At 51.2% G+C, this 70,247-nt stretch overlaps 2 protein-coding genes across 2 annotated transcripts; both read right to left on the reverse strand.

The window, feature by feature from the left end:
* Positions 1 to 27,845: 27,845 nt before the first annotated feature.
* On the reverse strand, positions 27,846 to 36,865 carry LOC132567825 (kappaPI-actitoxin-Avd3d-like). The gene is made up of 3 exons (XM_060233507.1): positions 36,781 to 36,865; positions 35,360 to 35,521; positions 27,846 to 27,910 (listed from the first exon to the last, which is right to left on the reverse strand). Exons 1-3 carry the CDS (start codon positions 36,863 to 36,865, stop codon positions 27,846 to 27,848), a joined length of 312 nt encoding a protein of 103 aa, XP_060089490.1.
* Positions 36,866 to 50,463: 13,598 nt separating this feature from the next.
* On the reverse strand, positions 50,464 to 68,523 carry LOC132567826 (WAP four-disulfide core domain protein 2-like). Its single transcript, XM_060233508.1, has 4 exons — positions 68,436 to 68,523; positions 55,989 to 56,132; positions 54,227 to 54,376; positions 50,464 to 50,657 (listed from the first exon to the last, which is right to left on the reverse strand). The coding sequence occupies exons 1-4, from the start codon at positions 68,521 to 68,523 to the stop codon at positions 50,464 to 50,466; spliced, it is 576 nt and encodes a 191-aa protein (XP_060089491.1).
* Positions 68,524 to 70,247: the final 1,724 nt, after the last annotated feature.

Here is a 70,247-nt window from a genome sequence, read left to right on the forward strand (position 1 = left end):
CGGGATATAAATAGAATAAAATAAATAACTAACCCAGGGACATCACACAGGCGGACGTGGCAGGGTTTGTTGTATGGTCCCCTCTGTCCTCCACTCCTATTGGCACAAGATCCCGCCGCTTTCCTTTCTTCCGTCTGTACTGCTGGATAAGAATATCAAATTGTCTCCCCCTAGTGGTGGGCTGGGGGCAACCGATATGTAATTCACATACCTTGGGCTACTTTCAGCCTCGGGCAATGCAGAGTGCTGACAAGTGCCCCTTTAGCCTGTGATCCTGTGAGAACTGTTTAGGGTTGCCAGATCTCACCTGGGAAATACCTGGAGACTTGGGGGGGGGCGGAGCCAGGAAAGGGCAGGGTTTGGGGAGGGGAGGGGCTTCAGCATGGCCCAGTGCCACACAGTCCAAGCACCAAGCTTCCAAGCACCCATTTTCTCCAGGGGAGCTGATCTCTGCCGGCTTATTTATTTATTTTATTTATTTTATTCGATTTATATCCCGCCCTACCCCGCCGAGGTGGGCTCAGGGCGGCTTAAATCAGTTTAAAATACATTAATAATTATACAATAAAATACATAAAAACACATAAAACTCGTAAAACTCACTTCAATATGTACTATGCTACCTTTCCTTAAATCAATTTTTCAATATTCCAGTATTCAATAATCTGATGTTCGAGATTTGAATATTCAGGCATTCTGATAACAATTAATTATATGCCAACCGGAAGAGGGCTGTTTTGCAGGCCCTGCGGAACTGTTCAAGGTTCTGCAGGGCCCTCACCTCCTCCGGGAGCTGGTTCCACCAACAGGGGGCTGCAATCGAGAAGGCCCTGTCTCTGGTCGCTTTCAGACGGGCCTCCTTTGGCTTGAGATCAGGCTTTAAAGCAGATCTCTAGGCCCCGCCTGGACGCTGGCAACTCTATCTAAGATTGTAGCCTACCTCCAAGCGGGGCCTGGAGATCTCCTAGAATTGCAAGGGCAAATGCAACTTTGGGCTGTATCAACATAAACTGCATATTTATGGTTTATTTTATTATTATTTCTTTATTTATTCTTTACTCTTTAGGAGAAGTCAGCTGCTTTGGAAGGGGGGCTGGATGGTATTGCAGCCTACCGAGGTCTTTCCCAGACCACCCCCCTCCCAGGCTCTAGCCTTAAGATCTACAGATGTTTCCAAACCCAAAGTTGGCAATTCTGCATGCTACCTCCAGCGCAGTCCTTGCAGCTGGAGAGCGCAGGTGTTGCGCCTGGAACCTTCTGGTGCTCCATCACGGACGCTCCGGCCCTTGTCCCAAGTAGTGATTAAGCATCCAGCAATTAACAGAAGAGGCCAGTCTTTTACAAGCCTCTTGCAGGTCAGTGTTACAGTCTGGCGGTTACAGTCCTGAATCAGGACTGGGGAGGAGACCTAGATTCAAATCTCCATGTTGCCCTGAAGTTTTCTGGGTGACCTGGACTCTGAAAGGAGGAAGGTGGGGCCACCTCTTAATCTGGGGCCCAAACCTGACCTCTGAACCCTAAGGAAGTCCAGTCATTTGGAAGAGCCACTTTGAGTCTAGCCTGTTACAGCCCATCCTGGAGGGACAAAAAGGATCTTTTGGGAGTGGAGGCAGCAAGCCTGATTAAGAAGAAGACATTGGATTTATATTCCGCCCTCCACTCAAGACTCTCAGAGCGGCTCACAATCTCCTTTATCTCCCTTCCCCACAACAGACACCCTGTGGGGTGGGTGGGGCTGAGAGGACTCTCACAGCAGCTGTCCTTTCAAGGACAACCTCTGCCAGAGCTCCAGCTGACCCAAGGCCATTCCAGCAGGTGCAACTGGAGGAGTGGGGAATCAAACCCGGTTCTCCCAGATAAGAGAGCTCTGGCTGACCCAAGGCCATCCCAGCAGGTGCAACTGGAGGAGTGGGGAATCAAACCCGGTTCTCCCAGATAAGAGAGCTCTGGCTGACCCAAGGCCATCCCAGCAGGTGCAAGTGGAGGAGGGGGGAATCAAACCCGGTTCTCCCAGATAAGAGAGCTCTGGCTGACCCAAGGCATTCCAGCAGGTGCAAGTGGAGGAGGGGGAATCAAACCCGGTTCTCCCAGATAAGAGAGCTCTGGCTGACCCAAGGCCATTCCAGCAGGTGCAAGTGGAGGAGTGGGTAATCAAACCTGGTTCTCCCAGATAAGAGTCTGTGCACTTAACCACTACACCAAACTGGCTCTCTCTAACTGATCTCAGAAACCTGGAGGTGGTGAAGACACTGATTGGGCTGTCAGCTTAATGATAGGACAGACATGGTATATTTTGACTGTATGAACATAAGCCTTGCCGGATCAAACCAGTGAAGGCCCATCTAGTCCAGCCTCCTGTCTCACATAGTGGCCACCCTGTTCCTCTGAAGGGTCACAACAGGGCAGAGATGCTGAGGCCTCCCCCTGAGAAGAACATCAGAAGAGCTCTGCTGGATCAGACCAGGGAGGGTCCACCTAGTGCAGCCTCCTGTCTCACACAGCGGCCAGCCAGTTCCATTGGAGGGCCGACAGCAGGGCAGAGATGGCCGAGGCCTTCCCCTGATCTTGGCCCCCTGGCTCTGGGATTCAGAGTATTTGGGCCTCTGAATGTGGAGGGTGCCCTCAATTATCATGACTAGTAGCCACTGATAGACGGGTTATTCTCCACGAATCTATAAAATCTCCTTTGAAAGCCGCCTATTCTGTGGCCATTACTGCATCCTCTGGGAGCAAATTTCGCAATTTAATCACTTGCTGTGTAAAGAAGGATTTCCTTGTTTTGTCCATCCTGAACCTCCCGTCTACCAGCTTCATTGGATGCCCCCCTCAAGTTCTAGTACATTGGGAGAGAGAGAACATTTCCCCTTATCAACTCTCTCCACTCCATGTGTATCATAGAATCCTAGACTTGGAAGGAACCTCCGGGGTCATCTAGTCCAACCCCCAACCCCCTGCCCAATGCAGGGAACTCACAAACCCCTCCCCCTAAATTCCCAGGCTCTTCATTGCTGTCAGGTGGCCATCTAGCCTCTGTTGAAAAACCTCCAAGGAAGAAGAGCCCATCACCTCCCGAGGAGGAAGCCTGTTCCACTGAGGAACTGCTCTAACGGTCAGGAAGTTCTTCCTACTTCCTGTAGTGGTTAACAGTTTGGTGTAGTGGTTAAGTGTTTGGACTCTTATCTGGGAGAACCGGGTTTGATTCCCCACTCCTCCACTTGCACCTGCTGGAATGGCCTTGGGTCAGCCATAGCCCTGGCAGAGGTTGTCCTTGAAAGGGCAGCTGCTGTGAGAGCCCTCTCCAGCCCCACCCACCTCACAGGGTGTTTGTTGTGGGGGAGGAAGGTAAAGGTGATTGTGAGCCGCTCTGAGACTCTTCGGAGTGGAGGGCGGGATATAAATCCAATATCTTCTTCTTCTTCTTCTTCTACTGTTGAGCCGGGAACTCTTTTGATTTAATTTCAACCCACTGGTTCTGGTCCTACCTTCTGGGGCCACAGAAAACAATTCCACCCCATCCTCTCTAGGACAGCCCTTTGAGTACTTGAAGATGGCAATCAGATCACCTCTCAGAAGCGATATGACCAGTGAAAAGCTTTTAGAAGCGTCCCTCATGCCCCCTCCCCCGTCCTCTCCTTTCTAAGTGGAAAATTCCCAGACTCTCCAGCCTTTCCTCCTAGAGAAGGGCTCCAACCCCCAGGCCATCTTGGTTGCCCCCCTCTGCGCTTTTGCCAGCTCTGAAATCTGTTTTTTTTAGATATGGCGACCATAACTGGACATGGTTTTCCAAAGGAGGCCACACCATAGATTTATATAGGGGCATTAACAGTTCATGTCATTGTTCAGTGCCTTTGCTAACAACAGGGTTCCCTTGTACCTGTGACATCAGCAGTAGAACACAGCAGAAGAGCCTCATGTGGTGATGAAGACCAGAGTGACAGTTGTTTCCGGGGGAACCTTTGTGGAGAACGGTTGGGAAGAGAGGGAGTTCCTTTGGAAGAGAACAGCCACCTGCAGAGGTCAGTTCTTAAAGAAAAGGGCTGCTTTGGAAGGCGGATTTCATGGCATTACACCCTGTCTGAGATCCGTAAAAAGGTCAAGGTCGTCCCCTGTGCAAGCACCAGTCATTTCCGACTCTGGGGTGGCGTCACATCACGGCGTTTTCACGGCAGACTTTTTACGGGGTGGTTTGCCATTGCCTTCCCCTGTTCTCTGCACCCCAAACTCACCTCCTAATCCCTTGTTTACAGCCAGGCGCAAGGTGACAACTGGGTTTGCCCAAATTCCTTGGGCAGGACTCACACCTGAAGGATTTATGATGGACATTCTTGCACTTGTTCACCCTGTGAAGGGAAGGACTGACTGACCAAGCCAGGCTGGCCACGTCAGGCCCAGAAGACATATTGGCAGCAGCACACCTTCACCTCCAGCTCCATGCTCACACCCCTCCAGTGACCTGTGGCCCTCTCACAGGGATGTCCAAGATGCCAACTCTGCCCTAGGGTTGCTAGCTCCAGTTGAGGAAATTTCCTGGCAATGTTGGGGGGGGTGGAGCCCTAAGAGAGCAGGGGATAGGAAGGGGAAAGGCCTCCGTGGGGTATAATGCACTAGAACTCCACCTTCCAGGGCTTCTTTTGAGCAGGAACACAGTTCCAGCTGTTTTGGCATCAGGGTGTGTGGCCTAATATGCAAATGAGTCCCTGCTGGGCTTTTTCTATAAACCCCCCCCCCCCCCCCAGAAAAGCCCTGCATAGGGGAATTTGTCATCTGGAGATTGGTTATAATTCCAGTTTTCAAAAGTTTTTATTAGTTTCAGAAAAGTTTAGAAAAAAGGGACGGGGTAAAGGCACAGTATATTCTGGTCTTGTTTTTATGAAATACTTTCCAAAATCAAAAGGATAGTTCTGCCATATTTTCTTAACATATGTTCTCTCTTATTGTTATTTTAATCTAAGCGATATATATATATATATATATATATATATATATATATATATATATATATATATATATATATATATATATTCCATTTTAAAGTTGTATAATATACCGTAGATCTTTAGTTCTATTCTAGTAGTTTGTCAGTTTTCCCAAAGTAAATTTAAAAGTTCGCTTAAAGGTAAATATTATAGTATAAACACAGGAAAAAAAAGAAAAAGAAATCAGATCACACCAGAGAATCTTAAGAGTCTTGCGTGTCCAACCAAACATAAAATTTCATCCATTTTTTTTCTCACTTCTTCTTTAGATTTCCCAGCCGCCAGTTGGGATAGAAAGTTAAGCTCTGCAGTCTCCAAAACTTTCTCCACCAAGTCCATTTTCAAAGGAATTTCCTGACATTTCCATCTCTGCGCCAAAAGGATTCTAGCTGCAGTGTTAAAGTGTGCCAACATGTGTCTCATTTCTTTAGAATAGTCCTCTGGAAATATGTTCAATAAAAAAAAGTTCTGGTTATAATTCCAGGAAATCTCCATCTTCCCTCATGTTATTTCTTGACTTTTAATTATTTCACCAGGTTGATTTATAAGGAAGAGAAAGCGACACGGATCCAACTGAAGAGGCATTTAAAGAGAGTGTCACAGAATTTCCGGGAGGCAGCTCTATATTGTTGTTAGTGTGCACACACTGTGTATTTGATATTGTATGCTGTATGCATACTGTAAAAAAGGTAAAGGTAGTCCCCTGTGCAAGTACTGAGTTGGGGTGACGTCACATCACAATGTTTTCTTAGCAGACTTTTTACGGGGTGGTTTGCCATTGCCTTCACCAGTCCTCTACGCTTTCGCCCCAGCAAGCTGGGGACTCATTTTACCGACCTCGGAAGGATGAAAGATTGAGTCAACCTCGAGCCAGCTACCTAAACCCAGCTTCCACCGGGATCGAACTCAGGTTGTGAGCAGAGAGCTCAAACTGCAGCACTGCAGCTTTACCACTCTGCGCCACGGGGCATCATGTATACTGTCTCCATATATTAATATATTACATAAGAACATAAGAGAATCCATGTTGGATCAGGCCAACGGCCCATCAAGTCCAACACTCTGTGTCACACAGTGGCAAAAAATTTTTTATATACACACATACACTGTGGCTAATAGCCACTGATGGACCTGTGCTCCATATTTTTATCTAAACCCCTCTTGAAGGTGGCTATACTTGTGGCCGCCACCACCTCCTGTGGCAGTGAATTCCACATGTTAATCACCCTTTGGGTGAAGAAGTACTTCCTTTTATCCGTTTTAACCTTTCTGCTCAGCAATTTCATCGAATGCCCACGAGTTCTTGTATTGTGAGAAAGGGAGAAAAGTACTTCTTTCTCTACTTTCTCCATCCCATGCATTATCTTGTAAACCTCTATCATGTCACCCCGCAGTTGACGTTTCTCCAAGCTAAAGAGTCCCAAGCGTTTCAACCTTTCTTCATAGGGAAAGTGCTCCAGCCCTTTAATCATTCTAGTTGCCCTTCTCTGGACTTTCTCCAATGCTATAATATCCTTTTTGAGGTGCGGCGACCAGAACTGCACACAGTACTCCAAATGAGACCGCACCATCGATTTATACAGGGGGCATTATGATACTGGCTGATTTGTTTTCAATTCCCTTCCTAATAATTCCCAGCATGGCGTTGGCCTTTTTTATTGCAGACGCACACTGTCTTGACATTTTCAGTGAGTTATCTACCACGACCCCAAGATCTCTCTCTTGGTCAGTCTCTGCCAGTTCACACCCCATCAACTTGTATTTGTAGCTGGGATTCTTGGCCCCAATGTGCATTACTTTGCACTTGGCCACATTGAACCGCATCTGCCACGTTGACGCCCACTCACCCAGCCTCAACAGATCCCTTTGGAGTTCCTCACAATCCTCTCTGGTTCTCACCACCCTGAACAATTTAGTGTCATCCACAAACTTGACCACTTCACTTCATATTTATTCTTTGGTGCAAGTTTGACATTTCCTCTGGAGGTTGGCAACCCTGCTTTGTCCCCATCTCCACTCTGGCAATGCAACCCCAGGGCCTAATATCAGTGGTACCAGAGAGCCAGTTTGGTGTAGTGGTGAAGTACAAGGACTCTTATCTGGGAGAACCGGGTTTGATTCCCCACTCCTCCACTTGCAGCTGCTGGAATGGCCTTGGGTCAGCCAGAGCTCTCTTATCTGGGAGAACCGGGTTTGATTCCCCACTCCTCCACTTGCAGCTGCTGGAATGGCCTTGGGTCAGCCATAGTGGTTAAGTGCATGGACTCTTATCTGGGAGAACCAGGTTTGATTCCCCACTCCTCCACTTGCAGCTGCTGGAATGGCCTTGGGTCAGCCATAGCTCTTGCAGGAATTGTCCATGAAAGGGCAGCTGCTGTGAGAGCCCTCTCAGCCCACCCACCTCACAGGGTGTCTGTTGTGGGGGGAGAAGATATAGGAGATTGTAAACTGCTCTGAGACTCTGATTCAGAAAGAAGGGCGGGGGATAAATCTCCCCCTACCTCACAGGGTGTCTGTTGTGGGGGAAGAAGATAATGGAGATTGTAAGCCACTCTGAGTCTCTGATTCAGAGAGAAGGGTGGGGAAAAATCTGCAGTCTTCTTCTTCTTCTAGCATCTCAGGCTCATCCGCTAGCATGCCCTCCAGTGTATTATCTGCCATCATTTGCCAACAATGCCCTTCTGATCTCCACCCTGGATAAGCTGTTTAGTCTGTATGCAAAACAATAAGCGGATGCAAATTGGGCATTAGTGTCCTCAGCATTCAAAGACCTCTGAGTAAACATCTCTGTCTCCTTGGACACTCAGTCACTGGCCGGGAAGTACGGTAACTTGGTTCTTCACAGAAGAACTTCCTTTTGAGGAGGACAGCAGCACGAAATGGTCAGACGGGGGTTGATTTATTCAAGGGCTTCATGTCACCTCCCCTTACAGGCTGGGCCAGGGATTCCTATCTCACTTTCAACTGTGTCTGGGTGAGAGAGAGAGAGACTCTCCAAAGAGAAACCTGGGACGCCCCACCTGTTGCAGGTGTTAGCTCACCCAGCGTCACTGGCTCATGAACGGTCTCTGTATTTCTCCCTCATTAGCTTTAATTGCACATAATTGCATTTCTCTTTGTGCTTCCTGCATTGCACACTCCTTTTGACCCTGCTGACTGGCTTTTTACCCAACTCTCCCATACAAAAAGAATGCAAAGCGGGAAGTCACGCAGAGCCTCTGCTGGAGTTGGCTCTAGACCACAAAAAACAAGGCTGGAAATACAGTCTTTTGGGGGGAGAGTAGGCTTCCAATCCCCAGGTCCCAGAGGGGGATCCCCCCGGTATTTCAGGCTTCCCCCCTCCCCCAGCCAGCTGGCCGGCAGGGGAAGCCCCGCCCCCAGAGCCATCATGCACCTCCATGAACGATTCCCATAGGGAATGATGGGGAATTGATCTGCGGATATCAGGGGCTCGGGGGGGGGGCTGTTTTTTGAGATAGAGGCACCAAATTTTCAGTATAGCATCTAGTGCCTCTCCCCAAAATACCTCCCAAGTTTCAAAAAGATTGGACCAGGGGGTCCAATTCTATGAGCCCCCAAAGAAGGGGCCCCCTATCCTTCATTATTCCTATGGAAGGAAGGCATTTAAAAGGTGTTCAGTCCCTTGAAATGTGATGGCCAGAACTCCCTTTGGAGTTCAGTGACGCTTGTCACAGCCTTGATCTTGGCTCCACCCCAAAAGTCTCCTGGCTCCACCCCCAAATTCTCCTGGCTCCACCCCCAAAGTCCCCAGTTATTTCTTGAATTGGACTTGGCAACCCTAGGGGAGAGGGGGGACTGCAGTGCGGTATTATATATAGTCCAACCTCGCAGACCGCAGAAGCTCAGCAAGGTTAGTGCTTGGGATGGGAGCCCACCAAAGAACACCCTGCAGAGGAAGGCCAGGGCAAAGCCCCTCTGCTGTTTCCTTGGCCTTGAAAGCCCCCTGCTGGAGTTGGCATCCGTCAGCTGTGACTTGATCTTTCTCACCCGGAGCCTGCCAAGCCCTGCCCTGAGATCCCGGCGCTGCCTGCAATTGCTTATTCAAGCAGGGTTGCCATCCCCCAGGTGATACCTGGGGATCTTCTGGATCACAGTTGATCTCCAGCTGATAGAGCTCAGTTCCCCTGGAGGAAATGACTGCATTGGAAGGCGGATTCTAGGGCACTTTGCCCTGCTGGGGCCCCTTCTCTCCCCAAATCTCAACCTCCCCATCCCCAAATCTCCTGGTATTTCCCCACCTGGAGTTGGCAACCCTATACTCAAGGGCTTCCCCGTGACCCTTCAGGCACACCTCTGTTCTCTCCAATCCCAGATGTTAAGAAGTGACACTTGGAGCAAAACCACGGCCACAGCGACTGCGTCACACCTGCCAAAAGCCAACAGGCTGCGAAGGGAGCAGGGTTAGGAGCCAGTTTGGTGTAGTGGTGAAGTGCAAGGACTCTTATCTGGGAGAACTGGGTTGGATTCCTCCACTTGCAGCTGCTGGAATGGCCTTGGGTCAGCCATAGCTCTCTTATCTGGTAGAACCGGGTTTGATTCCCCACTCCTCGACTTTCAGCTGCTGGAATGGCCTTGGGTCAGCCATAGCTCTCTTATCTGGGAGAACCGGGTTTGATTCCCCACTCCTCCACTTGCAGCTGCTGGAATGGCCTTGGGTCAGCCAGAGCTCTCTTATCTGGGAGAACCGGGTTTGATTCCCCACTCCTCCACTTGCAGCTGCTGGAATGGCCTTGGGTCAGCCAGAGCTCTCTTATCTGGGAGAACAGGGTTTGATTCCCCACTCCTGCACTTGCAGCTGCTGGAATGGCCTTGGGTCAGCCAGAGCTCTCTTATCTGGGAGAACCGGGTTTTTTCCCCACTCCTCCACTTGCACCTGCTGAGATTGCCTTGGGTCAGCCACAGCTCTCTTATCTGAGAGAACCAGGGTTTTTTCCCCACTCCTCCACTTGCACCTGCTGAGATTGCCTTGGGTCAGCCATAGCTCTCTTATCTGGGAGAACCGGGTTGGATTCCCCACTCCTCCACTTGCAGCTGCTGGAATGGCCTTGGGTCAGCCAGAGCTCTCTTATCTGGGAGAACCGGGTTTGATTCCCCACTCCTCCACATGCAGCTGCTGGAATGGCCTTGGCCTAGCCAGAGCTCTCTTATCTGGGAGAACCTGGTTTGATTCCCCACTTCTCCACTTGCAGCTGCTGGAATGGCCTTGGGTTAGCCAGAGCTCTCTTATCTGGGAGAACCGGGTTCGATTCCCCACTTCTCCACTTGCACCTACTGGGATGGCCTTGGGTCAGCCAGAGCTCTCTTATCTGGGAGAACAGGCTTTGATTCCCCACTTCTCAACTTCCACCTGCTGGAATGACCTTGGGTCAGCCAGAGCTCTTTTATCTGGGAGAACCAGGTTTGATTCCCCACTCCTCCACTTGCACCTGCTGGAATGGCCTTGGGTCAGCCAGAGCTCTCTTATCTGGGTGAACCGGGTTTGATTCCCCCCTCCTCCACTTGCACCTGCTGGAATGGTCTTGGGTCAGCCAGAGCTCTCTTATCTGGGAGAACTGGGTTTGATTCCCCACTCCTCCACTTGCAGCTGCTGGAATGGCCTTGGGTCAGCCAGAGCTCTCTTATCTGGGAGAACCGGGTTGGATTCCCCACTCCTCCACTTGCACCTTTTGGAATGGCCTTGGGTCAGCCATAGCTCTCTTATCTGGGAGAACCGGGTTGGATTCCCCACTTCTCCACTTGCACCTGCTGGAATGGTCTTGGGTCAGCCAGAGCTCTCTTATCTGGGAGAACCGGGTTGGATTCCCCCCTCCTCAACTTCCACCTGCTGGAATGGCCTTGGGTCAGCCAGAGCTCTCTTATCTGGGAGAACCGGGTTTGATTCCCCACTCCTCCACTTGCACCTGCTGGAATGGCCTTGGGTCAGCCAGAGCTCTCTTATCTGGGAGAACCGGGTTTGATTCCCCACTCCTCCACTTGTACCTGCTGGAATGGCCTTGGGTCAGCCATTGCTATCACAGGAGTTGTACTTGAAAGGGCAGCTGCTGTTAGAGCCCTCTCAGCCCCACCCACCTCACAGGCTGTCTGTTATAGGAGACTGTAAGCCGCTCTGAGTCTCTGATTCAGGGAGATGGGCGGGGTATAAATCTGCAATTCTTCTTCTTCCCCACTCCTCCACTTGCAGCTGCTAGAATGGCCTTGGGTCAGCCATAGCTCTAGCAGAGTTGTCCTTGAAAGGGCAGCTACTGTGGGAGACCTCTCAGCCCCACCCACCTAACAGGGTGTCTGTTGTGAGAGGAGACATTATAGGAGATTGTAAGCCACTCTGAGTCTCTGATTCAGGGAGAAGGGCAGGGTATAAATCTGCAATTCTTCTTCTTCTCTCAACCCCACCCACCTCATAGGGTGTCTGTTGTGGCAGGGGGGGGGGGAGATATAGGAGACTGTAAGCAACTCTGAGTCTCTGATTCAGGGAGAAAGGTGGGGTATAAATCTGCAATTCTTCTTCTCCCCCCCCAAATCCTTTCTCAAGGGGAAGGAGGATTTCGAGGCCTTACTCAAAGATGCAGCTGGAAAAGCACATTATCTCTGTCCACCCACGTTTCCCACACAGGGAGGCCAACTGGCAGGCCAGGTTTCCCTTTCCGAACTACGCCATTCTAAACAGGTTGTTTTCCATGCCAATAAGCACCAGGGGGAAGGTGAGGCAGCCGTGGGGGAGGGCAAACAGCAGGCCCAGGATGAATGAGGGGAGGGGCCTCAGTAGAGTCCACCCAAAGCATCCATTTTTTTCCTGGGGGAACTGATCTCTGCAGTCTGGAGATGAGCTAGAATTCTGGGAGAGCTGCAGGCTGTTGTGGGGTCTGTAGCTCAGAGAACTTGGTATGCCTTTGAAGCAGCTGCTAGACTAGCTGCATGGTGATCGTTTGAGCCCTGGGTAAGCTGCTGTAACCGACAACGTTTTATTGAAGACCATTTTGTTAAATATGTATGTCTTACTTTTATGTAATGTATCGTTCCAGATTAATGAATAATTGTGACCAGACGAAGGGCATCACCGAAACACGGGAGAACTACCTAGGAGACGTGTTATCCTTCAGTTATTCATACGAACACGTATTGGCGTTGCAATCAAGAAATACTGCATGCATCACAAGGATACTTTTGAGTACATCACAATTTAGGGGAGGGATGGTGGCTCAGTGGTAGAGCATCTGCTTGGTAAGCAGAAGGTCCCAGGTTCAATCCCCGGCATCTCCAACTAAAACGGGTCCAGGCAAGTAGGCATGAAAAACCTCAGCTGGAGACCCTGGAGAGCTGCTGCCAGTCTGAGCAGACAATACTGACTTTGATGGACTGAGGGTCTGATTCAGTATAAGGCAGCTTCAGATGTTCAGATGTAACTGCGATTGCGGACTTCTTTAATGCGAATTGCGAACATTCAATTTGAGTCTTTTGTTGCCTAATTAAGAACATAAGAGAAGCCATGTTGGATCAGGCCAATGGCCCATCCAGTCCAACACTGTGTCACACAGTGGCCAATATATGTGTGCATGTATACACACACACACACACACACATATATACTGTGGCTAATAGCCACTGATGGACCTCTGCTCCATATTTTTATCCAATCCCCTCTTAAAACTGGCTATGCTTGTAGCCACCACCACCTCCTGTGGCAGTGAGTTCCACGTGTTAATCACCCTTTGGGTGAAGAAGGACTTCCTTTTATCCATTTTAACCTGACTGCTCAGCAATTTCATTGAATGCCCACGAGTTCTCGTATTGTGAGAAAGGGAGAAAAGGACTTCTCTCTCTACTTTCTCCATCCCATTATTATGTGTTTCAAGTGGTTCAGATGTATGAAATTAATGTTTTGGAATTTTCTGCAGTAACGCCAATTTAGTACAAGTGTGTGCATTTTGCACACGGTTCTCTCCAGGTCAGCCATCATACATGTGTCATCCCCGTTTGTTTGTTTCACCTGGAGGTTGGCAACCGTATCTAAGTGTGCTCATCTGTCTCCCAGTCCCCCCATTGCTGAACACCGGTGCGGACGTCTCCTGGCCCACCGTGGGCCTGCACGGCATCTACTCAGCACCAGGTCAGCTGGGCACGTGAGGCCATGAAGAAGGAAGGAAGGAAGGAAGGAAGGAAGGAAGGAAGGAAGGAAGGAAGGAAGGAAGGAAGGAAGGAAGGAAGGAAGGAAGGAAGGGCACCTCCTCTGAGGCTGGTCGGAGGCCGGTAGCCGAGCTGAGAGAGGCAAAGGGCGGTGGCTGCAGCCACATAGTGAAACTGCACACCGCAGAAGATGGAAGGAAGTCACTGCCACAGGATGTGGCCGGAGCCAGGAATGCACTGTGCTCGGATCCAGAGGAAAGATGAGAGATTTCCGAGGGTGGCACAGGTGAGACCTGGAGGAGAGGAAGGGAGCGAGCAGGCCGGGCAACCTGGCAGTGATTACCCAAGAGAGGCTCTGAGCTGCGGAGCTGCTCTAGGTTTTCCTTGGCACGGAATTCCGGCACGTCTTTCCCAAGAGCAGGGGAGGAGGAGGCGGCCCTCCCCCGACCTTGGAAGCCCCCAGAACAGCAGGAGGAGAACCTTCTTTGGGGTCACCCAAGCAGGGTGCTGCTGGTGTCTCAGAGGGACTGGGTGGGCTCCCACGGGATCCTGGAGGGGCCGCATCCTATGCACTCCTGTTGGCTCCTGACACAATTTTATTTTCAGAGGCTGCTGCTTTTGAGCTTCCTGCTCAGCCGGGCTGTGTAGGTGGCGCCCGGAGTCCAAAGTGGCTCATTAAGGACTGGAATTCGGCTGCCCCAGTGGGAGGGAGGGAGGGAGGGCTGGGCCAGGCACCTGCCAGCTCTTCTCTCCCCGCCCAGAGTGGGGCTCCACCCAGGCAGGGGTTTATAGCCTGCTCTGGATGGCTCCATCCCTCCTGGCTGCTTGGGGCCGCTTCCTGACACCACCATGATGCCCGGGGGCTTCTTGCTCCTCCTGGGGTCTTGTGCCCTCTGGGCTGAGCTGCTGGCTGCCCCATTGGAAGGTGAGGATGGGCAGGGGCTGGGCGCCAGGGCACGTACCACAGCCCTGCGAGGGAGGATTGATGAGCTGGAGTGGGGCATCATGGGTGGTGCCGCAAAGCATGCTGGGGCAGGAGGATGCGTACAGCTGAGGGTGGGTTTAGGGACTTCTTTGGAGTCAAGAGGGACGACTGATGTTGGTGGAGCATCAGAAAGGGTTTATTGTGTGCATCGCTTGGTTTTACTGCTTTGTCTCCTACCCTTCCCTTAGAAGAGACGTCCTGCATCGTTATGGTGCGTCACGCCTCAGATAGGGTTTTTTTTTTTTTTTAAATTGCTCTGCTTTCTAATTCTGTAATTGTAGTTCCAGAGCACTGCTTATTGGATGTGCCATTCTATCTGATTTCTTTCATTTCATTTTTTGGTGACTCCCTTTAAGACTAAGTCCGGAAGATTCAGGTGGGCGGCTGTCTTGGCCTGAAGCAGCAGAACCGAGTTCGAGTCCTGTGGCACCTTGAAGACCAACGAAGTTTTATTCCGGGTGTCGTCAGCTTTCAAGGAGTGTGTGCGCATGAAAGCTTATACCCAGAATAAAAACTTTCTTGGTCTTCGAGGCGTCGAGGGGCTCAAACGTTGTTCTCAGTCAGAAAGGCAGGCTAGAATTGAAGTAAATCAATAAAGTCTTCTGCATCATCTGCATCAAAAAGAACTGGGCAGCTTTACCCCCCGCCCTGCCCGACATGTCATTCTTTATGTGGAGGGTCTGGTATCCCCACCCCCTCACCTGGTTCCCCCAGAAGAAGAAGATGATGATATTGGATTTGTATCCTCCCCTATACTCTGAAAGAGCCCCGTGGCGAAGAGTGTTAAAGCTGCAGTCTGTACTGCAGTCCTAAGCTCTGCTCACGACCTGAGTTCGATCCCTGGTGGAAGCTGGGTTTTCAGGTAGCCAGCTCCAGGTTGACTCAGCCTTCCATCCTTCCGAGTTGGTAAAATGAGTCCCCAGCTTGCTGGGGGAAAAGTGTAGATGACTGGGGAAGGTAAGGGCAAACCACCCCGTAAAAAGTCTGCTGTGAAAACGCTGTGAAAGCAACGTCACCCCAGAGTTGGAAACAACTGGTGCTTGCACAGGGGACCTTTCCTTTCCTGTACTCTGAATCTCAGAATCTAAGAATGGTCACGATCTCCTTTATCTTCCTCTCCCACAACAGACACCCTGTGAGGTGGGTGGGGCTGAGAGAGCTCTGAAAAAGAAGAAGACTGCAGATTTCTTCACCCAAAGGGTGATTAACATGTGGAATTCACTGCCACAGGAGGTGGTGGCGGCCACAAGCATAGCCACCTTCAAGAGGGGTTTAGATAAAAATATGGAGCAGAGGTCTATCAGTGGCTATTAGCCACTGATATATATAAATTTTTTGCCACTGTGTGACACAGAGTGTTGGACTGGATGGGCCGTTGGCCTGATCTAACATGGCTTCTCTTATGTTCTTATACCCCGCCATTCTTCCTGAATCAGAGATTCAGAGTGGTTTACAATCTCCTATATCTTCTCCCCACACAACAGACACCCTGTGAGGTGGGTGGGGCTGAGAGAGCTCTGACAGAAGCTGCCCTTTCAAGGACAATTCTGCCAGAGCTATGGCTGACCCAAGGCCATTCCAGCAGCTGCAAGTGGAAGAGTGGGGAATCAAACCCAGTTCTCCCAGAGAAGAGTCCACGCACTGAACCATAACACCAAACTGGCTTGGACATTCAGGGCAGGGTTTGGATGTGGTGTGTAGGAAGGAGCCCAGAGACAGAGAGATGGGTGGGGAAGGCTTCAATCCATCGGGACTCCTCCCTGCGCACCCTGGAGGTCCTTTTGCCTGGCTCCACGTTGCCCCCTTGTCCCCCAGCGTTCTTGGACGGCCCTGGGGAGGGGAAGCACCTTCTTTCTTGGCTCTGAGGGAGTGGGGAGCTCCTCTGACCCTTCAAAGGTGATTAAGAACACTCTGTGCATCCCCTCTCCAGTGCCCTCGGAATTCAGAGGACTCTGGGGAAGGAAAGCCCCTTCTATCTTGGCTCTGAGGGATCAGGGGGCTCCTCTGACAGAGGTGATAAAAAATGAGCCAAAGGCTCAGGGACAGCTAGGGTTGCCAAGTCCAATCCAAGAAATATCTGGGGACTTTGGGGGCGGAGCCAGGAGACTTTGGGGGCGGAGCCAGGAGACATGGGGGTGGAGCCATAACCAAAGTTGTGGCAACCACAATTGAACTCCAAAGGGAGTTCTGGCCATCACATTTAAGGGGACCACATACCTTTTTAATGCCTTCCCTACATTAGAAATCATGAAGGATAGGGGCACCTTCTTTTGGGACTCATCGAATTGAACCCCCTGGTCCAATCGTTTTGAAAGTTGGAGAGCATTTTGAGGAGACTCATCGGATGCTACGCTGAAAATGTGGTACCTCTACCTCAAAAAACCGCCCCTCCAGAGCCCCAGATACTCCAGGATTAATTCTCCATTATACCCTATGGTCCAGCGGACATTTCCCTCCCTCCCCCCCCCCCCGTTTCTGATGACCCTGAAGCTCCGGAGGGCCTCCAAACTGGGACTCCACCGTCCCCACCTGGGGATTGGCACCTCTACTCACGAGTTGCTGAACTTTCAAGTTTTCCCCAGTAACAGGGCAACCAAAAGTTCAAGTTGACCTTCAGACTATGCAAACGACCTCTGCAAGGATTGTGCAGCCAACGGAGGGTCTGGGCTCCTTTCACAGCCACGTTGTTCTGCCTCCTCCCCCCTCCCCCCGCTCCCCTTCAGCCTTAAAGACGCAGACACCCCATCCCAAGAGGAAGGCTTTCTCAAGTAGAGACTGAAGCCTCCGGAGGGGGAAAGGCACATGGAGGCTGTGGGGGCGGGGTTTCCCCCACGGGAAGGAGCCTGGGAAAGCGGGAGAACCCCGCTGGGACCTGGGGATTGGCAAGCCTATGAGTGGGGAGGGGGTGCCCACCCTGCTGGGAGCTGGCACCCTAGGCAGCCGCGTGCCCGCCCTGCCTCTTGGAAAAGATGAACATATGAATATCTGAAGCTGCCTTCTACTGAATCAGACCCCCCTGGGGCCATCAAAGTCAGTATTGTCTTCTCAGACTGGCAGCGGCTCTCCAGGGTCTCAAGCTGAGGTTTTTCACACCTATTTGCCTGGACCCTTTTTTGGAGATGCCGGGATTGAACCTGGGACCTTCTGCTTCCCAAGCAGATGCTCTACCACTGAGCCACCGTCCCTCCCCTGCTCTCCAGGGTCTCCAGCTGAGGTTTTTCACACCCATTTGCCTGGACCCTTTTTTGGAGATGCCAGGGATTGAACCTGGGACCTTCTGCTTCCCAAGCAGATGCTCTACCACTGAGCCACCGTCCCTCCCCTGCTCTCCAGGGTCTCAAACTGAGGTTTTTCACACCTATTTGCCTGGACCCTTTTTTGGAGATGCCAGGGATTGAACCTGGGGCCTTCTGCTTCCCAAGCAGATGCTCTACCACTGAGCCACCGTCCCTCCCTAGTCCTTCCCACCATCCCAGATCCTGCAGTCCTTCCTTCCTTCCTTCCTTCCTTCCTTCCTTCCTTCCTTCCTTCCTTCCTTCCTTCCTTCCTTCCTTCCTTCCTTCCTTCCTTCCTTCCTTCCTTCCTTCCTTCCTTCCCTCCCTCCCCCCCTCTCTTTGTAGATCCAGGTGGGCGGCCATGTTAATCTGAAGCAAGGGAACAAAGTGAGAGTCCAAGAACACCTTTAAGACCAGCAATGTTTCATTCAGGGTGTGAGCTTTTGTGTTAGGGTTGCCAAGTCCAATTTAAGAAATATCTGGGGACTTTGGGGGTGGAGCCAGAAGACTTTGGGGGTGGAGCCAGGAGACATTGGGGGTGGAGCCAAGATCAAGGCTGTGACAAGCATAATTGAACTCCAAAGGGAGTTCTGGCCATCACATTTAAAGGGACGGCACACTTTTCCAGCGCCTTCCTTCCATAGGAAATCATGAAGGATAGGGGCACCTTCTTTTGGGGCTCATAGAATTGGACCCCCTGGTCCAATCATTTTGAAACTTGGGGGGTATTTTGGAGAGAGGTACTAGATGCTGTACTGAAAACTTGGTGCCTCTACCCCAAAAAACAGCTCCCTCAGAGCCCCAGATACCCACGGATCAATTCTCCATTATTTTTTATGGGAATAAATCTTCATAGGGAATAATAGAGTTCCCAGCAGACATTTCCCTCCCCCCCTCTTTCTGACGATCCTGAAGCGGGGGGAGGGTCTCCAAACCAGGGGATCCCCTGCCCCCACCTGGGGATTGGCAACCCTATTTTGTGTGCACCCTAAATAAAGCTTTGTTGATCTTAAAGGTGTGCTCTTGGAGTCTGTGACGTCTCTCTGTGTGTTTTGTGTGTGGATAACCTTCCTTGGACTAATGAAGAGCAACAGACCAACATACCTGCAGGACTGTCTCCTCCCATATATTCCTGGGAGGTCGTTACGTTCAGCCTCCCAACATCTGTTGGTGGTCCCCGGCCCAAGAGACGCCCACCTCACCTCAGGGCTTTTTTGGTCCTGGCTCCGACCTGGTGGAATCAGCTCCCTACAGAGATCCGGGACCTACCTGGCTTATTAGCCTTCCGTAGGGCCTGTGAAACGGAGCTGTTCCGCCAGGCTTTTAGTTGAGGCTGCGGGCGTCTACTCTTGATCTGTCTGGCCTCCCCTGCCAGCTCTGTCACCTCTGCTATGAAAGGGAATAATATCTGCAACTTTTATGGCATAGCATCCTATCATGATGTGAGATGGCCAGACTGGAAATAGGCGATGATACGGAAAATTCTCTGAGTGCTGTTGAGTTGTCTATCTATAAAATGTGTTTATTGTATTTTATTATATCTTGTACTCTGCCCTGAGCCCTAAGGGGAATGCGCGGAATAGAAATATACTAAAATAAATAAGCACATAAGAACATAAAAGAAACCATGTTGGATCAGGCCAATGGCCCCTCCAGTCCAACACTCTGTGTAACTCAGGGGACAAAATACACACACACACACAGTGGCTAATAGCCACTGATGGACCTCTGCTCCATATTTTTATCCAATCCCCTCTTGAAGCTGGCTATGCTTGTAGCTACTACTACCTCCTGTGGCAGTGAATTCCACATGTTAATCACCCTTTGGGTGAAGAAGTACTTCCTTTTATCCGTTTTAACCTGACTGCTCGGCAATTTTGTTGAATGCCCACGAGTTCTTGTGTTGTGAGAAAGGGAGAAAAGGACTTCTTTCTCTACTTTCTCCATCCCATGCATAATCTTGTAAACCTCTACCACGTCACCCTGCAGTTGACGTTTCTCCAAGCTAAAGAGCCCCAAGCGTTTTAACCTTTCTTCATAGGGAAAGTATTCCAGCCCTTTAATCATTCTAGTTGCCCTTTTCTGGACTTTTCCCAATGCTATAATATCCTTTTTGAGGTGCGGTGACCAGAAATAAGTAAGTAAGTCACAAAGGCTTCACTTTCTTGTAACATTTGGACTAAATCTGGAGTACTCGCATCAGGCTGCTCTCACCTGTGTTCCCTATTACCTGTGCCTTCTCTCTCTTCCCCACACACAGACTCTGCTGGATCCTCACCTCTTTCCCAGCTTGGCGACTCAGGTCTGCCCCAGCTGGGAGGGATCCCATCGAAGCCATTGCCCCCTACTGGCAGGGAGGCCAAGAGCGGAGGAAAGACAGCTGCCGCGACGGAGCAGCCGGCATCCTGCAAAGAGCCAGCATCGTGTGAGATGCCAGGGACCAGTGCTGGGCAGTCGCCCAAACCCCTCTGCGGTGAAAAGCCATCTGCCGTGACTCAGCTGGCTCAGGCCTCACCCACCGCCGGTGGAAAGGCAACTTCTGGAGAAAAGCCCACCGTGTGTAACAAGCCAGCATCTGGGGGAAAGCCCTCTTCTGATGCTCAAGGGAAACCCGCCCCTGCTGAGAAACCAGCCCCCCCAAAGGAACCTGTGGCCCAGAAGCCTCAAGAGGAGGAGGAACCGGAGGTGGGGACTGAGGGAGATGGTGATGGCAGTGAAGGTGATGATGGTAGTGAAGGCGATGATGACGGTGGAGACGATGATGAAGAAGACCAGGAAGAAGGGGACAAATACGAAGGTGATAATCCCACCTTCAGTGAGGATGTCAAGGGAACCGAAGACCCTTTAGACCACGAACTCGATTATGGGCTGCAAAAGTCCCCCGTCAACAGCGACGAATACCGCGACTGGTGGGGTGGGGGAGATGCGGAGGAGTTGGATGCCAAACCCAAGGAGGATGAGGGTGGGCCTCACGAGGAAGGGGGTGCCGATGCTTTTGAGGAAGCTGCGTTTGATGTGTGGGGAGACCTTGTGGAGAAGGGCGCCAGGCCCCACGCGTGGCCTCGCAGCCATCTTGCGGAAACAGCTCCTGAGGAAGCGGAATGAGGGCTCTAGGGGGGAGGCGGCTGACACACCCTGCTCCTGAGAGACGGGGCTCTTCCCTAACAGCAGCCTTTCCCTAGGTCCCGACATGGCTGAGTCAAGCAATTAGGAGGCTTTGGGGGGATGTGGAACCAACTCAGCCAGGCAGTGAGTCTTCAGGAGGCCTTGCTGTGTGCGCTAGGCAGAGAACACGGACTTCTCTCTTTGGCCTGGGTGTGTGTGTGTGTGTGTGTGTGTGTGTGTGGTTCCTGGGGCCTTTGTAGGGTTGCCAATCCCCAGGTGGGGGCAGAGGATCCCCCAGTTTGGAGGCCCTCCCCCACTTCAGGGTCATGAGAAAGCGGGGGGGGGGAGGGAAATGTCTGCTGGGAACTGTTATTCCCTATGGAGACTTATACCCTTAGGAAATAATGGATAATTTATCCATGGGCATCTGGGGCTCTGGGGGGGCTGTTTTTTGAGGTAAAGACACCAAATTTGTGGTATAGCATCCAGTGCCTTTCCCCGAAATACCCCCAAATTTTCAAAAAGATTGGAGGAGGGGGTCCAATTCTATGAGCCCCCAAAGAAGGTGCCCCTATCCTTCATTATTTCCTATGGAAGGGAGGCATTTAAAAGGTGTGTGGTCCCTTTAAATGTGATGGCCAGAACTCCCTTTGGAGTTCAGTTATGCTTGTCACACCCTTGCCCCTGGCTCCACCCCCAATGTCTCCTGGCTCCACCCCCAAAGTCCCCAGATTTTTTCTCGAATTGGACTTGTCAACCCACCTTTGCAGTTTGGACTTCAGCATCCACGATTTCACGTGTGTGTGTCTGCGGGGGGCACAACGGGGAGGTGAACTGCTTGATGGTCCAGGCAGTCTTTCCATTCCTGAGTCTTTGTGGAACCAGAAGGAGCAGAGACCCAGCCCAGAACTCAGCATCAATCAGGATGGGGAGGGTACACCTTTGGAAGGGTTAAGGGTTAACTTGCCCTCAAGTTGCAGCTGTCTTATCACACCCCTGTTGGGTTGGCCATTGCCTGCCTTTGTGTAGAAGCCCTGGACTTCCTGGGTGTGTGTGCGTTCGTGCGTATGTGTGTGTGTGTGTGTGTGTGTGTCACCCATCTGAGTCCTAACCAGGGCTAATCTAGTTTAGCTTCTGAGACCTGATGAGATTACTGGAAAACTGTGTGGCACACTGGTCATGGATCAGAAAAGAACAATTAGGACAACAGTTTCTGTGTCCACCCTCTAGTAGAATATAAAGAAAATAAATGTGGTGGAGAGTTAAGCACCCTGTTTTCCAGTGTTTACTAACAGTTTCATACTGTGGTTCTTAGAAGAGTGAAGAAGACTGCAGATTTATACCCCGCCCTTCTCTCTGAATCAGACTCAGAGTGGCTTACAATCTCCTATATCTTCCCCCCACAACAACAGACACCCTGTGAGGTGGGTGGGGCTGAGAGGGCTCTCCCAGAAGCTGCCCTTTCAAGGACAACTTTGTGAGAGCTCTGGCTGACCCAAGGCCATTCCAGCAGCTAAAAGTGGAGGAGTGGGGAATCCAACCCGGTTCTCCCAGATAAGAGTCCGTGCGCTTAACCACTACACCAAACTGAATTTCAGAGTCTCAGAGCGGCTCACAATCTCCTTCATCTTCCTCTCCCACAACAGACACCCTGTGAGGTGGGTGGGACTGAGAGAGCTCTGACAGAAGCTGCCCCTTTCAAGGACAACTTTGTGAGAGCTCTGGTTGACCCAAGGCCATTCCAGCAGGTGCAAGTGGAGGAGTGGGGAATCAAACCCGGTTCTCCCAGATAAGAGAGCTCTGGCTGACCCAAGGCCATTCCAGCAGGTGCAAGTGAAGGAGTGGGGAATCCAACCCGGTTCTCCCAGATAAGAGAGCTCTGGCTGACCCAAGGCCATTCCAGCAGCTGCAAGTGGAGGAGTGGGGAATCAAACCCGGTTCTCCCAGATAAGAGAGCTCTGGCTGACCCAAGGCCATTCCAGCAGCTGCAAGTGGAGGAGTGGGGAATCCAACCCGGTTCTCCCAGATAAGAGAGCTCTGGCTGACCCAAGGCCATTCCAGCAGCTGCAAGCGGAGGAGTGGGGAATCAAACCCGGTTCTCCCAGATAAGAGAGCTCTGGCTGGCCCAAGGCCATTCCAGCAGGTGCAAGTGGAGGAGTGGGGAATCCAACCCGGTTCTCCCAGATAAGAGTCCGCACACACTTCACCACTACACCAGACTGGCTCTTGGTTTTACCTGATAAGATGAGGCCTGGGGCCATCCAGGTGAGGACAAACAGAGGAGGATTGCTGTTGCATGACTCTGTGTACCAACCCTGGGCTTCCTGGGGGGTCTCCCGTCCCCGGACTAACCTGGGCCAGCTCTGCTTCGCTGCCAAGATGTGATGAGATCAGAGGGCTCTCGTGGGCCAGGAGGGGGCTTGCTATTGCCTGCTTCCGAGTCACACCCTTGGAAGCCTCCCACTCGAGGACTACTAACCAGGGCTGACCCTGCAGAGCTTCTGAGATCTGATGCAATTGGGTTCACCTGGGCCATCCAAGTCAGGGCAGGAGCTCTACAGCTGATCTTAGACATCCTTCCTTCTCTGAAGAAACTGCTCCGTTTCAGCCCACAAGAAGAGGCAGGGCACAATGCACTGGGAAGACCTTTGCCTCAGCAAAGATTTTGCAAGAGAACTTCCTGGTGGCTCATGGGGAGAGGCTGTGGCTCAGTGGCAGAGCCTCCGCTTGGCATGCAGAAGGTCCCCGGTTCAATCCCCGGCAGCAGCTTCAGAGGGAAGGAACAGCCCCCAAGTGGCGTGAAACTTCTCCACCTGAAACCCTGGAGAGATGCTGTCAACCTGAATAGGGGAGGGGATGGTGGCTCAGTGGTAGAGCATCTGCTTGGTAAGCAGAAGGTCCCAGGTTCAATCTCCGGCATCTCCAACTCAAAAGGGTCCAGGTAAATAAGGCTTGAAAAACCTCAGCTGGAGACCCTGGAGAGCCGCTGCCAGTCTGAGAAGACAAGACTGACTTTGATGGACCCGGGGGGGGGTCTGATTCAGTAGAAGGCAGCTTCATATGTTCATATTAGGGGAGGGACAGTGGCTCAGTGGTACAGTACCTGCTTGGTAAGCAGAAGGTCCCAGGTTCAATCTCCGGCATCTCCAACTCAAAAGGGTCCAGGTAAATAGGCTTGAAAAACCTCAGTTTGAGACCCTGGAGAGCCGCTGCCAGTCTGAGTAGGCAATACTGACTTTGATGGACTGAGGGTCTGATTCAGTAGAAGGCAGCTTCATATGTTCATATTAGGGGAGGGACAGTGGCTCAGTGGTACAGTACCTGCTTGGTAAGCAGAAGGTCCCAGGTTCAATCTCCGGCATCTCCAACTCAAAAGGGTCCAGGTAAATAGGCTTGAAAAACCTCAGTTTGAGACCCTGGAGAGCCGCTGCCAGTCTGAGTAGGCAATACTGACTTTGATGGACTGAGGGTCTGATTCAGTAGAAGGCAGCTTCATATGTTCATATTAGGGGAGGGACAGTGGCTCAGTGGTACAGTACCTGCTTGGTAAGCAGAAGGTCCCAGGTTCAATCTCCGGCATCTCCAACTAAAAAGGGTCCAGGCAAGTAGGCGTGAAAAACCTCAGCTTGAGACCCTGGAGAAAGAGCGGCTGCCAGTCTGAATAAACAAGACTGACTTTGATGGACCGGGGGTGTGATTCAGTAGCAGGCAGCCAGTTTCCAATGCAGAATCAACTGTGTGTGTGTGTGGGGAGTTATGGGTTTTTTTGTAACAGGAGCTCCTTTGCATATTAGGCCACACCCACTTGATGTAGCTTCCAGGGCTCTTCGTACAGGGCCTACTATAAGCTCCAGGAGGATTGGCTCCATCAGGGGTGTGTGTCCTAATAGGCAAAGGAGCTCCTGCTAAAATTCCACCTCTGTAGCCAATCCTCCAAGAGCTTCCAGGGCTCTTCGTACAGGGCCTACTGGAAGCTCCAAGAGGATTGGCTGCATCAGGGGTGTGTGGCCTAATATGCAAAGGAGCTTCTGCTACAAAAACAAGCCCTGGTATCGCTCTGGCTTTGCTCTGCCTGTGGAGTCGCTGTGCAAACGCAGGGCAACAACTCCCACCAGCAGAGAATCTGCCCAGGAAAACACCTTCCTCCCTCTCTGTGGTGCTGCTGCAAAAGGGCTCTAATGTTTACAGAAATTTAAAGAGAAGCTGCTTCTCACAGCTGCTTGTGGGGAACACAAGTCGTGTCCCAGAAACCTGCTCCCAACTTTGGTGAGTTTGGCCCTGCCTCTGTCAGCAGACGGCGGCACTCATTGCTCCAGGGGTTCCCAGAGCCTCCCTGCTGCTTTCACTGCCACAGGCCGGGCTCCTGGCCCGGTGGTACCTCTTTTAACCCCACCCCCCTGCCTTCCTTTCCCGCATCAGCACCCTCGTCTCAGGCAGAAAGGCTCTTGGTCATTGCAGCAAAAGGCCACTTGAGGGCAGCGATGTGCAGCCACTGAGGAAGATTTTGGATTTATATCCTGCCCTATACTCTGAATCTCAGAGTGGTCACAATCTCATTTACCTCCCCCCTCCCCACAACAGACACCCTGTGAGGTAGGTGGGGCTGAGAGAGCTCTTACAGCAGCTGCCCTTTCAAGGACAACTCCTGCGAGAGCTAGGGCTGACCCAAGGCCATTCCAGCAGCTGCAAGTGGAGGAGTGGGAAATCCTAGAATCATAGAGTGGGAAGGGACCTCTAGGGTCATCTAGTCGAACCCCCTGCACAATGCAGGAAACTCACAAGCCCCTCCCCCCAAATTCACAGGATCTTCATTGCTGTCAGATGGCCATCTAGCCTCTGTTGAAAAACCGCCAAGGAAACCCGGTTCTCCCAGATAAGAGTCCGCACACTTAACCACAACACCAAACTGGCTCTCTGTACTGCCATAAAGAACCAGGCATGCAGATACTAGAAGAAGACTACAGATTTGTACCCCACCCTTCTCTCTTGAATCAGAGACTCAGAGCGGCTTACAATCTCCTGTATCTTCTCCCACCACAACAGACACCCTGTGAGGTGGGTGGGGCTGAGAGGGCTCTCACAGAGAGACTCAGAGTGGCTTACAATCTCCTGTATCTTTTCCCACCACAACAGACACCCTGTGAAGTGGGTGGGGCTGAGAGGGCTCTCACAGGACAACTATGCAAGAGCCATGGCTGACCCAAGGCCATTCCAGCAGCTGCAAGTGGAGGAGTGTGGAATCAAACCCAGTTCTCCCAGATAAGAGTCCACGCACTTAACCACCACACCAAACTGGATCTCAGTGGTTTAAGTGGCCTTTTTAGTCTCCCCTGGGTTATCTTTTCTTTTTTAAACCATGAAGCCATCCCTCCCCCCTCCCCATCAGTTACCTGCCTCCCAGCTGCTTGTCTCTGCATGGTACTCTGGGCTGGCTTTGGGCAGGGAGGGCACGCTGGACAATTCCCACCTTTCAAGTGGAGTGGAGCAACTTCCCAGAATTACAATGGAACTCCAGATGATTGAGAGCAGTTCCCTGCCAAAAGAGGCTTCTTAGCATGTTGAACTCTATGGCCTGTGTGATGGAACTGGCCCGATTCTGCCTTCAGACCCAGTCCCGTCGACTCCCTTTTGAGTTGCCAACTCCTGGAGGGAGCTTATCTTCTTCCCACCACTAGGGAATGCTGCCACCACCTGCTCAATGTAGGGGTTCCTGACCGAGAGGAGCAGGACTTCCAGTCCCCCTTCCTGCCAGTTCTGAGGCCTGGCCTCAAGGCCCTCTCCCAGCCCAGCACCTGGTTAACCCAGAGACCACAGTCCTTCTTTGGGAGACCCCTGGAGGATTGGCACCCATGCCAACTGCATGCCTTCCCCCTTCCCTGGACTCCTCTCTTGCAGTTGTGTGATCTTCGGCGGTTGGGGAACCTATGTGGTACAGAGGGACTACCTTTTTAAACAGATAGAGGTGCCAAATTTTCAGTATGGCATCTAGTGCCTCTCCCCAAAATACCTCCCAAGTTTCAAAAAGTTTGGACCAGGGGGTCCAATTCTATGAGCCCCAAAGGACGGTGTCCCTATCCTTCATTATTTCCTATGGAAGGAAGGCATTTAAAAAGATGTGCAGTCCCTTTAAATGTGATGGCCAGAACTCCCTTTGGAGTTCAATGATGCTTGTCACACCCTTGCTCTTGGCTCCACCCCAGTGTCTCCTGGCTCCACCCCCAAAGTCTCCTGGCTCCACCCCCAAAGTCCCCAGATATTTCTTGAATTGGACTTGGCAACCCTATCTCCAAGACTCAAATCAAACTCCCTTTCCCTCCCAGTATCTATAATATAAACTCAGTTCCCGCCCATGAACTGGTTTTCCCTTCTGCAGCCTTCTCGGAGACCAGCCTGAAAGACTTCCTGTCCTCAGAAGCGCTGCTTCCAGACAAAAGAGGAGCAGGAAGGAGGAAGAGACTAGGTCGAAGCCTTGCCTAGAGTTTAAGACTCCTCTAGCCAACTCCCAGACAAGCACAGGCCTAAAATGGTGTTTCTCCACAGCCTGATATCTCCAGGAATTTCCCAACCAGAAGGTGGAGCCTGAGAATCTCCCAGAGTTCCAATTCTGGCCCCCTCTTCCTCAAGGGCCGTGGTGCAGAAAGGGCCCTGCCTTCACGTTGACCTGGTGCCAGGGGGGTTGCGTCTGCCATGTGGCACCCCTCTCTTCTCGCACACGGGCCCTCCTGCTTTGGTCCCAGAGGAGGATGGAGTTCAAGTTCAAGTTCCTCTAAGCGACAGCTTTGCTTTCCTTTCTGCTTCAGGAAGCATTGGGGGAAGACGTCTCAGGCCCTGCCATCTAGATGGAGTTCTGTCCAACTTTTTGTTGTTGTTCAGTTGCAAAGTCATGCCAGGCCCTCCTGTCTTCCACCACCCTCCGAAGTCCGCTCAAATTCATGTTGGTTATATCAGTAACGCTATATATCAGTTGAGGACTTCATCCTCAGCTGGTTCCTTTTCAGCAGCTAGGCTGAGCTGCCTGGCCCAGGCTAGACCGATCTCAACAGATCTTGGAAGCTAAGAAGGGTCAGTATTTGGATGGGAGACCCCCAGGGAATACCAGGTTGGCTCTGCAGAGTCAAGCCATGGCCAACCACCTCTGAACGTCTCTTGCCTTGACCTGGATGGCCCAGGCTGGCCTGATTTCATCAGGTCTCAGAATCTAAGAAAGGGTTAGGACTTGGATGGGGGACTCCCAAGGATTGCCACATAGAGACAGGCCACAGCCAACCAGCTCTGTTCATCTCTTGCCTTGAAGAGCCCACCAAGGTCACCATACGTCAACAGCGACTTGACTGGGCTTCCCACCTCCAGGCTGAAGTCCCCTTATCCACCTGCAGATGGCACCTGACAGCTGATTCCTACACCTGCAGGATTCCTACAGCTGATTCCTACAGAGAGAGGCCAGGGATAAAATTCAGCAGGTGAAACTGTAGGGTTGCAAAGTCCAATTTAAGAAATATCTGGGGACTTTGGGGGTGGAGCCAGGAGACTTTGGGGGTGGAGCCAGGAGACATTAGGGGTGGAGCCAAGATCAAGGCTGTGACAAGCATCATTGAACTCCAAAGGGAGTTCTGGCCATCACATTTAAAGGGACGGCACACCTTTTCAATTCCTTCCTTCCATAGGAAATAATGGATAGGGGCACCTTCTTTTGGGGCTCATAGAATTGGACCCCCTGGTCCAATCTTTTTGAAATTTGGGAGGTATTTTGGGAAGAGGCACTAGCCCATACTGAAAATTTGGTGCCTCTACTCAAAAAATGCCCCCCACCCAGAGCCCCAGATACCTGCGGATCAATTCTCCATGATTTTCTATGGGAATAAATCTCCATAGAGAATAACAGAGTTCCCAGCAGACATTTCCCTCCCCTCCTCCCCGCTTTCTGACAATCCTGAAGCGGGGGGAGGGCCTCCAAACCAGGGGATCCCCTGCCCCCACCTGGGGATTGGCAACCCTATGAAACTGCCTTATCTTGAGTCAGCTCCTGGGTCTTTCCAGGACAGTCTTGGCTCCTTTGACTGGCAGCAGCTCTCCAGGGTGCAGGTGCAAGTGGAGGAGTGGGGAATCAAACCCGGTTCTCCCAGATAAGAGAGCTCTGGCTGACCCAAGGCCATTCCAGCAGCTGCAAGTGGAGGAGTGGGGAATCCAACCCGGTTCTCCCAGATAAGAGAGCTCTGGCTGACCCAAGGCCATTCCAGCAGCTGCAAGTGGAGGAGTGGGGAATCAAACCCGGTTCTCCCAGATAAGAGAGCTCTGGCTGACCCAAGGCCATTCCAGCAGCTGCAAGTGGAGGAGTGGGGAATCAAACCCGGTTCTCCCAGATAAGAGAGCTCTGGCTGACCCAAGGCCATTCCTGCAGCTGCAAGTGGAGGAGTGGGGAATCAAACCCGGTTCTCCCAGATAAGAGAGCTCTGGCTGACCCAAGGCCATTCCAGCAGCTGCAAGTGGAGGAGTGGGGAATCCAACCCAGTTCTCCCAGATAAGAGAGCTCTGGCTGACCCAAGGCCATTCCAGCAGGTGCAAGTGGAGGAGTGGGGAATCAAACCCGGTTCTCCCAGATAAGAGAGCTCTGGCTGACCCAAGGCCATTCCAGCAGGTGCAAGTGGAGGAGGGGAAATCAAACGCGGTTCTCCCAGATAAGAGAGCTCTGGCTGACCCAAGGCCATTCCAGCAGCTGCAAGTGGAGGAGTGGGGAATCAAACCCGGTTCTCCCAGATAAGAGTCCACACACTTAACCACGACACCAAACTGGCTCTCACACCAATGGCAGCAGATCCACCCTCCAAAGCAGCCCTCTTTTTCCCGGGGGATGGATCTCTGGAGATCAGAGTCATGTGAGGGGCCGTGTTGTTGTCGGAAGCAGCAGGACAAAGTCGGAGTGCAGTTGGGCACCTCGAAGACCAACTTTTTGTGCAGGCACACAAAGGCTTATATACCCAGCGTAAAACTTTGTTGGTCTTTAAGATTCCACTGAACTCTTTGTTAAAAACATAAGAGAAGCCCTGTTGGATCAGGCCAGGGTTGGTGCCAGACAGAGATGCTCCGCAGAGAGCGAGAGGCAGTCCCGTTGACCCAGCACCGAGACCCAACCGTCCCATCCCCATCCCCTTCCCTCGGCCAGTTACATTTCTGCACAGACAGGAAAGTTCAGAGGCTGGAAACTTTAACTGGTTTTTTTTATTGTGGGAAGGGGAGATTAAGGTTCACGACTGCATCACATCTCAACAATCTGCTCTTCTGCCCCCAGGAAGCCACCGAAAGAGCCTGGCTCTAGTGCAGGTCTGGTCAGCAGAAGAACCCTGTTGTGTGTGTGGCAGGCTCAGCCCCTCTGGGCTCCTGGAAAAGAAGAGAAAACAGGTGTTAGCATCAGCCTTTGATGGACACTGATCCAGACCTCACCTGCAGTATCGTGTTCAGTTTTGGGCACCACATTTTAAGAAGGATGTAGACAAGCTGGAACGGGTCCAGAGGAGGGCGACGAAGATGGTGAGGGGTCTGGAGACCAAGTCCTATGAGGAAAGGTTGAAGGAGCTGGGCATGTTTAGCCTGGAGAGGAGGCAGCTGAGAGGTGATAGGATCACCATCTTCTAGTACTTGAAGGGCTGTCCTCGAGAGGATGGTGTGGAATTGTTTTCTGTGGCCCCAGAAGGGAGGACCAGAACCAAGGCGTTGAAATTAAATCAAAAGAGTTTCCAGCTCAACATCAGGAAGAACTTCCTGACCGTTAAAGCGGTTCCTCAGTGGAACAGGCTTCCTTGGGAGGTGGTGGGCTCTCCTTCCTTGGAGGTTTTTAAGCAGAGGCTAGATGGCCATCTGACAGCAATGAAGATCCTGTGAATTTAGGGGAGGTGTTTGTGAGTTTTTTGCATTGTGCAGGGGGTTGGACTAGATGACGCTGGAGGTCCCTTCCAACTCTATGATCCCATGACCCGTCCTGGGTACCACCACAAAACCACTGGAGGATGTTGCAAAGATTAGGGATGTCCCAGACCAGACCAGTCTCATCAGATCTTGGAAGCTCAACGGGATTGGTCCAGGTTGGTATTTGGACAGGAGACAGACCATCTAGGAAGTGCAGGGTTATTGTGGAGAGGCAGGCTGGGGCTGACTCATGCACAGGCCCCAGGAGGCACACTACAGACTGGTGAAAGATGACAGGAAGTCTTGAGCAAAGGAGAAAAGGGGGAAGGAGGGAAGGAAGAGCCAGAGATGTGGAACAGAACCCTGTTTTCCTGTGGCTGGTCCCTTCTTCCCTCAATGGCTGAGCCTTCTCCAGGTTTAGTGGAGGGGCCACGGAGATCACCTGCTTTGAGTGCAAAAGATCCTCCCCACAAGCATGCCCACCTAAAAGGGTGTCTCAGGTGAGGCCCTTGCTTGGTACTGGCCACAGGTTGGGAGTCACCCCGGAGCTGGCCCACAGCCTCAGGCTCTCCTTTCCAACCACATCCAGTTGTCTGCTTCCCTCGCAACGTGGACTGAAACACCAGCCAGCATCAGCACCTCTGCCTGCCCCATCTTTGCCTTCAAAATCCTGTCCACGCTCAGAAGCACAAAAGCAACACTGCAACACATTAAGAGGCTGCTTTCGCTGGATCAGAACCACCGGTCCAGCTGAGTCAGTTTTGCCCACTCAAATAAATCCAATAAACCTTAAATGGGCAGCAGCTCATCGGGGTCTTTCCCATCCCCTCCTGCCTGGTCCTTCCAGCTGGAGATGCTGCTGGGGATTGAACCGGGGACCTTCTGCAGGCCAAGCAGAGGCTCTGCCACTCAGGCACCAGGGCTCCTCAACGTACAGCTGTTCTGCAGGGCTCCCCTTAGTCGAACTCCCACATCAGAGCCAAGGCAGTGGCATCTACAGGCTTCTCTTACCACCAGTGACCTTCATGCAGTTGTGGCCACAGCCATTGAAGCAGCATTTTTCTCCTGGACCACAGTCTGCATCTGTTTTGCACCCCTCCGCACAGTTGCCAGGGCCTTGGGGCTTAGGGCACTCTCCGGGAGACCTCGGGATACGCCCTGGAAGGAAGGAAGGAAGGAAGGAAGGAAGGAAGGAAGGAAGGAAGGAAGGAAGGAAGGAAGGAAGGAAGGAAGGAAGGAAGGAACACAGAAGGGTTAAGAGGGAAGGGAAGGGGGGACGATTCCAGACGGGGCACAGGAGTTGTGTGTACAGCTGCCAGCCAGAAGAGCTGATTTTGCCTGCCCATCTAAGAGGGCTTTGGGTAAGGCTGCCAATCTCCTGGGAAGACCTGGAGGTCTCCCAGAATTACAACAGGTGGCAAGCTGATTTCTGCTCACCTGTGGAGACTAAGGGATCCTGCTGTTTTCCAGAATGCTCTGTGGGATCCAATACCTCCTGACAACTCATGGGATGTGCTGATAGAGGACTGGAAAGCTTGTCTCTCTGAAGCTATTGATGAAATCCCCCCCAACACCCTCTTCATTCCCACCTCAAGTTAGCCCTGCAGTATACCATGACCTGAGTTCGATCCCAGCAGAAGTTGAATTCAGGTGGCCGGCTCGAGGTTGACTCAGCCTTCCATCCTTCCGAGGTCAGTAAAAGGAGTCCCCAGCTTGCTGGGGGGAAAGCGTCAATGACTGGGGAAGGCAATGGCAAACCACCCCGTAAAAAAGTCTGCTGTGACAATGTTGTAATGTGATGTCATCCCAGAGTCGGAAACGACTGGTGCTTGCATCTGGGAACTTAGATGGCAAGAGCAAGCCAAGAACATTCTCTAGGGCCTTTATGAAAACCTATGAACTGGGAATTCCTTCCAGCCTCCATCGTATCCACCCGGAGCAATGTTTCAGGACGAGGAGGCCTCTGACGTCTCTCACAGACAGAACCCAAAATGTCACTCATCTGACCATTAGATGTGAGGATTTGCCTGGAAGTTGGAGAGCTTCTGCCAAGCATTTAGTGGAGGGCACAAACGCTTCACCAGCAGCCCAGCCTCCTCCACCTCCCCATAGGAGAGAGGCTAGAAAGTGTCCATGGGGAGGGCAGGGTAGAAGCCCCAAGAAATCAAATAAATAAAATAAAACCCCACCAAGTCTGGCCTCCTCCCTCCCTCCCTCTTCTCCCTCCTGGGGAAAGGACAGAAGATGCCCTAAATGCCATGTTAAATAACGACGAAGAAACTGTCTTCAATATTGCTACAAAATCATGCAACCAGTATTTATACAATATCAGCAACACAGAACAAATCAATGACAAGTATCAAAAGTCCAAAAGGCTCAGTGATGAACCGTGGCCTTGAAATAGGGTTGCCAAGTCCAATTCAAGAAATATCTGGGGACTTTGGGGGTGGAGCCAGGACTCTTGGTGGAGCCAAGATCAAGGCTGTGACAAGCATAATTGAACTCCAAAGGGAGTTCTGGCCATCACATTTAAAGGGACAGCACACCTTTTAAATTCCTTCCTTCCATAGGAAATAATGGATAGGGGCACCTTCTTTTGGGGCTCATAGAAATGGACCCCCTGGTCCAATCGTTTTGAAACTTGGTGGGTATTTTGGGGAGAGGCACTAGATGCTATACTGAAAATTTCGTGCCTCTACCCCAAAAAACAGCCCTCCCAGAGCCCCAGATACCCGCAGATCAATTCTCCATGATTTTCTATAGGAATAAATCTCCATAGGGAATAACAGAGTTCCCTGCAGACATTTCCTTCCCCTCCCCCCGCTTTCTGACGACCCTGAAGCGGGGGGAGGGCCTCCAAACCGGGGGATCCCCTGCCCCCACCTGGGGATTGGCAACCCTACCTTGAAATGTAGCAGAAGATCCTCCTGCATGGCTGTGAGAATGTATTAATCGGGACCCCCAAAAGGAAAAAATTCTTGCATGAGTGTGAATAATCAGACCAATAGAATGATCCTTCAGTGGAATAAGACTGCCTGACGAAGGGCTATGCTGAAACGCACCAAAACATCTGGAAATTGCATTGTAGATCTCAGGAGGCTTCTATATATCAGATCATACCTATTTGGGAATATCACCAGCAAAATACCTAGAGGAGGATTTTCTGCTATGTTTCAAGGCCGCGGTTCATCACTGAGCCTTTTGGACTTTCGATACTTCTTATTGGTTTGCTCTGTGTTGTTGATGTTGTATAAATACTATTTGCATGATTCGGTAGCGATATTGAAGACAGTTTCTTTGTAGTTATTTTTAAGGCTTTTCACTGCTGTGTTCCCCTTTTTTTCACTTCATGTCTTGTTGACAGAGCTGAGTTGTTGCTTTAAACAGTTTTAATTCCATATATATGAGGATGCATAATGATTGACAGGGGTCATTTAATAGAAAAAGAGGTGCTCGTTAGCACAGCTTGCTTGCATTACGCCTTTGCATCTTCCACCCACCCCTGACATCACCCGAAGGTGCACTAAATTACATCAGCTCAGCATCTACCTTCAAATGCTTCTGGAATTAGAATGGTCATCATAAAACCTTATACCCATCATACTGTTTAAATTACTTTCTCCTCTGGGGCCATGGTGGCATGAGGAAGAAGAAGAAGATATTGGATTTATATCCCACCCTCTACTCTGAAGAATCTCAGAGTAGCTCACAATCTCCTTTCCCTTCCTCCCCCACAACAGACACCCTGTGAGGTGGGTGTGGCTGAGAGAGCTCTGACAGAAACTGCCCTTTCAAGGAAAACCTCTGCAAGAGCTATGGCTGACCCAAGGCCATGCTAGCCATGCTGGAATGGCCTTGGGTCAGCCATAGCTCTGGCAGAGGTTGTCCTTGAAAGGACAGCTGCTGTGAGAGCCCTCTCCAGCCCCACCCACCTCACAGGGTGTCTGTTGTGGGGGAGGAAGGTAAAGGAGATTGTGATTCGCTCTGAGACTCTTTGGAGTGGACAGCGGGATATAAATCTAATATCTTCATCTACCTCACAGGGTGTCTGTTGCGGGGGGGGGGAGGTAAAGGAGATCGTGAGCCGCTCTTAGACTCTTCAGAGTGGAGGGCGGGATATAAATACAATATCTTCATCTACCTCACAGGGTGTCTGTTGTGGGGGAGGAAGGGAAAGGAGGTTGTGAGCCACTCTGAGACTCTTCGGAGTGGAGGGCGGGATATAAATCCAATATCTTCATCTACCTCACAGGGTGTCTGTTGTGGGGGAGGAAGGGAGAGGAGATTGTGAGCCGCTCTGAGACTCTTCGGAGTGGAGGGCGGGATATAAATCCAATATCTTCATCTACCTCACAGGGTGTCTGTTGTGGGGGAGGAAGGTAAAGGAGATTGTGAGCCGCTCTGAGACTCTTCGGAGTGGAGGGCGGGATATAAATCCAATGTCTTCATCAACCTCACAGGGTGTCTGTTGTGGGGGAGGAAGGGAGAGGAGATAGTGAACCGCTCTGAGACTCTTCAGAGTGGAGGGCGGGATATAAATCCAATATCCATCTACCTCACAGGGTGTCTGTTGTGGGGGGATATAAATCCAATATCTTCTTCTTCTAGCAGGTGCAAGTGGAGGAGTGGGGAATCAAACCCGGTTCTCCCAGATAAGAGTCCGCACACTTAACCACTATACCAAACAGGCCCTCCAATGGCGAAGATTTCCATCTATCTGCTTTATATGTTTGAATTATTTCCCCATTTTTTTTTGTGGGGGGAAACATTAGAAAGTTTGTCAAATCTTAGCAAAACTTAGCAAAAGTTTGTCAAATCAGCAAAACTCTTGCGCTTCAGAAGCACAAAAGCAACACATGAAGAGGCTGCTTTCACTGGATCAGAACCAGGTCAGTTCAGCCCAGTTTTTTCTTTTTTTGGGGGGGGGGTTGCGAAAGAAAGAGCACAATACAACATAGATGTTCTAGAGCTCTGACCTTTGCAGGCCTTCTTGCAATCCTCCTCCGTCTTGAAGTTATTGGCGTTCCCCCCGCAGCCTCCATATTCGAAGCGCTGGCATCTCCGGGCCTCCCAGTTGTAGTACCAGCGGGGAATCAGGGCCAGGCAGTTTCCCCTTACCATAGGTAGCCGGCAGATCCCTGAGAAACAGAACCATAAAGAAGGGGAAGCTGGATCTGGCTGGAGCAGGAGGGGCGCCCAGCAGAATCAGTCCGGCAGGAGGCACCGCAAGGTTGCCAAGTCTGACCTGCTCCCAGGCGGGGAAATTTGTAGGGGGTTCCTGGAGGGGGCATCCCCCAGGCAATGAGGGCAACCACAATGGGAAAACTGGGCTAAACCCAGTAAAATGAATTTTAACAGGGATAAATGTAAAGTTCATTTAGGTAGAAAAAATTCCAATGCATGGTTATCGGATGCGGGAGACTTGTCTTAGCAGTAGTATGTTCGAAAAGGATCTAGGGGTCTTAGTGGATCATACGCTGAACATGAGTCCACAGTGTGATGCGGTGGCTAAAAAGGCAAATGCAATTCTGGGCTGTATCAACAGAAGTCTAGTGTCCAGATCATGTGAAGTGATGGTATCGCTTTACTCTGCTCTGGTAAGGCCTCACCTGGAGTCTTGTGTTCAGTTTTGGGCACCACATTTTAAGAAGGATATAGACAAGCTGGAAGGGGTCCAGAGGAGGGCGACGAAGATGGTGAAGGGTCTGGAGACCAAGTCCTATGAGGAAAGGTTGAAGGAGCTGGGGATGTTTAGCCTGGAGAGGAGGTGGCTGAGAGGTGATAGGATCACCATCTTCAAGGTGATCCTGGAGAGGAGGCGGCTGAGAGGTGATAGGATCACCATCTTCAAGGTGGCTGAGAGGTGATAGGATCACCATCTTCAAGTACTTGAAGGGTTGTCCTACAGAGGATGGTGTGGAATCACTGCATCACACTGGAGCCAAGAGCGAGGTTGGGACAAGCCTAATTAAACTCCAAAGGGAATTCTGGCCATCACATTTAAAGGGACCACAGACATTTTAAATGCCTTCCCTCCACTGGAAATAATGGAGGATAGGGGCACCTTCTTTGCAGGCTCATAGAACTGAACCCCCTGGCCCAATCTTTTTGACACTTGGAGGGTATTTTGGGAAGAGGCACTGGATGCTATGCTGAAAATTTGGTGCCTCTGCCTCCAAAGCCCCAGAAACTCATGGATCAATTTTCCATTATCCCTATGGGAATTGGTCTCCATAGGGAGCAATGGAGTGCTCAGCAGACATTCCCCCCCTCCCCGTATTCTGATGACCCTGAAGCGGGGGAGGGCCTCCAAACCAGGGGCCTCCCCGCCCCCACCTGTGGATTGGCAACCCTACAAAAGAGGCCCACTGGGGAAGCAGGAGGGCTTCCAGAATACCTTTCGCTTCTGTTGCAGACAGCTTCCCAGCCCAGATGGAGAGGAGCCCCACAAGGAGGAGGAGCGGGAGGACTCTGGCCGCCATGGTGCTGATTGCAGAAGAGTCAGAAAGTGCCGCTGCGGCTGATCTGCCCCAGCCGGGATATAAACCCTTCCCGGCCTGGGTGGAGTCCGAAAAATGTCCACTATTGAGCAAGAAGAAGCTGGGATTTCTCAGGGCCTTTTCCTAAGGAAGAGTGTTCTTGCAGTTGCATCTTCTGAAAGGGGGGGGGGGGGGCTGGCCACCTACGAAACTGGAGGCCAAACCCGTTCAGGGTTGGAGCCAAGAGTGACGGGGCCCCATGTTTTTGTTTGCAAGGAGGAAGTGAGGTGGCTCCAGTTTTTATTGCTTTTCCCCCTGATCCTGGGTTGCATAAGAAAACTGGTTTCACACTGAGTCTCTGTTTCCAAGGCAGTGGCCCAGACACAGAGGGTTTCAATCTCTTCGCTCTGCCATTCAGGCTGCCAGGAATCACTAGCCTGACATGATCATTGAAGGAATAGAGGGAATGCTTATTAAATTTGCAGATGATACTAAATTGGGAGGGGTTGCAAACACAGAAGACGAACGAAACAGGATCCAGGATGACCTTGACAGGCTGGAAAACTGGGTTTAAATCAATAAAATGAATTTTAACAGGGATAAATGTAAAGTTCTGCATTTAGGTAGGAAAGATCCAATGCATGGTTATAGGATGGGGGAGACTTGTCTTAGCAGTAGTCTGTGCGAAAAGGATCTAGGGGTCTTAGTGGATCAAACGCTGAATATGAGTCAACAGTGTGATGCGGTGGCTAAAAAGGCAAATGTAATTTTGGGCTGTATCAACAGAAGTATAGTGTCCAGATCACGTGATGTGATGGTATCGCTTTGCTCTGCTCTGGTAAGACCTCACCTGGAGTCTTGTGTTCAGTTTTGGGCACCACATTTTAAAAAGGATCTAGACAAGCTGGAACGGGTCCAGAGGAGGGCAACAAAGATGGAGAGGGGTCTGGAGACCAAGTCCTGTGAGGAAAGGTTGAAGGAGCTGGGGATGTTTAGCCTGGAGAGGAGGCGGCTGAGAGGTGAGAGGATCACCATCATCAAGTACTTGAAGGGCTGTCCTATAGAGGATGGGGTGGAATTGTTTTCTGTGTCCCCAGAAGGTAGGACCAGAAACAATGGGTTGAAATTAAATCAGAAGATTTTCCAGCTCAACATTAGGAAGAACTTCCTGACTGTTAGAGCGATTCCTCAGTGGAACAGGCTTCTTTGGGAGGTGGTGGGCTCTCCTTCCTTGGAGGTTTTGAAACAGAGGCTAGATGTCCATCTGACAGCAATGAAGATCCTGTGAATTTAGGGGGAGGTGTTTGTGAGTTTCCTACATTGTGCAAGGGGTTGGAAGAAGAAGTCCTCGGGTCCTCGGGTTCTCCACAAGGAAGAACAAGGACTGGTTTGATGAGAACAATCAAGAGATCCAAGATTTACTGGCGAAAAAGAGATCTGCCTACCAAGCACATCTTGCTCAGCCCTCCTGTCCTGGGAAAAAAGCAACCTTTCGCGCTGTATGTAGCAACCTCCAAAAAGCAAGCTTCGAGACATTCAGAACGAGTGGTGGACCAAGCTTGCTGAGAGAACCCAGCTGTGTGCAGACACTGGTGATTTAAGAGGGTTCTACGAAGCCCTGAAGGCAGTATATGGTCCATCATATCAGACTCAGAGTCCCTTGCGTAGTGCAGACGGCCAAGTGCTCCTCACAGACAAGGCATCCATATTGAACCGGTGGTCGGAGTATTTTCAGGTTCTCTTCAGTGCCAACCGCGTAGTTCAAGATTCAGCAATTCACCTCACCCCACTTCAACCAGTGAAAACAGAGTTGGATGAGATCCCCACTCTAGAAGAGATTGTTAAAGCCATCAAGCAACTGAAAAGTGGCAAGGCAGCAGGAGTTGATGGAATTCCACCAGAGATCTGGAAGCATGGGGGCACAGTACTACATAGCTCACTTCACAAAGTACTTGTCACCTGCTGGGAACAAGGCAAATTACCACGGGACTTTCGCGATGCAATCATCATCACCCTATACAAGAACAAAGGGGAAAAGTCAGACTGCTCCAACTACCGGGGGATAACCCTGCTCTCCATCGCAGGCAAAATCCTTGCCAGAATACTCCTGAACAGACTGGTGCCCGCCATTGCAGAAGAACTCCTCCCAGAGAGCCAGTGCGGCTTCAGAGCTAACAGGAGCACCACCGACATGGTATTTGTTCTCAGGCAGCTCCAAGAGAAATGCAGGGAACAGAACAAGGCTCTGTATGTGACTTTTGTCGACCTTACCAAAGCTTTCGATATCGTTAACAGGAAAGGCCCGTGGCAAATCTTGGAACGTTTAGGATGTCCCCCAAGGTTCCTCAGCATGATCATCCAGCTACACGAAGACCAGCGAGGCCAAGTCAGACACTGCAACGACCTCTCGGAGCCCTTCCCAATAGGCACAGGTGTAAAGCAAGGCTGCGTTCTCGCGCCAACTCTCTTTACGATCTTCTTTAGCATGATGCTTCAAAGAGCCGCAGTAGATCTAGATGATGACGATGGTGTCTACATCCGCTATCGCACCGATGGCAGCCTGTTCAACCTGAGGCGACTAAAGGCCCACTCCAAGACAATGGAAAAACTCATCCGAGAGCTACTGTTTGCTGATGCTGCTGCACTCGTCTCCCACTCGGTATCAGCTCTGCAGCATATGACGTCCTGCTTTGCAGAGGCTGCCAAGCTATTCGGCCTAGAAGTTAGTCTGAAGAAGACAGAAGTTCTCCACCAGCCTGCACCCCAGGAAGATTATCACCCTCCCTGCATCACTGTGGGTGAATCAGTTCTGAAGACAGCCCAGCAGTTCAGCTACCTGGGGTGCATCATCTCCTCAGATGCTAAGATCGACAAGGAGATTGACAACAGGCTGGCAAAGGCAAACCGTGCCTTTGGCCGACTGCACAAAAGAGTGTGGAGCAACAAGCATCTGAAAAAAGGCACAAAGATCAATGTTTACAAAGCGGTTGTGATGACAACCCTCATCTATGGCTCCGAATCGTGGGTTTTATACCGTCATCACCTGCGACTCCTCGAGCGCTTTCATCAGCGCTGCCTTCGCACCATCCTCAACATCCACTGGAGTGACTTTGTGACCAACACTGAAGTTCTCAAGCGGGCGGAGGTTACCAGCATCGAGGCACTACTGTTGAAGACGCAGCTGCGCTGGGCAGGGCATATTTCTAGGATGGAAAACCACCGCCTTCCCAAGATTGCCTTGTATGGCGAACTCTCCACCGGCCATCGAAATAGAGGGGCACCAAAGAAGAGGTACAAGGACTCCTTGAAGAAATCCCTTGGCACCTGTCGCATCAACCATCACCAGTGGTCTGACCTAGCCTCAGATCGCAAAGCATGGAGGCACACCATCCAGCAGGCTGTCTCTTCTTTTGAGAACTCACGCATAGCTGGTCTTGAGGACAAAAGAAGATTGAGGAAGAATCGCACTGCTACACCACCAACCCTAAATCAGACTTTTCCCTGCAGCCACTGTGGCCAGACCTGCCTGTCCCGCATTGGTCTTGTCAGCCACCAGCGAGCCTGCAGCAGACGTGGACTATTGCACCCTTCTTAAATCTTCGTTCGCGAAGCCAAGCCGAGAGAGAGAGAGAGCAGGGGGTTGGACTAGATGACCCTGGAGGTCCCTTCCAACTCTATGATTTTATGATTCTATGATCAAGAAAAGCACTTTTCCAGTTTGAAAAAGAGAGATAAAGAGGGAGAAAGAGAGAGAGATGTTCAATAATCAGATTTGACAAGATGCTCAGAGATCTTTAAAAACTAGTGCCAGTAACTGGTTGACCCCAGAAGCAAAGGAGGGGTGTGCAGGGTGGGGACCTCTTCTCTCTCTGCACTTTACCACTACACCAAACCAGCCCCAATACCGACCCTTACAATCATAGAATTGGAAGGTACCTCTAGGGTCATCTAGTTCACCCCCTTGCACAATGCAGGAAACTCACAAATACCTTCCCCTAAATTCACAGGATCTTCATTGCTGTCAGATGGCCATCTAGCCTCTTCTTAAAAACCTCCAAGGAAGGAGAGCCCACCACCTCCCGAGGAGGAAGTCTGTTCCAATGAGGAACAGCTCTAACTGTCAGGAAGTTCTTCCTAATGTTGAGCCAGAAACTCTTTTGATTTAATTTCAACTCATTGGTTCTGGTTTTACCTTCTGGGGCCTCAGAAAACAATTCCACACCACCCTCAATAGGACAGACCTTCAAAGACTTGAAGATGGTGGTCCTATCACCTCTCAGCCATCTCCTCTCCAGGCTAAACATCCCCAGCTCCTTCAACCTTTCCTCACAGGACTTGGTCTCCAGACCCCTCACCATCTTCGTCACCCTCCTCTGGACCCCGTCCAGCTTGTCTATATCCTTCTTAAAATGTGGTGCCCAAAACTGAACACAAGACTCCAGGTGAGGTCTTACCAGAGCAGAGTAAAGTGACAGCATCACATCACGTGATCTGGGCACTATACTTGTTGATACGGCCCAGAATTGCATTTAGGGCTGCAAGGCACACGTGTAACAAATGTAACACAACAATCCTTGGGGGACCCCCTTTTTTGACTTTCCTCCACAGAGAGGACTGTTTGTTGGTCTCTGCCCCAAGGCATCCTGCAAGCGGAGCCAATCAGAATAGCTCCTCAGGATGGCTCTCATTGCAGTGGTTCCCGAGATCCGGCTTGTTCTGGAAAAAGGCTACGACCCAAGGACTTTTTTTAATTGGAAGGGATTTTCCATACTGGAAGGGGAAATGATCCGGTTTCTGTTGAGGCGGGGCTGCTGGCCATTTGTTACTCGTGTGCCTTGCAGCACTAATATCTGGGGATGTCCACATTGGCTCAGGAAATTCCTAGAATCGAGGGCGGGGAGAGTTTGCTGGAAGGGGAAAGTTTGGGGAAGGATGTGACATTGTTTGCCTGAACTCCAGAGCCTCCGCTGCAGGGAGGGCTGCTGATTCCTCAGAGGCAGGGCTGGAGTAACAATTAAGCCAACTAGGCATTGGTCTATAGGCCCGCACGGCTTTAGGGGGCCCGGGCCGGCTTTCCCCCCTGGTTTCCCCCATGCTTGCAGCCCTTCTAGGCTGCACACCCAGCCAGCAACTGAGCCGCTTAGGCTTCCCGAATCCCCTGCCTAGCCGGGGGACCCCCGATTTGGAGCCTTGAAGATGGTGATCATATCTGTGGACTCCCTTGTATGTTTATTGTGCCTTTGAGCACCAGTGTTCCTGCTAAGCTACGAAGAGTCAAAATTCTACTTTGTGAGCTACTGACATTATAATTGTGAGCTATTGCATAAATTAGTTTGCTCTGGGGCTATTTTTCGTGAGCAAAACCAAAAATCTGTGAGCTAGCTCACGCTAACTCAGCGTAGAGGGAGCACTGGCGAGCACATTCTGATTTATGAGTCCTTATGGTGAGAAACTGCTGACTTTTTGGACGTTTTATAACCTTTTGTGATAAATTTTCAGGCTAAGTAGTAAGCAGAATTTCCCAGTTTTTCTTTTTCCTTGGAATCCTCACTGTGACAACATCATGCCCCCAAAGGCATGTCCCCACCAAAACTCCCTCACCATTCAAATTTGGCAGGGTTGGTCTTCACTTACCCCTCCCGCTTGGCTGTTGCCCCAGAGAGCCACAGATTCTTCCCGGGGCTTTCCCTGGGTGGGTGGGGGGAGCGCCTGTGTAACTCCCTGCTGGCTGAGCATTCAGGCGTCTCAGGAAGCACCTCCCCATCTTCTGTTTCGCAAATGGAATCCTCTTGGGAGAAGGCGTCTTTCTGCTTTCCAGGAATTCCACTTTGGCTTCTCAGAAACCTGGAGCTAGGCTGGGCCGGGCATCACGCAGCCAGATTGCCCCGGGGAGGGTTCTGGTCACAGCAGAGACTGGAGGCATTGGACGACGGCCTGCTGGCCTCTCTCTTCTGCTGGGCCTTGATGAATGACACGCTGGCCAGCTTCACAAGGGCGGCTGAAGCCAGAGCCAGAAGGAAGGTGAGCCATTGAACCAGTGGCGGATTAAAGCCCGTGGAGGCCCCTAGGCAGTTGAAAACTTGGGAGCCCCCTCACAAATGATCTCAGAGTCTGAGCCCCCGCCACCCCACAGCCCACGCTGCAGCCTGCAGGCCCCTTCTTAAAAGCCCCTGTGACAAAGCTGCGGGGGAGAGGCAGAGAGGGGCAAACTTGGCAACAACGCCAGCAGCAGCTGCACCAGGCAAGTCGGTCAAAGAACAGCTGAGTTGCTGGCTGCTCGTGCAGGTGGGGAGGGCTGCAAGCAGGGGGGAAACTGGGAGGGGAGTCAGCCCAGACCCCCTAAAGGTGTGGGGGCTCATAGGCCAGTGCCTGCTTGGCCTAATTGTTAATCCAGCTCTGCACTGAGCGCATGAAGCTGCCGAATACTGAATCAGACCCATCAAGGTCAGTGTTGTCTGCTCAGACCAGTAGCGGCTCCCCAGCGTCTCAAGCAGAGAAGGGTCTTTGTCATCTCTTACTTCTTGATCTTTTAATCTGGAGATGCTAGAGGTTGAACCTGGGACTTTCTGCATACTAAACAGATGCTCTTCCACTGAGCCACACCCCTTCCCCCACCCAGTGCTGATATTTATGTCTTCCAATGCTGATGGCTTTGCCTTTTTCTTGGGGATTATTGGCCTAGAATAAATGGAGGGGCAAGGGGGCAGTTCATCTCTGTCACACAACAGGGGACTAGGGAGGGCCTCTATAGGTAAGGGTTTGTTTGGGAGGGCCTGGTGCATCCACCCAAACTTCTTAGCAAGTACCTTTTATCCATGACTGAAGAGGCGTGAGGACCCAGGCAGCATAACAACAATAAGTTTATTGTAAGTGCTCCAGAACAAACAAGAATTTTTTTAATTATTAGTGCAATAGTGAAAAAGGGAAAAACAGTAAAGGTGGTACAAGAAAAATAAAGCCCTGAAGCGGTTAACTACACGTTCTCTCCTGTTTCCAACTCACCCCTCTTTGGATGAGGGAACTCTCCCAGCTGCAGCCTCTCTCCAGGCTAGCCTTTCCAAAGAGAACCTCCTCCCTCTTTGGTTAGGCATTTTTATTCTTTCCTCCCAGGTCCCACCCTCTGTTCTCCAGAACTTCTGCCCACCCAATCAGAGGGAAAGAAGGATGTAGGCCCACTAAAACCTCGAGGTAGGCTTCTCCAGGCCCTCTAGGCCTCACGGCCTAGGCCCAGAGCATGACAATCTCACTCACTCCTCCCACATTTCTCATCTAAAGCAGCACCCATTTGACCCTTCTCCAAAGGGTTGCCAGCTTTGGGTTGGGACATACCTGGAGATTTGGAGGTTAGAGACTGAAGAGGGTGGGGTTTGGGGAGGGGAGGTGCTGGAAAGGGTACTTGTTCTGGTAGGTCCAGATCCTTCTTTAGTTAGCAGAGTGCACAAAGCTTTAATGCAGCAGTTGCTTGTATTGAATCTGAACAGACCATGTGGTTGCAAAGTTACACAGAGCTAGGCTTGCCAAGTCCAATTCAAGAAATATCTGGGGACTTTGGGGGTGGAGCCTGGAGCAAGGGTGGGGCAAGCATAATTGAACTCCAAAGGGAATTCTGGCCATCACATTCAAAGGGACCACACACTTTTTAAATGCCTTTCCTCCTAGGGTTGCCAAGTCCAATTCAAGAAATATCTGGGGACTTTGGGGGTGGAGCCAGGAGGCATTGGGGGTGGAGCCAGGAGCAAGGGTGTGACAAGCATCATTGTGACAAGCTAAAGAGAGAGAGGAAGTTGCTTTTCCCCAGGAGTGCTCATCTGCATCTCAAAGGGAGACTGTGACTATAGAGGGTAAACAGAAAGGAGCCAAGTGTGTGCCTTCTTGCCCTATGCACTCTGTGGTCACTTGCTTTTGGAGGTCTGAGGCACAGGGCTGTCACACCAAATACTTCCAAGAGGAGGGACTTTGGTGAGGGCCAGTTTGGTGTAGTGGTGAAGTGCGCGGACTCTTATCTGGAAGAACCGGGTTTGATTCCCCACACTTCCACTTGCATCTGCTGGAATGGGCTTGGGTCAGCCATGGCTTTCGCAAGAGTTGTCCTTGAAAGGGCAGCTGCTGTGAGAGCTCTCTAAGCCCCATCCACCTCACAGGGTGTCTGTTGTGAGGGAGGAAGATAATGTAAGCCGCTCTGAGTCTCTGATTCAGAGAGAAGGGCGGGGTATGAATCTGTGGTCTTCTCCTTTGTCTTTCCATGTGGCCATGTTTATCCAGGTGAATACCTGTTGCCAGTTGTAATCAGTGTCCCATCTAAGCTGAGTTAGTGTCAGCTAGCTCAGTTTTTTTAGCCTCCGGCTCATCCATTTTTGTCTTAGCTCAGGAAGGAGGGCCCCAGAGCACACTAATTTATGCAGCAGCTCACAACTTTAATGCCAGCAGCTCATGAAGCAGAATGTTTGCTCACAAGACTCCACAGCATAGAGGGAGTATTGGTTGTAATAGTAGGAAATCTCCAGTCATCACCTGGAGATTGGCAACTCTAGGAGGCAGTACTGTAACACCATTGGAGGATTGGCCCTTCTCTCCCTCTAGGAGCCAGTCAGCCAGAATGCTCTGTCCAACACCACCCCTCATAAGAACATCAGAGAAGCCATGTTGGGTCAGGCCAATGGCCCATCCAGTCCAACACTCTGTGTCACATAAGAACATAAGAGAAGCCATGTTGAATCAGGCCAGTGGCCCCTCCAGTCCAACACTCTGTGTCACATAAGAACATAAGAGAAGCCCTGTTGGGTCAGGCCAGTGGCCCCTCCAGTCCAACACTCTGTGTCACATAAGAACATAAGAGAAGCCCTGTTGGATCAGGCCAGTGGCCCCTCCAGTCCAACACTCTGTGTCACATAAGAACATAAGAGAAGCCCTGTTGGGTCAGGCCAGTGGCCCCTCCAGTCCAACACTCCCTGTCACATAAGAGAAGCCCTGTTGGATCAGGCCAGTGGCCCCTCCAGTCCAACACTCTGTGTCACAAAAGAACACCAGAGAAGCCATGTTGGGTCAGGCCAGTGGCCCATCCAGTCCAACACTCTGTGTCACACAGTGGCCAAAAAACGACCCCAAGTGGCGCTAGAAGCCCTTCCACTTTGCCCCCCTCCCGCAAGCACCAAGAATACAGAGCATCACTGCCCAAGACAGAGAATTCCAACAATAAGCTGTGGCTAATAGCCACTGATGGATCTCTGCTCCATGTGCTTATCCATTCCCTTCTTGAAGCTGTCTATGCTTGTAGCCGCCACCACCTCCTGTGGCAGTGAGTTCCTCATGTTAATCACCCTTTGGGTGAAGAAGGACTTCCTTTTATCAGTTCTAACTGCTCAGCAATTTCATTGAATGCCCATGAGTTCTTGTATTGTGAGAAAGGGAGAAAAGTACTTCTTTCTCTACTTTCTCCATCCCATGCATAAACTTGTAAACCTCTATCATGTCACCCCGCAGTCGACGTTTCTCCAAGCTAAAGAGCCGCAAGCGTTTTAACCTTTCTTCATAGGGAAAGTGCTCCAGCCCTTTAATCATTCTAGATGCCTTTTTCTGCACTTTTTCCAATGCTATAATATTCCAGACTTGCCTCTACTGGAACATTGAACGGGGCTGCATTTCTTGGGATCTCTGCGCGGCTTTCTGGAAGCATTACAAGCTGGTCTCCTCTCACGAGCCCTATTCACATGTTATAGTGAACGGACACGCAGCCTGCATGGACATCTGCATGCCTGTTTGTAAGGAAAAGCCAACGTATGTTCACTTTGCAGTTTGGCATCAGGGAAGGGCTGTGACTCAGAAGAAGAAGATATTGGATTTATATCCTGCTCTCCACTCTGAATCTCAGAGTCTCAGAGCAGCTTACAACCTCCTTAATCTTCTTCCCCCACAACAGATGATGATGAAGAAGAATAATTGCAGATTTATACCCCGCCTTTCTCTCGGAATCAGAGACTCAGAGTGGCTTACAATCTCCCTTATCTTCTCCCCCCACAACAGACACCCTGTGAGGTGGGTGGGGCTGAGAGAGCTCTGACAGCAGCTGCCCTTTCAAGGACAACCTCTGCCAGAGCTAGGGCTAACTCAAGGCCATTTCAGCAGCTGCAGGTGGAGGAGTGGGGAACCAAACCCATTTCTCCCTGATAAGTATCCGTTCACTTAACCACAACACCAAACTGGCTCTCTAGAAGAAGATATTGGATTTATATCCCACTGTTCACTCTGAATCTCAGAGCAGTCACAATCTCCTTTTCCTTCCTCCCCAACAACAGACACATGGTGAGGTGGGTGGGGCTGAGAGGGCTCTCACAGCAGCTGCCCTTTCAAGGACAACTCCTACGAGAGCTATGGCTGACCCAAGACTATTCCAGCAGATGCAAGTGGAGGAGTGGGGAACCAAACCCGGTTCTCCCAGGTAAGAGTCCGCACACTTCACCATTACACCAAACTGGCTCTCTACACCAAACTGGCTCACAGATACCCTGTGACAGGCTGTGAGGTGGGTGGGGCTGAGAGGGCTCTCACAGCAGCTGCCCTCTCAAGGACAACCTCTGCGATAGCTCTGGCTGACCCAAGGCCATTCCAGCAGATGCAAGTGGAGGAGTGGGGAATCAAACCCGGTTCTCCCAGATAAGGGAGCTCTGGCTGACCCAAGGCCATTCCAGCAGCTGCAAGTGGAAGAGTGGGGAATCAAACCCGGTTCTCCCAGATAAGAGAGCTCTGGCTGACCCAAGGCCATTCCAGCAGATGCAAGTGGAGGAGTGGGGAATCAAACCCGGTTCTCCCAGATAAGAGTCCACGCACTTAACCACTACACCAAACTGGCTCTGGTGGTGATCTGCGTGGCATGCAGAAAGTCCCAGGTTCAATCCCTGGCAGCTCCAGTTAAAAGGAACTGCCTGGCATTAGGTAATGAGGAAAGACCTCAGCCTGAGACTCTGGAGAGCCACTGCCAGTCTGAGGAGACAAGACCAACCTCGATGGATTGAGGGTCTGACACAGTATTAAAAGGTAAAGGTCGTTTCTGACTCTGGGGTGACGTTGCTTTCACGTTTTTACGGCAAATGGCAAATGGGGTGGTTTGCCATTGCTTTCCCCAGTCATCTACACTTCCCCCCCCAGCAAGCTGGGGACTCATTTGACCGACCTCGAAAGGATGGAAGGCTGAGTCAACCTGGAACTGGCTACCTGAACCCAGCTTCCACTGGGATCGAACTCAGGTTGTGAGCAGAGAGTTCAGACTGCAGCACTGCAGCTTTACCACTCTGCGCCACGGGGCCCTTGACTCAGTATTAGGCAGTGTTAAGAGGTCAGATGTTCATGCAACCAGGATCTGGGTAAATATAGAGTTTGTTTCGCATGTCTAGCTGTACATGCATTGCGTGTAACATGACAATTATGATATCCATGTATTTTTTGAAAAAAAAATTGCATGCACACTACACAGAGATTGTTCCTGCATCCCCTGTAACTTGAGGATGGGGCTTCCGTCTCAGTGCTCTGCCTTGAGCCTTGAAGAAAACCAGGAGCTGGAGTGAAGCCAGTCGGGAGGAAGGGCCTCTTGCTAACTGGTACAACAAGTGATGAAGAGCTGGTTCTATGCCCAGAGAAATCTCAGGCAAGATGGTACAAAGCCGATCAAATGTGCCTAGCTGGAAAAGACCTTGGTGTGCTCAGAGAAAAGTCCCGCTTTACCTGGTAAAAACCAGCCCTGCGCTAATTGCCAGGTGTCTGTTTTAATACAATGACCCTTCACAAGGTGTTCTGTTAGAACAAAGCAGTCGACAACCATCTTCCTTATCTTCAAACCCCTTCCAACCTTTCCAGCAATTAACACGGAACAATGGTCACATCCAACAGCCAGTTTCCTTATCACTACCCTTCCAGGAAGCCCCACCAAACAATGGGCACATCCACAAACCCATTGCCCTTTCACCACACCCCCTCCAGCCTAGAAATAGCAGCTCTCCAGCAGCCCTGGCCCCACTCAATGCACAGCAGCCAAGAAGGTCAGAGCGCCTGCTCCGGCTGCAACGCCACTGAGGATGTTCTCCGCAGCTGAGAACGAAACGTCTGGAAGGAAAACTTTCTCCAGTAGAACACGGCACTTGAGCCCGAAAGATTCTACAAACCCTAATGATGTTACCAGCCGTGAAAACCTGAAATCTTTGATAAAAGCAGTAGACTTCAGAATGCAAGCTTTCGTATGCATACAAAAGCTCCCATTCTGAATAAAACTTAGTTGGTCTTAAAGGTACGACTTGTCTACTGCTTTGTTCTATTGCTTCAGACCAACACGGCTGGCCGCTTGGATCTAAGGTGGTCTGTTGACTGTCACAGAGGGCTTTTTTATTTTTTGGTGACCCCCCTCCTCCCCCCTCCACAGTCTCCCCCAGTCCTTTGAAAATTCTTGGAGAACAGGAGAGGTGCCGGAAGACTGGAGGCGGGCGAATGTTGTCCCTACCTTTAAGAAGGGGGAAAAAGATGATTCTATGATCTTTGCTGCATTTCTATAAGATTTGCAAAAGAGAGATCTCTTGGGGGCTGGTGGGCTTTCTGCTCAGGACCCTGGACAGCGCTTGCTGATTTAGATGCTTGGCGGGTCCCATGCAGTCAAGAAGGGGAGGCATATAATCTCCCCCACCCCCCAAACTTTCAGAGCAGGGCGCCCTCATGGGAAAACCTCCTTCGAGGGGCACTCGTCTAAGCAGCTCTGGGTTCAAGGGGTAGCTGGATCCTAACAGGGGAGAGGGATGGCTCCCAGAGAATCAGAATCCTACAGTTGGAAGGGACCTCCAGGGTCATCTAGTCCAACCCCCTGCCCAATGCAGGGAACTCACAAACACCTGACCCTAAATCCACAGGACCTTCACTGCTGTCAGAGGGCCATGCAGCCTCTGTTGAAACACCTCCCAGGAAGGAGAGCCCAGTTAAAGCATAGAATCCTAGAGTTGGAAGGGATCTCCAGGGTCATCTAGTCTAACCCCCTGCCCAATGCAGAAAACTCACAAATACCTCCCTTTAAATTCACAGGATCAGATGGTCATCTAGCCCGGGGCCAAATAACCCCCTCTGCCCCTCCCCTAGATCCAGCCCTGCCCCCTGCACAATGCAGGAAACTCACAAACCCCTCCCCCTCAATTCACGGGATCCTCATTGCTGTCAGATGGCCATCTAGCCTCTGTTTAAAAACCTCCAAGGAAGGAGAGCCCACCACCTGCAAAGGAGGAACCCTGTGGAAACTTAGAATAATGGAATCCTAGAGTGGAAGGGACCTCCAGGGTCATCTAGTCCAACCCCCTGCACAAGGCAGGAAACTCACAAACCCCTCCCCCTCAATTCACAGGATCCTCATTGCTGTCAGATGGCCATCCAGCCTCTGTTTAAGGAAGGAGAGCCCCCCACCTCCCATTGTCCAGGAGACAGCCGGGAGCCACCTCATGCCCGAGAGAAGTCCTGCGTCCTTTGAGTCCAAGCAGGCAGGCTCGGCTGGCTGCCAGTCGCAGAGCGTCTCCTTCTTCCCAGGGCTCAAGGCGGTGGTGGGAGGCGGGGCTGCCCCGGTCCGGTCCAGTTCTGCAGGCCTACTGAGCCCCGCCTCGGCCCGTCCAAGCCCAGCCCCGGCCTCCTGGCCTTGGCAGCCGCACCTGAAGGCAATGCATGGCCGAGCCGCTGAAGCAGCACTTCTGGGTGCCTGGGCACTCCTGGTCCTGCAGGCAGCTGGGCGCAAAGGAGGGCGTGGTGCTCGGCCGCTTCTTGGGGCATTTCCCGGGCTTCTCTGCAAGACAGGAGGGGGGAGATAGATAGAGGGGGTCAGTCCTGGGAACGCTGCCAAGGCTGGAGGTGCGGGGAGGATGATGAGAAGCCCCTTTTTGGGGGGCTGCAGGGAGGAAAAGTTGGCACGCGGGACCCACAGGACGCAGCTCCTCTCTGGGGCAGATGTTGCATCCCGCCCCCAGGCCTGCCCTGGAAAAGGAGTGGATTGCCCCAGAGAAGAAATGCCAAAGTCTGCAGCAAAGAGGCGACTGGAGCTGCAGTGCTGGATTAAACTCTGTGGAGGCCGAAAACTTGCTCCCCCCCACCTCCCATGCAAATTATCTCAGAGACTGTGCGCCCCTCCCCCTGCCCAGTGCAGCCACTTCTGAAAAGCCCCTTTGGCTAAGCTGCGGGAGAGAGGCAGAGAGAGGCAAATTTGGCAACAATGCCAGGCAAGTCGAGGAAAGAGTGGCTCCGTCGCTGGCTGTGCCTGCAGGGTGGGGGCGGGGCTGCAAGCAGGGGGGGAATGGGGAAGGGGGGGGGAAGCTGGCCCGGGGATCCCTAAAAGCGTGGGGCCCCATAGACCAGTGCCTACCTGGCCTAATTGTTAATCCGGCTCTGCGGAGCTGCGTCAGGCAAAACAAAGACTGGCCACTCAGGTTGCCATCCTCCAGTTGGGGCCTGGGCATCTCCCAGGATGACAAGTGACCTCCAGATGACAGAGATCAGTTGGTTCGGAGAAGAAGGCTGCTTTGGCGAGGGGGGGGGGATTCAGGGCACTGCAACCTGTCTGAGGTTCAGCCTCTCCATTCTGAGGCTCCACCCACAAACCTCCAGGAACTTCCCAACCTGGAGTTGGCATCGCTACAGACTTGGGTTGCCAATCCCCAGGTGGGGGCAGGGGATCCCCCGGTTTGGAGGCCCTCCCCCCAGGGTTGTCAGAAAGCAGGGGGAGGGGAGGGAAATGCCTGCTGGGAACTCCATTATTCCCTATGGAGATTTATTCCCATAGAAAATAATGGAGAATTGATCGGTGGGTATCTGGGGCTCTGGGGGGGCTGTTCTTTGAGGTAGAGGCACCAAATTTTCAGCATAGCATCTAGTGCCTCTCCCCAAAATACCTCCCAAGTTTCAAAACGATTGGACCAGGGGTTCCAATTCTATGAGCCTCAAAAGAAGGTGCCCCTATTTTTCATTATTTTCCATGGAAGGAAGGCATTGAAAAGGTGTGCCGTCCCTTTAAATGTGATGGCCAGAACTCCCTTTGGAGTTCAACGATGCTTGTCACAGCCTTGATCTTGGCTCCACCCCTAATGTCTCCTGGCTCCACCCCCAAAGTCCCGAGATATTTCTTAAATTGAACTTAGCAACCCTGCTATTGGCCACAGACCTTTTTCTCACCCAGTTTCCCTGGCCACTCTGTTCCCACCCCCCACCAGTTTGGATCAGCCCCTCAGCCTTCAGTGGGGGTGAGTGGGGGAAGGAGAGTTTTTGCAGGGTGGAGGCACAGTGTGAGGGAGGGCTCCAGAGTTTCAATTCCAGGCCCCCTTGAGACCAGGGTCATCGAACCCCAGTAGACTCCTGCTTAGAAATCCAGCTTCCACATGGGAAACGACCGGGATTGCTGGGTGTATGTGGAGGTTGAGTTTTGGCAACTTCGCTTCCTGGAGTCATGAGGTAATTAATTCTTTGCTTATGCATGCCAGTCAGTGGTAGAGCCAATTAGCTAGTCTGCACGCACTTCCTGTTAGAGGTTAGCTGTCAATATGCATTTTAACCTGTGTTGCTCATCTCTAATTGGGGAATCAATACATTGGGGATGGACTAGGGAGAAAGCCTTGGGTTTCAGTTTATGGTCCTTTGTTTAAGTCTCTAGTCTTCCTCGCCAGTTGCTGTTTAGATCTCAGGGAGTCAACATGTAGTTAGAGAAGACAGGAAGGAAAAGAAAGGTCCCCTGTGCAAGCACCAGTCATTTCTGACTCTGGGGTGATGTTGCTTTCGCAACTTTTTCACGGCAGACTTTTTACGGGGTGGTTTGCCATTGTCTTCCCCAGTCATCTACACTTTTCCCCCAGCAAGCTGGGGACTCATTTGACCGACCTCAGAAGGATGGAAGGCTGAGTCAACCTGAGCCGGCTACCTGAAACCAGCTTCCACCAGTATCGAACTCAGGTCGTGAGCAGAGCTTAGGACTGCAGGACTGCAGGTTTAACACTCCGCGCCACGGGGTGTTAAATTCTTTTCTTGTTTCGTAGGGCTCCCAAGTTACCCTGTCCTCACTAGATAAGTAAAGATTCCTTTGTTCAAGCTAAATGCGTGTGCCTGGCTGTTTTGTGGTTTGATCTGCTTTACTCTGCTAAGGAAATCCTAACGGGGGAAGTGAGTGGGTTAGGGTTGCCAGCTTCCAGGCAGGTCCTGGAGATCTCCTGGAATTAAAATTGATCTCTAGGCTACAGTGGCCAGTTTCCATGGAAGAAATATTTGCTTCAGAAGTTGATCTCTACAGCATTGTGTCTCTGCCACCCCCTGGCTCCACCCCCAAAACCTCCAGGAATTTCCCAACCTAGAGTTGGCAACCCTAGACTGGGAACCCTCATGTGGGGGGAGTCCAGGTGCAGCCCCCCCTTTGAGGCAGAGCCCCCCATCCCCCCTGCATTAAAGGTCAAGGTCGTCCCCTGTGCAAGCACCAGTCATTTCTGACTCTGGGGTGACGTCACATCACAACGTTTTCACGGCAGACTTTTTTATGGGGTGGTTTGTCATTGCCTTCCCCAGTCTTGTACACTCCCCCCCCCCCCCAGCAAGCTGGGGACTCATTCTACCCACCTGGGGGGAAGAAGAAGAAGAATTGCAGATTTATACCCCCCCCTTCTCCCTGAATCAGAGACTCAGAGTGGCTTACAATCTCCCATATCTTCTCCCCCCACAACAGACACCCTGTGAGGTGGGTGAGGCTGAGAGGGCTCTCACGGCAGCTGCCCTTTCAAGGACAACCTCTGTCAGAGCTATGGCTGACCCAAGGCCATGGTAGCAGGTGCAAGTGGAGGAGTGGGGAATCAAACCCGGTTCTCCCAGATAAGAGTCCACGCACTTAACCACCACACCAAACTGGCTCTCTAAGAAGAAGATATTGGATTTATACCACACCGTTCACACTGAATCAAAGTCTCAGAGTGGCTCACAATCTCCCATATCTTCTCCCCCCACAACAGACACCCTGTGAGGTGAGTGGGGCTGAGAGAGCTCTCCCAAAAGCTACCTTTCAAGGACAACCTCGGCCAGAACTATGGCTGACCCAAGGCCATTCCACCAGGTGCAAGTGGAGGAGTGGGGAATCAAACCCGGTTCTCCCAGATAAGAGTCAACGCACTACACCAAACTGGAAGGATGGAAGGCTGAGTCAACCTTGAGCCGGTTACCTGAACCCAGCTTCCGCTGGGATCTTGAGGGACTGGGTGCCTCCCCTCCTGCCTTGGGGTGGGGCAATGAGTCTACTCAGCAGTCAGGCAGAAATCAGCCGGCCTCGTGGTGGGGTGAGGCCCCCAGCCTGAGCCCCACAGGCCGGATCTTCTCTCATTCAGGGCCGCTCACCTGGAAGGGGAAGCCTGCAGGTGCGTCCACAGGAGGTCTCGCAGCACTTCTGGGCCCCCGCGCAATCCTCATCTGCCGCACAGGTGGTCGCACATGGATCAGGCACATACAGCTTCTTCATCAGTGGGGAGGGGCAGAGCCCAGGCTTCTCTGCAGGGGAGGGAGGGGAAGCAGGCTGGACAGTGAATCTGCTGCTCCCCCCCCCCCCAGCCCTGTGCGATGGACCGGGAGGGGATCACATCCCCCCTGGCTACTGGTGGGGTGGGAGGGTTGACAGATCCAGGCTGGGGGTGGAGGCTGGAGCAAAGCCCACAAAGTCCACCCTCCAAAGCATCCATTTCCTCCAGGGGGGAACAGATCTCTCTGCAGTTTGGAGGTGAGCTGTCATTCCGAGGGATCCCCAGGTCCCACCTGGAGGCTGGCATCCCTACATCCAGCAGCTCAGGGGAACGGAAGCTTGATTGGGGCACCACTTGGTAGAGGAGGGCACACTGCGGGGTTGTTTGCCCAGAGCCCCTCTTGCCCCCTGCCTCACCACCTCTGACCATCTACTGAAAGGGAGTGATGTGGATGCTGAACGGAGACCAGGGGGCTCTGGGTACTGATCCTGCTTTGCCACGAATCTCCTGGCCAGCCAGGCTCACATTCCTGGGAGGAGACAACAGAGGAGGGGGAGGGGAGACTCACACCCACTGCCCTGAGCATCTGGGAAGAAGGGCAGGATCCGAATGCGAGACCCACTGCAGCTCCTCACCAGCTGAGGCTACTTCCCAGGCCTTGGAGTTCTGAGAGGGGGAGATACAGCAGGCTTTTTACTGAGGCCAAAACCGGCCTGGAAACTAAAATCTCCAGCCCTAATCCCATGACTCCTTCCAGGTGAGGGGACGGGCACTCTGCACACACACTGTCACACTCCTGCCTTCACTGTTACGTTGTCCTCTTACAGGGCTGACTGAGATCTTCCCCACAGAATTTATTTATTTATTTTATTTCATTCAATTTATATCCCGCCCTATCCCACCAAAGCAGGCTCAGGGCGGCTCATGATGATATTTGATGATGATATTGGATTTATATCCCGCCCTCCACTCCAAAGAGTCTCAGAGCAGCTCACAATCTCCTTTACCTTCCTCCCCCACAACAGACACCCTGTGAGGTGGGTGGGACTGGAGAGGGCTCTCACAGCAGCTGCCCTTTCAAAGACAACCTCTGCCAGAGCTATGGCTGACCCAAGGCCGTTCCAGCAGGTGCAAGTGGAGGAGGGGGGAATCAAACCCGGTTCTCCCAGATAAGAGTCCGCACACTTAACCACTACACCAAACTGGCTCTCCATATTCTAACAATAAAAGCAAAAATTAAAATACATTAATAATTTACACAATAAAATAAACACAATTGTCAGCGTGCTATGCTACACAGTCTTCCTTAAAATCCAGATATTCAGGTGTTCAGATATTCAGATGTACAGATGCCGGTCAGTTGTATGCCAACCGGAAGAGGACTGTCTTACAGGCCCAGCGGAACTGCCCTCATCTCCTCCGGCAGTTGGTTCCACCAGCAAGGGGCTGGGATCGAAAAAGCCCTGTCCCTAGTTGACTTCAGACGGGCCTCCTTTGGCCCGGGGATTGTAAGGAGATTCTGAGAACCTGATCTCAGCACTCTCTGGGGAACATGTGGGGAGAGACGGTCCCTAAGGTAAGCGATGTGGGGTCCAGCCCCCGCCCAGCCTGGCCACCAGAAGCCCCCCTCCCCTCTCTCCTACCTCTGCTGGGCGGTGTGCAGTTGTACTGGCAGGCAAATTCGCAGCACTTCAAGGCCCCCACGCACTCGCTGTCCGCTTCACACTCCACAGTGCACGGTGGCTGGAACAGGCCAGCGGGGAATGACGGGCAATAGCCGGCTTTCCCTGCAGACAAGAGAAGACAGCAGGGTAGAGGGGTAGAGACAGTGCCGGCCCCGAGGCAGTCCAAGTCTCGAGGAGCCCTTGCAAATTATCTCAGAGTTGGAGTCCCGCCCGTGTCCCCCCGCTGCAGCCTGCAGGCCCCTTCTCAAAAGCCCCTGTGACCAAGCTGCGGGGGAGAGGCAGAGAGAGGCAAAATTGGCAATGACGCCAGCAGCAGCTGCACCAGGCAAGTCAGGCAAAGAGCGGCTCAGTTGCTGGCTGTGTGCGCAGGCGGGGAGGGCTGCAAGCAGTGAAGGGGGGAGGCAGTCTGTGGCCCCTAAAGGCGTGGGGGCCCATAGGCCAGTGCCTACTTCGCCTAATTGTTAATTCAGCCCTGGATGAAGAACTTTGGTCCTCTGCAAACCTCTGGTCTAGAGCTGCCTGCCTGCGTGGAACCTTCTGACTAGGCCTCTTGGCTGCAAAGAAGCGAGTTTTCTCACAGAGATAGTGAGAATCTCCTTTACCTTCCTCCCCCACAACTGCTCCAGATTGGCCTTCAAGCAAACTGCCTGCACCTGGGCAACGCCAGTCCCATCCTTTAGCTGGGCTTCTTAACTGGCAAATTCTTTCTTTACAGCGGAAGAAACAGCCTTGGTTGCTGGAATGTGAGACCACCACGTGCCTCCATAACAAGGGAAAGAGGTAAAATCACCTGTTGGACTGTGATTGGCTTCAGGGCCCAGAGTCAGTCAAAAGAATCATAAGAATGTATGAGAAGCCCTGTTGGATCAGGCAAATGGCCCCTCCAGTCCAACACTCTGTGTCACATAAGAACAGAAGAGAAGCCCTGTTGGATCAGGCCAGTGGCCCCTCCAGTCCAACACTCTGTATCATAAGAACATAAGAGAAGCCATGTTGGATCAGGCCAACGGCCCATCAAGTCCAACACTCTGTGTCACATAAGAACATAAGAGAAGCCCTGTTGGATCAGGCCAGTGGCCCCTCCAGTCCAACATTCTGTGTCACATAAGAACATAAGAGAAGCCCTGTTGGATCAGGCCAGTGGCCCCTCCAGTCCAACACTCTGTGTCACATAAGAACAGAAGAGAAGCCCTGTTGGATCAGGCCAGTGGCCCCTCCAGTCCAACACTCTGTGTCATAAGAACATAAGAGAAGCCCTGTTGGATCAGGCCAGTGGCCCATCCAGTCCAACACTCTGTGTCACATAAGAACATAAGAGAAGCCCTGTTGGATCAGGCCAGTGGCCCATCCAGTCCAACACTTCGTGTCACATAAGAACATAAGAGAAGCCATGTTGGATCAGGCCAGTGGCCCATCCAGTCCAACACTCTGTGTCACATAAGAACATAAGAGAAGCCCTGTTGGATCAGGCCAGTGGCCCATCCAGTCCAAACATAAGAGAAGCCCTGTTGGATCAGGCCAATGGCCCATCCAGTCCAACACTTTGTGTCACACAGTGGCCAAAAAAACCCCCCCAGGTGCCATCAGGAGGTCCATCAGTGAGGCCAGGACACTAGAAGCCCTTCCACTGTGCCCTCCTCCCAAGCACAAGAATCCAGAGCATCACTCCCCAGACAGAGAGTTCCAACAATAAGCTGTGGCTAATAGCCACTGATGGACCTCTGCTCCAGATGTTGATCCAACCCCCTCTTGAAGCTGTCTATGCTTGTAGCCGCCGCCACCTTCTGTGGCAGGGAATTCCATGTGTTCATCACCCTCTGGTGATTTCTTTCTCTCTTTTAATAGTAATCTCCAGGAATTGTCCAACTCAGAACTGGCCACCCTAGCTGGGTCCAGAGCAGGTTTACCAACCCCAGTTAGGAATATTCCTGGAGCTTTGGAGATGGAGTCACAGGAAAGTGGGATTTGAGAAGATGGCGGGTGGGGGGCTTACGCAGAGTGTAAAGCCACAGAATCCACCCTCCAAAGCAGCTGTTGTCTCCAGGGCGACTCTTCTCCGAAGAGCAGGTGGAATCAGCAGCCATAGCCCAGAGAGAGGTCAGCCTGAGGAACAGTGGAGTGGGGAAGAGAGTCCCTCTAAAGATGCTCTGAAAGGACAGCCCCTTGCCCTCAAGCCAGGATCATAGAATCATAGAGTTGGAAGAGACTTCTAGGGTCATCTAGTCCAACCCCCTGCACAATGCAGGAAACTCACAAACACCTCCCCCTAAATTCACAGGATCTTCATTGCTGTCTGATGGCCATCCGGCCTCTGTTTAAAAACCTCCAAGGAAGGAGAGCCCACCACCTCCCGAGGAAGCCTGTTCCACTGAGGAATCGCTCTAACGGTTAGGAAGTTCTTCCTAATGTTGAGCTGGAAACTCTTTTGATTTAATTTCAACCCATTGGTTCTGGTCCTACCTTCCGGGGCCACAGAAAACAATTCCACGCCATCCTCTAAATGACAGCCCTTCAAGTACTTGAATATGGTGATCATATCACCTCTCAGCCACCGCCTCTCCAGGCTAAACATCCCCAGCTCCTTCAACCTTTCCTCATAGGACTTGGTCTCCAGACCCCTCACCATCTTTGTCGCCCTCCTCTGGACCCGTTCCAGCTTGTCTATATCCTTCCTAAAATGTGGTGCCCAAAACTGAACACGATACTCCAGGTGAGGTCTTACCAGAGCAGAGTAAAGCGATACCATCACATCACGTGATCTGGACACTATACTTCTGTTGATGCAGCCCAAAACTGCATTTGCCTTTTTAGCCACCGCATCACACTGTTGACTCATGTTCAGCATCTGATCCACTAAGACCCCCAGATCCTTTTCGCACAGACTACTGCTAAGACAAGTCTCCTCCATCCAATAACCATGCATTGGATTTTTCCTACCTAAATGCAGAACTTTACATTTATCCCTCTTCAGATTCATTTTATTGGCTTTAGCCCAGTTTTCCAGCCTGTCAAGGTCATCTTGATCAGATGGCAGGGAAGATGCTTTTTGATTTCCTTGGCTCAGTCTGAGGCAGCCCAGACTGGTAAGGTGGTCCCACTGCCGCCTTCTGAGTGCCTCTGGCTCTCTTCCACGTCCCTCCCCCCATATACTCAAAGAGCGGCTTCAGGCCTGCTGGGAAAAGGAGAGCAGGATCGTCCTCTCCTGAGACCCCAGAGACCACCGGGCAGCCAAAGGAGACCCTTGTGAGCAAAGTTCCCTCTAAGCTTCAGAGTCTTGTGAGCGAAAATTCTACTTGGTGAGCTACAGGCATTAAAGCAGTGAGCTTCTGCATCAATTATTGTGCTCTGGAGCCATCCTTCTTGAGCTAAGAGGGACGGTGGCTCAGTGGTAGAGCATCTGCTTGGTAAGCAGAAGGTCCCTGGTTCAATCCCCGGCATCTCCAATTAAAAAGGGTCCAGGCAAATAGGCATGAAAAACCTCTGCTTGAGACCCTGGAGAGCCGCTGCCAGTCTGAGTAGACAAGATTGACTTTGATGGACTGAGGGTCTGATTCAGTATAAGGCAACTTCATATGTTCAGGACGAAAACAGGTGAGCTGGAGGCTGAAAATCTGTGAGCTAGCTCACGCTAACTCCACTTAGAGGGAACACCTCTTGAGAGCCAGACTGATCAATGGTTTGAGAAATCGGCTTCAAATTTCCCTCTGTTTCTACCTGGAGCCATCCTAGGTGTTGGGAAAGGCCATGTCTAGGGTACAAAGAGGAAGAGAAGAAGACCCTTCAGGGGGTAGCAAGAAGACAATTAGGATAGTGACATGAGCACCTTCTCTCTCTCTTTAAAAGTCGTTCCTTGTCTGTCTCCAGATTGCTACACTTAGGGCAACTCTTTCCCCCTTCTGCTCAGATGCGCCGCAGTCATTCTTACCCTCTCTCTCTGCTAGGGACCTATTTCGGTCTCTTCCTTTTTCCAGCAAGCATGTTAATTCCTAAACAAACCTTTATCTACTCTTTAATCAAGTTGTGCATCATTGCTGTGCTAATTACTCTGCCAACGCTTGGGATTGAACTAGATGGTATGGATTGCACAAGTTGATTCATGTGACACACACAACATCAGGGAACCAACATTCCCACACATTCAGGGGCTGGATTTGGCTCACAACAACCACAGCAAAGAAGAAGATGGAGAAGACGGAGGAGGAAGAAGAAGATTGGATTTATACCCCACCTTTCACTACCTGAAGGAGTCTTAGAGCAGCTTACAAATCTGCTATAGCTTCCTCCCCCACAACAGGCACCCTGTGAGGTAGGTGGGGCTGAGAGACCTCTCCCAGAAGCTGCCCTTTCAAGGACAGCTCCAGCAGCTGCAAGTGGAGGAGTGGGGAATTAAACCCGGTTCTTCCAGACAAGAGTCCACACACTTAACTAGTACAGCAGACAGTCCACAGTCCAGAAGGAGGGGAGTCAGAGCCTTCAGCCTCCCCGCCCCCACGGTTTAAATCCTCACACTTTGATCTCCATCTGTAAAATGAGAACAGCGCTCTTGGGTGGGTGGGGGCTGCAAAGGTGAGGAAACTCATTTCGGCAGGCTTCCTTTGTTTATGCAGAACCACAGAATGTGTTCAGTCCTGGTGGGGAGAGCAAGAGTTCTTCCTCCCTGGGCCGCAGGTGGAAGGATATGCAGAATGGGAAGAGACCAGCCTCCCCGCAAATGAAGAAATGACTACCTCTTTGGCCAGCTCCTGCTGCTGCTGCAGGTGCAGAATGGTCCCCGAGAGCTTCCCCCGCACTTGGTCTGCCTCAGCCACCACTTAGAGCAACCCCATAAGGTTTTCAAGGCAAGAAACGCACAGAGGTGGTTTGCCACTGCTTGCCTCTGCGCAGCAACCCTGACTTTCTTGGTGGTCTCCCATGCAAGGACTAACCAGGCCCTACTTTGCTTAGCTTCTGAGATCAGATGACAGACAGCAAAGCATGCTGGACCACCCAGGTCAGGGAACTAGTACATGGGAGGGATGCATAATTGTTATAGATCCAAGCGGGCAGCAGCCGCGTTGGCCTGAAGCAGTTAAACAAAGCAGGAGTCAAGTGGCACCTTTAAGACCAACAAAGTTTTATTTAGAATGAAAGCTTTCGTGTGCTCTTAAGCACGCTTCATCAGACGAGGAATCCGGCACAGTGTGCTTAAGAGCACACGGAATCTTACGTTCTAAATAAAAACTGGTTGGTCTTAAAGGTGAAACTTGACTCTTGCTTTGTTCAACATAATTGTGATGTATGTCATTCTGAACTTTCTCTACAAAACCTGCAGCAAGTCCCAAATTTGCAAGAGAGAGACAGGAAGAGAGAAAGAAAGAAAGAGAGAGAGAGAGGAAGAGAGAGAGAGAGGAAGAGAGAAAGAGAGAAAGAGAGAAAGAGAGAGGAAGAGAGAGAGAGAGAGAGAGAAAGAGAGAAAGAGAGAAAGAAAGAAAGAAAGAAAGAAAGAAAGAAAGAAAGAAAGAAAGAAAGAAAGAAAGAAAGAAAGAAAGAAAGAAAGAAAGAAAGAAAATCTGTAAACCAAATCCAAAATCAAAATTGGGGGATTATGCTTCAAAATAATAATAAGAAGAATAACATAAGAACATAAGAGAAGCCATGTTGGATCAGGCCAATATATACATACACACACACACACAATGTGGCTAATAGCCACTGATGGACCTCTGCTCTATATTTTTATCTAAACCCCTCTTGAAGCTGGCTATGCTTGTAGCCGCCACCACCTCCTGTGGCAGTGAATTCCACATGTTAATCACCCTTTGTGTGAAGAAGTACTTCCTTTTATCAGCAATTTCATTGAATGCCCACGAGTTCTAGTAATAAGACTGCAGATTTATACCCCAACCTTTTCTATGAATCTCAGAGTCTCAGAGCGGCTTACAATCTCCTTTATCTTCTTCCCCCACCAACACACACCCTGTGAGGTGGGTGGGGCTGAGAAGACTCTCACAGCAGCTGCCCTTTCAAGGACAACCTCTGCCAGAGCTATGGCTGACCCAAGGCCATTCCAGCAGGTGCAAGTGGAGGAGTGGGGAATCACACCCGGTTCTCCCAGATAAGAGTCCGCACACTTAACCACTACACCAAACTGGCTTCCTACATAAAACATCTGTAGCTTTAAGAAAAGAATGCCCACTTAGAAGAGCCAGTTTGGTGGTTCCCACTCCTCCACTTGCACCTGCTGGAATGGCCTTGGGTCAGCCACAACTCTGGCAGGAGTTGTCCTTGAAAGGACAGCTGCTGTGAGAGCCCTCTCAGCCCCACCCATCTCACAGGGTGTCTATTGTGGGGGGAGAGGATATAGGAGATTGTAAGCCGCTCTGAGTCGCTGGTTCAGAGAGAAGGGCGGGGTATAAATCTGCAATTCTTCTTCTTAACTCTCGCGGTTTCAGTTTTGGAGGTTGCCTGGCAACTACAATAAAAGCCTCCCAAGCCTTGGTTTCTGTGAAGCAGAGCCCTGGGGGTGCAACAGGGGAAGACTTTGACCAAACAGTCCTTGAAACTGCCAGACACGAGTGCTGAATTGCAACTGATAATGAAGCTCAAGACTAGGCATCCACATGGACTGAATTGAGACGGCGGTTTCCTGTCTCATTACCAAAGCTGATTCCCCACACCTACTATTCCTCTACATGCCACATTTAATCTAATCACACCTGCTGTCAGCATTTGCCTGCTAATGCCATATGGCATCTGAAATCGCTCCACTTTCCAAGACACAGGACAGATGAACTCACATTCTAGCTGCTTCTGAAGAAATGATGAGTGACTCACAAATGCTCATAGGCTGACACACATTTTGTTAGTCTTTAAGGTGCTCCTGGATTCTGGCTCTTTTCTAGTCCTTGAAAAGGTTCTTTGCTCAACTTGCACTAGGGTTGCAAGTCTGATTCAAGAAATATCTGGGGACTTTGGGGGTGGAGCCAGGAGACTTTGGGGGTGGAGCCAGGAGACTTTGGGGGAGCCAGGAGCAAGGGTGTGACAAGCATAAATGAACTCCAAGGAGTTCTGGCCATCACATTTAAAGGGACAGCACACCTTTTCAATTCCTTCCTTCCATAGGAAACAATGAAGGATAGGGACACCTTCTTTTGGGGCTTATAGAATTGGACCCCCTGGTCCAATCTTTCTGAAACTTGGGGGGTATTTTGGGGAGAGGCACTAGATGCTATACTGAAAATTTGGTGTCTCTACCCCAAAAAACAGCCCCCCCCCAGAGCCCCAGATACCCGTGGATCAATTCTCTATTATTTTCTATGGGAATAAATCTCCCATAGGGAATAATAGAGTTCCCCAGCAGACATTTCCCTCCCCTCCCCCCGCTTTCTGACAACCCTGAAGCGGGGGGAGGGCCTCCAAACCGGGGGATCCCCTGCCTCCACCTGGGGATTGGCAACCCTAACTTGCACCTCTGCTAAACTGACCTGTTTATTCCCTCATTTCAGACACTTTTGTCACTGGAGCAAGGCCTGGGTACCTAACAGAACTGGGCCTGCTGGAGGGAACCCTCAGGAAACAGCTTGGGCCCAAAACTCCACCCCCCCTCCCCATTGGAGCCACACTGACTGGGAGCTTATCAATAAAGGAAGAGGTCGGAGCCTTGCGGGACCTTGCCCAGTTCCACAATATTATCCCAGTTAGCTTTTAACTGACTGACGGCCACCACCACGATATAAGATCCCATTGGATTTGGATGCCTAAGAACACTGAATGCCATCCTAAATCATAAGGAATTAGCACCAAATTGTTAAAACTGTTTTAAATTGTTCATTTTAATCTTTAATTTAACTGTTTTTTATTGTTATTCTATTGAGTTTCTGAACCACGCAGCTTTGGCAGGGAGGGGGGGATATAACCAAACTAAACTAAACTAAACTAAATACCTCATCTGGAGTCTTGTGTTCAGTTTTGGGCACCACATTTGAAGAAGGATATAGACAAGCTGGATGGGGTCCAGAGGAGGGCGACGAAGATGGTGAGGGGTCTGGAGACCAAGTCCTATGAGGAAAGGCTGAAGGAGCTGGGCATGTTGAGCCTGGAGAGAAGGCGGCTGAGAGGTGATACGATCACCATCCTCAAGGACTTGAAGGGCTATCATCCAGAGGATGGTGTGAAATGTTTTCTGTGGCCCCAGAAGGCAGGACCAGAACCAATGGTTTGAAATTAAATCAAAATTGCTTCCGGCTCAACATTAGGAAGAACTTCCTGACCGTTAGAGCGATTCCTCAGTGGAACAGGCTTCCTTCTTGGGAGGGGCTGGGCTCTCCTTCCTTGGAGGTTTTTCAACAGGGGCTAGATGGCCATCAGACAGCAATGAGGATCCTGTGAATTTAGGGGGAGGTATTTGTGCATTTCCTGCATTGTGCAGGGGGTTGGACTAGGTGTCCCTTTCAACTCTATGATTCTGTGATTAAACTAAACTAAATTAAGCTATGAAGGAGGATAGATGAGGAAGGCAGCCCCTGACAGATTACTTATGGGTCCTGGTGAAAGGGAGTTGCTCAGACTTCCTCTCCTCTGTCTGCCTTTGACTTCAATGCTCATTTAATTTCCAGTGTTAATGGAGCCCTACTAGGCTTGGGTTCCAGGGGACACTCACTGAATAGCCTCAGCAGTTCACAAAGGTAGATATTTAACATGGGACCCCCTGTTTTGTTTTTAAGCCCTAGCTGCTATGAAACCCTCTCTGCAGCCTGCTTTGTCATTTGCTTTCTTTCCTGTCAGGGCTTTTTTTGGTAGAAAAAGACCATCAGGAACTTATTTGCATATTAGGACACACAGAATCCTAGAGTTGGAAGGGCCCTCCAGGGTCATCTAGTCCAACCCCCTGCACAATGCAGGAAACTCACAAATCCCTCCCCCTCTCGCATATCACCACTGTTTCACACAGGGCTTTTTTTGGTAGAAAAAGCCCAGCAGGGACTCATTTGCCTATTAGGCCACACCCCCTGACATCACCATTGTTTCACACAGGGGTTTTTGTAGGAAAAGCCCAGCAGGGCCTCATTTGCATATTAGGCCACACCCCCTGATGCCAAGTCAGCTGGAACTGCGTTCCTGCTCAAAAAAAGCCTGGCTTCTTGTGTTACAACAACAATAACAATAATAATATTTTATTTATATCCCGCCTTCCCCACCACAGTAGGCTCAGGGCGGCTCACAACATATAACATAAATATCAAGTTACAATAATAAAACATTATATCAATACAATATATAATTCATAATATTTGCTATTACATTAAAACATAATTAAAACAATCAATTAGTTAAAAGTCTAACATTTTCAGGTGCCGTATTCTAGATGTTCTCCTCTTGTAATTTATGATGGCTGTATATAATAGGCTAGAATCCACATGAAGAGAAAGCCAGCTGAAAGAGGGTAGTCTGTGGGCAGTTCTGGTCGCCGCACCTCAAAAAGGATATTCTAGCATTGGAGAAAGTCCAGAGAAGGGCAACTAGAATGATGAAAGGGCTGGAGCACTTTCCCTATGAAGAAAGGTTGAAACGCTTGGGGCTCTTTAGCTTGGAGAAACGTCGACTGCGGGGTGACATGATAGAGGTTTACAAGATAATGCATGGGATGGAGAAAGTAGAGAAAGAAGTATTTTTCTCACTTTCTCACAATACAAGAACTCGTGGGCATTCGATGAAATTGCTGAGGAGACAGGTTAAAACGGATAAAAGGAAGTACTTCTTCACCCAAAGGGCGATTAACATGTGGAATTCACTGCCACAGGAGGTGGTGGCGGCTACAAGTATAGCCACCTTCAAGAGGGTAAATATGGAGCAGAGGTCCATCAGTGGCTATTAGCCACAGTGTATGTGTATATATAAATTTTTTTTTTTGCCACTGTGTGACACAGAGTGTTGGACTGGATGGGCTGTTGGCCTGATCCAACATGGCTTCTCTTATGTTCTTATGTTCTTATGTCTTGCAGGCCCTACGGAATTGAGCAAGACTCCGCAGGGCCCTCACCTCATCTGGTAGTTGGTTAGTTCCAAAGGTTACAAAGACCTGCCTGAGGTTTAACCAGATCAGCGAACTTGCTGTCCCTAGTCTCTGGTGTTAGCACATTAATCTACCTGCAGAGTAGAGTTCCAAAGTAATGTTAGAATTGCGGTAGCCCTGTATCCTCAGGGTGAAGGGGGTAGGGTGAGGTCAGACGGGCGAAGTGCCCGGGGAACACCATAACCAGTGAGTGGGCAGGAGAAGCCCAGAACTGCTGAAGTCTTGTGACCGGGATCTGGTTCCATTTTGCCCTGACCCCAGGATCTGGTTCCCTTTCACCTCTGGGAGTATATTTCCCCTCGCAAAATTCACCCCATAGACACAAACACACACAATCCTCTTCTTCTTGAAGCTTCAACAGCCTGGTCAGGTCTTTCTGGCTCAGCCACCCCGATGGCAACCTGGAGCAGGTAACACACCTGGCAAGCATCACCAGCCCCAGAGCAACAACAGCCAAGAAATGCCCTGCCCACACATCTGGACGCCAAGGACTCATGCAGCTGTCCTTCTGTTGCTCACGCAGCTGACAGCCAGTTTGGTGCAGTGAAGAGTGCAGACTCTTATCTGAGAGAACCGGGTTTAATGCCCCGCTCCTCCACTTGCAGCTGCTGGAATGGCCTTGGGTCAGCCAGAGATCTCTCAGAGGTTGTTCTTGAAAGGGCAGCAGCTGGGAGAGCCCTCTCCAGCCCCACCCACCTCACAGGGTGTCTGTTGTGAGGGAGGAAGGGAAAGGAGATTGTAGGCTGCTCTGAGACTCAGTCCTTGAAAGGGCAGTTCCTGGGAGAGCTCTCTCAGCCCCACCCACCTCACAGGGTGTCTGTTGTGCGGGGAGAAGATACAGGAGCAGGACTGGATCTACATTTTTTTTGAGGGGGGGAATTAAAAAATGGTGCCCCCTTTTGGGCCATTCTATCTTATGGTCCCATATAATACAATGGACTCCATAACCAATTTGGCGCCCCCCCTCCATCAGCGCCCGGGGCAAACAACCCCCTCTGCCCCACCCTAGATCCGGCCCTGTACAGGAGATTGTAAGCCGCTCTGAGTCTCCGATTCGGAGAGAAGGGCGGGGTATAAATCTGCAGTCTACTTCTTCTTAAGAACATAAGAGAAGCCCTGTTGTATCAGGCCAGTTGCCCATCCAGTCCAACACTCTGTGTCACATAAGAACATAAGAGAAGCCCTGTTGGATCAGGCCAGTGGCCCCTCCAGTCCAACACTCTGTGTCACATAAGAACATAAGAGAAGCCCTGTTGGATCAGGCCAGTGGCCCCTCAGTCCAACACTCTGTGTCACATAAGAACATAAGAGAAGCCCTGTTGGATCAGGCCAGTGGCCCCTCCAGTCCAAAACTCTGTGTCACATAAGAACATAAGAGAAGCCCTGTTGGATCAGGCCAGTGGCCCCTCCAGTCCAACACTCTGTGTCACATAAGAACATAAGAGAAGCCCCGTTGGATCAGGCCAGTGGCCCATCCAGTCCAACACTCTCTGTGTCACATAAGAACATGAGAAGCCATGTTGGATCAGGCCAATGGCCCATCCAGTCCAACACTCTCTGTGTCACATAAGAACATGAGAAGCCATGTTGGATCAGGCCAATGGCCCATCCAGTCAACACTCTCTGTGTCACATAAGAACATAAGAGAAGCCCTGTTGGATCAGGCCAATGGCCCATCCAGTCCAACACTCTCTGTGTCACATAAGAACATGAGAAGCCATGTTGGATCAGGCCAATGGCCCATCCAGTCCAACACTCTGTCACATAAGAACATAAGAGAAGCCATGTGGCCAAAAATAAAAGCCAAGTGCCATCAGGAGGGTCACAAGTGGGGCTAGAAGCCCTTCCACTTTGCCCCCCCTCCAAGCACAAAGAATACAGAGCATCACTGCCCCAGACAGTTTCAACAATATGCTGTGGCTAATAGCCGCTGATGGACCTCTGCTCCATATTTTTATCCAATCCCCTCTTGAAGTTGGCTATGCTTCTCCTCCTCCTCCTCCTCCTCCTCCTCTTCTTCTTCTTCTTCTTCTTCTTCTTCTTCTTCTTCTTCTTCTTCTTCTCTTCTTCTTCTTCTTCTTCTTCTTCTTCTTCTTCTTCTTCTTCTTCTTCTTCTTCTTCTTCTTCTTCTTCTTCTTCTTCTTCTTCTTCTTCTTCTTCTTCTTCTTCTTCTTCTTCTGGCAAAGAAGAGCCACTGTTCCCCACCCCTACACCCCCGTGTGATGCAGGCTGCTGCTCTGGCGTCTGAGAAGCCCCACAGGCTCAAGAGTGCCACCTCTGAGCTTCCCAAGGCTTCCAAGCACAAGGTGTTTCCTGGCATGCCCTGCCCGGTCAGCCAGCCAAGAACAACTCACCTATCCTCTCCTCCTCCCCGTAGTCTGAGGCCTCTCCTTCCGCCAGCACCAGAAGGCCCATGAGCCAGCAGAGAGCCTCTGGCTTCATGGTGCTCTTTGGGATCCAGGCTGCAATGGCCAGGAGGGAGCCATGCCAATCTTTAAATTGCTGCTTCCTGGGCGGGGCCGACTCTGACCTGGCCTGGCTGTGTCGCCTGCCCGCCTCCTCCCCATGTTTATGGAGACCAGGGAAGTGGGGCAATCAGGACCGATCCAACCAGGGGCGGGGGAGCGAACAAACCCAGCCAGAAATATATGGGGAAGGCTAGGAGGGTCCAGCCACAGGAGCTAAAATGATCACAAACGAAATATTTATTATGTGGTTCACTAGAGTAAAATTAAAAACACAGGACCTGGTGCTGTCTTCCTGGTGCAAAGAAGCACCTTCTGTTCTTGCTGCTGAGGAATTTCCTGCTCTGGCAGGCAGCCGTGCTCCACGTCAGTCAAAAGTAGGGTTGCCAATCCCCAGGTGGGGGCAGGGGATCCCCCGGTTTGGAGGCCCTCCCCCCGCTTCAGGGTCGTCAGAAAGCGGGGGGAGGGGAGGAAATGTCTGCTGGGAACTCTATTATTCCATAAGGAGAGTTATTCCCATAGAAAATCGTGGAGAATTGATCCGCGGGTACCTGCGGCTCTGGGGGGGGGGGGAGGTGCTGTTTTTTCGGGTAGAGGCACCAAATTTGCAGTATAGCATCTCCAAGTTTCAAAATGTTTGGAGCAGGGGGCCCAACTCTAAGAGCCCCAAAAGAAGATGTCCCTACCCTTCATTATTTCCTATGGAAGGAAAACATTTTAAAAGGTATGCAGTCCGTTTATAGTATCTAGTGCCTCTCCCCAAAGTACCCCTCCAGCTGCAAGTGCAGGAGTGGGGAATCAAACCCGGTTCTCCCAGATAAGAGTCCGCACACTTCACCACTACACCAAAGAGCAACTTTAACTTTCAATGCATTCTCCAAGCTGCCAGCTGGCTTGGAGGAGTGATTGAAAGAGAGAAAGGCCTTCTGCAAGCCGTCTGATGGGGCAGTGGGGCCTTTGAGAGCCACACAAGATGTGTGAGAGAGCCACATGCGGCTCCCCAGCCCCAGTTTGGCCACTCTTGTTCTAGACTGTATGTTAGGCCACAGAATCCACCACCCTCCAAAGCTGCCGTCCCTTCCAGGGGGAGGCGAACTGGTTTCTGTAGGCTGGAGATCAGATGGAATCCCAGGATAATTCCAGGCCCACCTGGAGGCTGCTAACCCTACTAGGAGGGTCTCCTTCTTCCCAGGTCCCTTTAGCAGACGTGCCTTTCCTCTCTCTCCATGGGGGCCTGCGGGAGGGAGGGGCAGGGACAATATGCTCAAGAGCTCAAAGGGGCGGTGAGCTAGCCGCCCACCCCCAATCCCAGCCTCATCTCTCAGCCCCCACCCTCCCTCGTCCGCACTGCAAGCAAAGAGGAACCAGAGCACCCTAGAGCAGGGGTGTCAAACATGCAGCCTGGGGGCCGAATCAAGCCCCTGGGGGGCTCCTATCAGGCCCCTGAGCAACTAGCTGTCATCTGCTTCCTTCTCCCCACCTCTTGCTTCCTTCCACATCACAGCTTGCTTTGCAAGGCTTGCTCAATTGCACAGGAGCTACAGAGCAAAACCTCTGTTTTCTCCATTGGCTGAGGCTCCTCCCTTGTTGAAGAAGGGGGGGGAGGAATAGCTTGCTTTGCCAGCCCCTCTCAATTGCACAGCAGAGCTACCAAGCCAAGCCTCTCTTCCTTCTGTTGGCTGAGGCTCCTCCCCCTCCTGG

Source organism: Heteronotia binoei, chromosome 2 (genome assembly GCF_032191835.1).
Source record: "Heteronotia binoei isolate CCM8104 ecotype False Entrance Well chromosome 2, APGP_CSIRO_Hbin_v1, whole genome shotgun sequence".
In the NCBI taxonomy this organism is placed as follows: domain Eukaryota; kingdom Metazoa; phylum Chordata; class Lepidosauria; order Squamata; family Gekkonidae; genus Heteronotia; species Heteronotia binoei.

Excerpts from the sequence above, each read along its gene's own strand:
- LOC132567825 (XM_060233507.1), bottom strand. The coding sequence starts at position 36,865 with ATGGCGGCCAGAGTCCTCCCGCTCCTCCTCCTTGTGGGGCTCCTCTCC. Across the intron at positions 35,522-36,780 it reads GTCTGCAACAGAAGCGAAAG|GGATCTGCCGGCTACCTATG; the intron begins GTATTCTGGAAG and ends TCTGTTTCTCAG. Across the intron at positions 27,911-35,359 it reads TTGCAAGAAGGCCTGCAAAG|GAATCAGCTGTAGGAATCCT; the intron begins GTCAGAGCTCTA and ends CTCTCTCTGTAG.
- LOC132567826 (XM_060233508.1), bottom strand. The coding sequence starts at position 68,523 with ATGAAGCCAGAGGCTCTCTGCTGGCTCATGGGCCTTCTGGTGCTGGCG. Across the intron at positions 56,133-68,435 it reads CGGGGAGGAGGAGAGGATAG|GGAAAGCCGGCTATTGCCCG; the intron begins GTGAGTTGTTCT and ends TCTTGTCTGCAG. Across the intron at positions 54,377-55,988 it reads CTGCACACCGCCCAGCAGAG|AGAAGCCTGGGCTCTGCCCC; the intron begins GTAGGAGAGAGG and ends CCTCCCCTGCAG.